General features: G+C 41.9%; 5 protein-coding genes across 5 annotated transcripts; 2 read left to right on the top strand and 3 right to left on the bottom strand.

Moving 5' to 3' along the window:
* Nucleotides 1-27,040: 27,040 nt before the first annotated feature.
* Nucleotides 27,041-29,310, top strand: LOC115776508 (selection and upkeep of intraepithelial T-cells protein 1-like). Its single transcript, XM_030724229.1, has 3 exons — nucleotides 27,041-27,238; nucleotides 28,306-28,659; nucleotides 28,897-29,310. Exons 1-3 carry the CDS (start codon nucleotides 27,169-27,171, stop codon nucleotides 29,061-29,063), a joined length of 591 nt encoding a protein of 196 aa, XP_030580089.1. The 5' UTR covers nucleotides 27,041-27,168; the 3' UTR covers nucleotides 29,064-29,310.
* Nucleotides 29,311-34,123: 4,813 nt separating this feature from the next.
* LOC115776523 (uncharacterized) lies at nucleotides 34,124-35,518 on the bottom strand. The gene is made up of 4 exons (XM_030724240.1): nucleotides 35,287-35,518; nucleotides 34,820-35,182; nucleotides 34,466-34,662; nucleotides 34,124-34,216 (listed from the first exon to the last, which is right to left on the bottom strand). Exons 1-4 carry the CDS (start codon nucleotides 35,333-35,335, stop codon nucleotides 34,124-34,126), a joined length of 702 nt encoding a protein of 233 aa, XP_030580100.1. The 5' UTR covers nucleotides 35,336-35,518.
* Nucleotides 35,519-44,242: 8,724 nt separating this feature from the next.
* LOC115776502 (uncharacterized) lies at nucleotides 44,243-50,121 on the bottom strand. The gene is made up of 4 exons (XM_030724222.1): nucleotides 49,893-50,121; nucleotides 47,422-47,787; nucleotides 46,761-47,093; nucleotides 44,243-46,523 (listed from the first exon to the last, which is right to left on the bottom strand). The coding sequence occupies exons 1-4, from the start codon at nucleotides 49,951-49,953 to the stop codon at nucleotides 46,282-46,284; spliced, it is 1,002 nt and encodes a 333-aa protein (XP_030580082.1). The 5' UTR covers nucleotides 49,954-50,121; the 3' UTR covers nucleotides 44,243-46,281.
* Nucleotides 50,122-55,988: 5,867 nt separating this feature from the next.
* LOC115776522 (myelin-oligodendrocyte glycoprotein-like) lies at nucleotides 55,989-61,000 on the bottom strand. The gene is made up of 4 exons (XM_030724239.1): nucleotides 60,734-61,000; nucleotides 58,939-59,292; nucleotides 58,776-58,855; nucleotides 55,989-56,114 (listed from the first exon to the last, which is right to left on the bottom strand). The coding sequence occupies exons 1-4, from the start codon at nucleotides 60,783-60,785 to the stop codon at nucleotides 55,989-55,991; spliced, it is 612 nt and encodes a 203-aa protein (XP_030580099.1). The 5' UTR covers nucleotides 60,786-61,000.
* Nucleotides 61,001-69,238: 8,238 nt separating this feature from the next.
* On the top strand, nucleotides 69,239-70,152 carry LOC115776521 (CD276 antigen homolog). Its single transcript, XM_030724238.1, has 2 exons — nucleotides 69,239-69,317; nucleotides 69,788-70,152. Exons 1-2 carry the CDS (start codon nucleotides 69,239-69,241, stop codon nucleotides 70,150-70,152), a joined length of 444 nt encoding a protein of 147 aa, XP_030580098.1.
* Nucleotides 70,153-71,373: the final 1,221 nt, after the last annotated feature.

Below are 71,373 nucleotides of genomic sequence, written 5' to 3'. Positions count from 1 at the left end.
ATCCATTTCTGGTCCAAGCCCAGGCACACCTTGACTTTGTAAACCACTGGATAGTACTCTTTGCCACATTTTCAGTCACCGAAAAAATCTAGGGCACTTGTAGTGAGAGTGGCCCAGACTGTGCTGCTGGAGGCCAGAGAGGAGTATATGGTCTGGGGCAACACCCATATTGGAGAAATAGTGAGAGGGGAGATGATGTTGAGCCCCACCAAAGGTTTTGTTGAGCAACACCTAGCATATGCTAGCTGCAAGCTGTCTAAGACTGAACAGATCGACTGTACCACAAGGCGAGAGCTGCTAGCTTTGGTGGAGTTCATGTCACACTTCCGGCAGTACCTCCTGGGGCGGCCTTTTGTTGTTTGTACAGACCACAGCAGTCTTTGGTGGTTGACCAAGATGAAGGAGCCTGAGGGGCAGCTCGTCAGGTGGCTTGGGAGACTCAGTGAATTTAACTTGGAGATTATCCACTGCCCAGGTTGGCTGCACAGCAATGCAGACAGCCTCTCCAGGAGACCCTGCCCTCAGTATTGTCCATGCAAGCTGCCTAGTCCCTCCCCTCATCCAATGAGCTTCAGTCATCAAGCAGTACAGTGCGAGTTGGACTCTGCTGTCAACCTAGTGCCACGGTGTCCAGTGGAGGTAGAGAGGCACCCCAGTTTGGCAGCAATGGGTCCAGTGGGGGTAGATGAAGCTCCACCTGCCAATATAGACATTTTACGCCCACTGGAGAGAATTTATCTGACTAAAGGCCCTTTCACACCGGACGCGTAAATTCCGTGCGAATGTTTCGTGCGTTAAAAATATTTTTCGGACTCTCCTGTTCTTAATGCAGCCGTTCACACCGACCGCGTCATTTCACAGGAGGAATTTGTGGCATTTATTTTTTCGGATCAAGTTCGATTTTTCTGACTTTCGCAAGCGAACAAACAGGACTGACCAATCAGAGTGCTGCATTTAGCAGCATGCGAGGTCATAGTTCAAAACACGAACCGATGTACTGAATATACAGTGATGTGGGAACAATAAAATCATAATATTTTACCTCAGACACACAGCTACACACTGCCCAGGGTCAGTCGGCTCTCTGATATTATCCTCTGCCTCCTCACATGTGATCCCAACTCTGCCAACAAGAGCTCAAACTGTCCCACTGACATCCAGAAATTTGAGTGAAAGCATCCGTGATGCAGCTTCAGCTCCGTGATCAAACCATGAAACTCTCCCTGCTGCTGCTTTCTTATGAGTTGGATGAACCCATGAACTCTGTTTCTTCTTCTCTTGTTTAGAAACATCAGGACCATTACATCATCACTTGATGTCGACTGCATTTTTTTTCCCACCGCGCGTTATATAGGGAGGATTTAGTCGCAAAAACGCAACGCGTCCGGTGTGTATATAGGTTACACGACAGGTTCGCATCCGAAAGATTCGGAATTTCGTGTCGTTTTTACGCAACGCATCCGGTGTGAAGGGCCTTAAGACTGACAAGACTAAAACAAATCTGTTTTGTGGCTGGTCTTTACAGGAGCTACAACGGGCCCAGGAAGCTGATCCAGATATTGCCCCCATCAGAACCTGGTTGGAGGCCAGTAGAGAACGCCCCTCTTGGGTAGCAGTCTCACCACACAGCTCCACCACAAAAACATACTGGAGCCAGTGGAAACTACTCTACTTCCAAGATGAAATACTGGTTAGACGGTATTACTGCCTCGATGACACCCACTTTTACCCCCAGATTGTGCTGCCTCATGTCTTCAAGGTTGATGTCATGAAGCAGATGCATGAGGGACCGGTTGGTGGTCACTTTGGCGTGGAGTGGACTGTGGCTCAGCTCCAGACCCGATACCTCTGGTACCGGATAAGAGAGGATGTCTCCTTCTGGTGTGGCACCTGTACCAGTTGCGCATCCAAGGCCAGGCCCCACAAAACACCACAAGCACCGATGGGCACCGTTCGTGTTGGAACCCCAATGGAACGTGTCGCCCTGGACATTATGGGCCCGTTGAATGAGAAGGAGCGCCACAACAGGTATGTGCTTGTCATATAGGACTATTTCACCAAATGAGTAGAAGCCTTTCCCCTGCCAATGACAAGGCTGAAACTGTTCCTGAGGTGCTGGCTTCAAGGTGGGTGTGTTGTTATGGAGCTCCACAGTCATTACACAGTGACCAAGGCCAAAACTTTGAGTCTGAAGTGTTCCAGAAAATGTGCATGCTGTTTGGTATAGAGAAAACACACACCACACCTTTTCGACCCCAGTCTGACGGCCAAGTTGAAAGGTTCAACGCCACCCTGCAAAAGATCCTGGCCACTACAGCGGAGCGTTGCCACTGGGACTGGGACCACACGATCCCTTATGCAGTGATGGCTTACAGGGTGACAAAGCATAGTGCGACTGGGTTCACTCCCAAATTCATGATGTTCAGGAGGGAGGTGAGTGAGCCAGTGGACCTTGTGGCAGGCCTCCCCCTGGACCCCGAGGAAACTCCTTCTGCCCCTGCGTATGTCCAGCAACTCCGAGAGCACCCGGAGCTAGCACATCAAATTGCCCGAAACGCATTCGGGGACTCTGTGAGATGGGCAAAGAGAGAATAGGACAAGAACTGTTGCCACACACAATAACAGGTGGGTGATGCAGTCTGGTATCTCATCAAAGGTACATGCAAAATCAAGAGCAAGAGTGAGAAAGTTCCTCCCATCCTACGAAGGCCCATACTTTATCCTGGGGCAGTTAGATGATCTGGTATATCGTATTCAGAAAGGCCCCAGGACCAAAGTTAAAGTGGTTCATCATGACCAGCTGAAACCCTACTGTTCTCGTGATCCCCTGGATAATGCCTGGGTCAGACAGCATGCTGGAAGCTGGACACCAGTGGAGGTGCCGCCTCCTGCTTTGGATGAGGATCCTAATGACTCTGGCCTGGGATTGTCTGTTCTGTGCAGCAGACACCAAGGGGACCCCAAGCACCATCCCATCGGACCCAGTGGTGGACACCCCATAGCTACAGCTACAAACCCTTCCACCTCCTCTTCTCCAGACTCCCCTGCCCTTGAGGACGCTTGTGATAGTGGGGGTAGTGCTTCTGCACTATATCAGCAGGACCAATGCCCTCAAAGGCCCAAGCATGACCGGAGACCACCGGTCAGGTTGGGTGAGTGGGTGACTCAGTGAGTTAGGATCATGGACAGTTCTTGGACTTAAAGGGACTATAAGAGAAAATTTGGGTTATTGTTGAATTAAAGTAAGACAACTGGTATAGATTGTTTGTGCCGTTCAAGCTGCGGAGTTTTGTTATGTTCGCTTAAAAAAAAAGATGGAAAAAAAGCAGGGGAGGGGTAGCAGCTAACTATTTTGTACTGTACGGTGTTATCTCTCTGTTGGGAAGTTAAATTTTGTGTCAACCTGTACGCTTCATGGCACGAATGCCTTTCAGTATAATCTCTGCACTGCCCCGAAGCAAAAGGACTTTAATCTGCATGTTATTTTGTTGCAGGAACTGTTTTTTTTTTATATAAGTATGAATGTACTATTGTTATTATGCTGGATTGGCATTTTGGGATACTGTCCATCCAGAGTGGGGGTAGAGTTATGAAAATGGTGTGGCCCCTTTAAGAGAGGTGTGTGCGTGCATAGGAAGAGAGAGAGAGAGGACAGTGCGAGTTCAGATGCTAGTAGAGTAACATAAACAAAAGCACAGTTTGTACAGTGTTGTTTTGACTATAAAATAAAACTGGCTGCTCCAACAGACAGTGGTGTCCCGGCTCCTGCTTCCATTGTCAGGAACAAGGGTGTTAACCCCGAAGTACTCGGCCCCGGAGAAGAGGAAATCTCCCCTCCGCTCTCTGACCACTGTCTGAGAGCTGTGCACAGGAAAGGTTAACACATAGATAGTCTATTCAACCCCCTGGCATTGTTGTTTTGCTATTTTGATGTATATCTACAATTGTGTTTTGTTGTACCTTCAACCTTTATTATCAATAAAGATTGTTTAAAAAAAAAAAAAACAAGGACATAGACAAAAAAAAAACAACAACATGGACTTCCGGTGTTGCGTCGATTCACGTTTCCCCATCAGATACTGTTTCCCCAGCATCCCCTCGCCGCTCCACACCGCCCAAGTGGCAAAAAAACGCGCGTGCTTGCGCTGCAAGAGAACTATGGACACCGTGAAAGCTGAAACAACGTGTTTCGGTGAAGTTGTCCCACTTTTTTGCAACTGCCCAAAACTGGGGCAGTACCCCAAAATGGGGGAACGCATCCTGATGGCTCAATAAGTGCCATCAGATACATTTCCCCCTGTGTTAAACTGGGGGAATGGTATCTGATGGCTCTAATGCACTCATTGGATACCGTTCCCCCTGTGTCTGACCTTTCACAGTGTCCGTAGTTCTCTTGCAGTGCAAGCATGGCGCGTAGGTTACGAGTGCGGAAGAAGCACGTGCTTTTTTTTGCTGCGTGGGTGGCGAGGAGACGCTAGGGAAACAGTATCTGATGGGGAAACATGAATCAACGTAACACCGGCTTACCGATTTATTGAATCCACCATTTTTTTTCTGATTTTATAGTCCAAGTTCAGTTATGCTGAAGTTGCAAGCAGACAAGTCAAAATGTTCAGTTGTTGGGTGTATTAATCCACACGATTCCTTACATTGCCCCCCGGCATCAGAGCCTCTTCGAAGTGCCTGTTTCTCTGCCGGTAGACAATCGTATCACTGCTATCAAACTACAAAAATGGCCGAACGGGGTGGAGTGAAACGCTCTGCAACATATAGGAGGGCGGGGCGTGAAATGTCTTTCACATTTAAAGAGACCACACCAAAATGATCTGCTCTAAGACGCGCCTCAGAACAGGGGTAAAAGAGGGGTCTGTGGAGCTACAATAACGAGGAATTCAGACCAAAGCATTGCAGTTCTACTTTATACCACAAGTGAATGATTTACATTTGTAAATGAAGGATTTAAAAGCATGATATGTCCACTTTAAAAAGCTTAGAATTAAACCACTGTGGCTTTAAGAAGAAGAAGAATTAACAGCCTTTATTGTCCCACAGAGGGGAAATTTGGGTGTAACAGCAGCCGCAGTTATTATAAATATAAATATAATAATTTACACTATTAGGAATATATATATATATATATATATATAAACAAGTTGCCACACAAACACACAAGAACAGGTGATCATTAATGTTCAGAAAACCCAGAAACATATAAAAAAAACGAGTGTTTCAACATAATCTCATTATATCTCATATCTGTGATGGAACATTTATCCTCTCACGTGGTTTATATATATATATATATATATATATATATATATATATATATATATATATATATATATATATATATATGGCCACTAGAGGGAGATGTTTGACTTTAAATACTACATTGATACAAGCAGGTCATCAATGATGCTTCTGCAGTTTGTTATAAAATAAACAAATATCATGCTGAGTGTGTGCTGTTCCTAAAGGAATGGCTGTATGTTATTTTAATGTGAGTGTAACCCACCTAAGTCAGTGCATTGTAGGTCTAAAGTTATTTTCTTTGTTTTATGGTGTAGTATCTGTGTTTCACCAGTAGATGGGATGTATGTGCTACTGACACACTTACCGCCATCTTGGAAAAACGTCAGTCCAACGCATTACTGACGGGAGAGAGCACTGAGTACAGAGAGATGAGATCGTGTAAAGAAAAATGTTATTAGAGTGGTAGTTTTTGGCATTTGATGACATACCTGATCCCAAGAGGTACTGAAGAACGAGGATTTGTCCAGTTCTTTTGATTTCTGTTCTCCGGTGAGTGTTGTATATGACTTGTGTATCAGAGTACTGTGATTAGTTAAACCAAGCTAGCGATGCTATGGTGACTTGCGTCACCATACCACAAGTTTTGATGTAATTGTATTTGTCTGCATTATACTGTGAAATGATTACTTAAAACCAATCGGAGAAAGTGTGAAACTATGTGTAGGACAGAACTTGATGACAAGAAATGATCATAAGCAGGCAGTTACACTACCGCATGACATGCTAGTGCTATGTGTGCAACGTGATGCAGTAGTATGACACTGTGTAATGACCTGTAAACTGCTGCATAGATTATTGCAGTTGTGAATGAGTTTTACCAGATCTGGTGTTATTAATTTCTGTCTGAAAAGAGTGATATTGATGTTAATGTTCACCTGCTTGTGCAGGTTGGTTTTTTTGTTTACCTGATTCAAGTTGGGACTGGTTAGATGTGGAGCCACGACTGTGTCCGCGAGCCGCTGACGTACTGGATGCCCTAAAATATCTCCACAGTGGACCCATTCGTATTCCAGCCCTCATCACAGACAGATAAGCTTGAACCATTGTGCACAAAATCACACTACCCGGGTAGTTTTATATTTTTGGAGCTCTGAGCTATTTTTTTATTATTTTGTGGACATTTTATAATCCATTTTTGGATCCTCTTTTGGGGGGGTAAAAGACTGAAACAAATGTAAAGAAGGATTTAAAGGACAATACATGGTGAATATATAAAGTGTAAGGACTGAATTACAAGAACTGAACTAAACAAAGGGTTGCAGGAAAAGAAAGAAATTATTAATTTTTTTGGTATTCATTTGGTTGTTGAATAAATGCCGGCTTTGTTTACTTACAAGCAATTGTCTGATTTCATCTCACCTATACTCCTCCTTTAGGATCTAGAGTAGTGAGTGCGTGTATTACTGCTTTATACACGTTACATGAGTAATGATGAAATTCACTTGTACATGTGTTTAGGATGGAGATAAAAACAAACTATGGAGGCTGTGACTGTGTGGCTCCTGATCAGGCTGCAATACATCTAATATAAACTGAAGAAGAACTAATTTATTCCAGAGTGCAGTGCACATATTTAACAGTCACAGTCAGTAGTAACAAATACTTTCTGCTTACAATCTGTGCTCTGCTGATCGTCCTCAGCAATGTTGATGTTCTACCTTAAAAGTTGCCTTTCAGCAATGACTTCATTCATTTTTAAATGTAATCCAAAGATGAGAGAACAGGATTTTACGTTAATGCAGACTGATTCTGGTCACAGAAACATTAATGATGATGTTTTTGCATCACATGAATACCGTATGTTCTCTAATAATCACACCGTTTTTATCCTGTGTATAAAAGTCAATACTTCTTGTATCCATTTGAAAGTAAAAGCCCTCTAAAGTTACGTGGGCTACCTTTAACAATGCTTTTACTGTGAAATGTTTGCAGGAACCTATTTTGAAAACTCAAATGAAGATGATGACACAGCAGAGATGAAGACGAGGCTGATGAAGATGATTTTATGATCTGTTCATGAAGTCAGTCTTATCATGAGCTCAGTTACAGCTGTGAACTGTCTGACTGTAGGAACAGCAATTGGTGCACATCATTGATGTGTGCCAGTATTTAAAGACCACACGATGACATCAGTGACTGATAAGAGTGTTGAGTTAAAGCTGAATGCAACATTATGTTTTATGTGTTAGTGGGCACTTGGAAAGTAAACGTACTCAGTTACAATCTGCTGGAATTTTTTCTTTTTTGTGATTCATCTTAACTTATAACAAAATGTAGAATATTTGTCTTTTAACTCGGCTAATCAAAAATCTTCATACCAGCGGATTTTAAATTTAAAAAATTACACTTATAGAGTGAATTTTGATCATTTTAAATAAAAAGCTTCAAAGTTTTCTTTAAATAAGTTTTAGATGTTTAAAGTGAATTATTTCTGTCAGCTGGAGCTAAAAAACACTTAAACATATGAAGACCAGTGAGCTTCAAACAGTGTGACAGCTGATCAACACAAAGTATTTATGATGATGAGAATAAGGATTCATTCATCCTAAAATAAGATATACAGACTTTCCTAAATGTTCTCTTATTCAGTGAAAACACAGACGTCCAGTAAAGAAGATTTTAACGTGTGAAACTGAAGCTGATTTAAAGTTGCTGACAGCAGCTTAGCAGCAGATCCACTCTGTGAACAATCCTCCATCCTGCTGGTTCTTGTTGCAGGAACAGACTCAGGTCTCAGCTTCATGTCTCAGTCTGATGCAGGGAGACGGTCTCAGAGCAGCTTCACTGTCAGCTTTGATCTGTTTCTTTCAGCTCCATCAGTTCTTCAGACCTGCTCAGTGGTTTGTTTGGACTGATTCCAGCTCACAGGAAATCTGCATCAACGGCTTCAACAGGTCAGAAAACTGATGATGGAAAAACTTCCACAGACACAGAAAACAGATGAAGACTGAAACATTCAGTACTGCAAAACTTTATTAGCAATGAACAAAGTCACAAAAAAATACTGAAATGAATGCATCAGTAACATGTGATCAGCTGTTGAACTGTTTAAGCTGCAGTAACAAACTGAAGAGTCTCCTTCATAGAGGAAAAGCTGAACAAAGCTTCAGAGGAAACATCTGCCTGCAGCTGCATGGAGATGGTTTCTCTGTGCTTCATGATACTGTCTGTAACACTCACTCAGCTGGAGCTGATCAGTGAGTCCTGAACACTGTCAGGCACATTAGTGACTGTCTGTGATCCACACACAGATCATCACACTCAGTGTGTGTGCTGTCAGTGTGTTCAGTCAGTGTGTGTAATGATACTGTAACAGCTGATCTCTACATGAGGATCAGTTTGTGTGGTTCAAAGCTCACAGAGCAGGTTTGATCTCACACACAGCTGCTGAACCTGAAGATAAACACACACTGATCCTGATGCTGTAACACACACGACACTGAACTCAGCAACAATGAGGACAATCAAATTATACACAAAGGAAATCAAAGGCAGATCATTTTAGTGTGAAATGCTTTCAGAAACTGAAATGTGGCTAAAAGCTGAAATAAATCCCTGATTCTGATGCTGTGCTGTGAGATCTTACAGTGAAATCAGGAGTTGATGTAACGCAGTCTAAACAGCTCTGATGATAATCAGAGAAATGTGGAATCAAACTAAATCTGGACGTGTTTGACGTCTGATTGGAGTTCAGCACCATCAGTTTCTGTCCTCAGATCAGATTTATTGATACTCAAAGATGACACTGACAATTTGTAACAACACAAAGAGACTCACAGTTCAGCTACACAACAGTCTGAGACTTTTTAACCTGCTGACATTTTCTATAGATCAGAAAACCAACAGCAGCAGCAGCAACAAGAAGCAGAGCAGCAACTGACAGACTGATGATCAGTCCAACAGATCCTCCATCCTCTGTGGTTCCTCCTCCTGTTGGACCTGCAGGTAGAAACAGGTGTGAGGTGTCAGCTGTCAGGTAGGTGATGAGTGAAGAACAGAACAGAATCCATTTCCTCTTCAAACTGCTGTCAGACATTATCTACTGCACTCTGATCACATCACTCAGACCAGCTGCTTTCTACAAAGTCTCATCAACAACATCTTTAGAAACAAACATCAACAACCAGGAAGCAGCTTCACCTCTGATCACAGACACACTGAACTCTGCTCACTGGCTGTATTTCCTAACATATGGCATAGAAACTGAAGACTTAACAGTATTCCCTGAAAGCCCCCTCCTGTCTGATCATTTCTTAGTAACATTTACATTTACTTTAATGGATTACACAGCAGTGGGGAATACGTTTTATTACAGTAGAAGTCTTTCTGAAAGTGCTGTAACTAAGTTTAAGGATCTAATTCTTTCATTATGCTCTGTAGAGCCGAGTATTCCTTTCACGTTAACTAGTAGTGACTTCATGGATTTCTTTACAAATAAAATTTTAGACATCAGAGAAATAATTATTCATAACCATCTCAAAGATTATTCTTCATGTTCGGCGGCTTTCAGCACTGCTGGTATTTGTTTAGACTCTTTTGCTCCAGTTGATCTTTCAGAGTTAACTTCAATAGTTACTTCCTCCAAACCAGCAACATGTTTGTTAGATCCCATTCCTACTAGACTGTTCAAAGAAGTCTTTCTAATTATTGATGCTTCAATCTTAAAAATGATCAATCAGTCTTTATTAGTTGGCTATGTACCACAGACCTTCAAGGTGGCTGTAATTAAACCTCTACTTAAAAAGCCATCACTGACCCAGCTGTCTTAGCTAATTATAGGCCAATCTCCAACCTTCCTTTTCTCTCAAAGATTCTTGAAAGAGTAGTTGTAAAACAGCTAACTGATCATCTGCAGAGGAACGGTTTATTTGAAGAGTTTCAGTCAGGTTTCAGAATTCATCACAGTACAGAAACAGCATTAGTGAAGGTTACAAATGTTCTTCTTAGAGCCTCTGACAGTGGACTCATCTCTGTTCTTGTCCTGTTGGACCTCAGTGCAGCTTTTGATACTGTTGACCATAACATTTTATTACAGAGATTAGAGCGTACTATAGGTATTAAAGGTACTGCACTGCAGTGGTTTGAATCATATTTATCTCATAGACTCCAATTTGTTCATGTAAATGGGGAGTCTTCTTCACACACTAAGGTTAATTATGGAGTTCCACAGGGTTCTGTGCTAGGACCAATTTTATTTACATTATACATGCTTCCCTTAGGCAGTATTATTAGAAAGCACTGCATCAATTTTCATTGTTATGCAGATGATACTCAGCTTTACCTATCAATGAATCCAGATGACACACATCAATGAGTTAAACTGCAGGAATGTCTTAAAGATATTAAGGCCTGGATGACCTCTAATTTCCTGCTTCTAAATTCAGATAAAACTGAAATTCTTGTACTCGGCCCCACAACTCTTAGAAACATGGTGTCTAACCAGATACTTACTCTGGATGGCATTACTTTGGCCTCCAGTAACACTGTGAGAAATCTTCATTTTTGACCAGGATATGTCCTTCAATGCACATATTAAACAAATATGTAGGACCACTTTTTTATTACTTATTTTTATTGAATTACTTATTTTTATTTTTATTCTTCTTATTTATATGTGTGAAGGTTGAAGGTACAAAATACATTTCACTGTGCATTGTACTGTGTATAACTGTGCATGTGACAAATAAACACTATCTTATCTTATCTTAAATTAGAAACATCCTTTCTCAGAGTGATGCTGAAAAGCTCATTCATGCATTTATTACTTCTAGGATGGACTATTGTAATTCATTATTATCAGGCTGTCCTAAAAGCTTCCTGAAAAGCCTTCAGCTGATCCAAAATGCTGCAGCTAGAGTACTGACAGGAGAGAGAGCAGATTTCTCCCATATTGGCTTCTCTTCATTGGCTCCCTGTTAAATCTAGAATAGAATTTAAAATCCTTCTCCTCACCTACAAGGTCTTGAATAATCAGGCCCCATCTTATCTCAAAGACCTCATAGTATCATATCACCCCAACAGAGCACTTTGCTCTCAGACTGCTGGCTTACTTGTGGTTCCTAGGATACTTAAGAGTAGAATGGGAGGCAGAGCCTTCAGCTTTCAGGCCCCTCTTCTGTGGAACCAGCTTCCAGCTTGGATTCAGGAGACAGACACCCTCTCTATTTTTAAGATTAGGCTTAAAACTTTCCTTTATGATAAAGCTTATAGTTAGGGCTGGATCAGGTGACCCTGAACCCTCCCTTAGTTATGCTGCTATAGGCTCCCATAATGCAGTGTTTTATTTATTCCCTTTTTTTTTTTTTGCTCTGTTTATACTTCTCTCTGCATTTAATCATTAATTGTTATTAATCTCTCCCCCCTCACAGCAGATGACTGCCCCTCCCTGAGCCTGGTTCTGCTGGAGGTTTCTTCCTGTTAAAAGGGAGTTTTTCCTTCCCACTGTCGCCAAGTGCTGCTCATAGGGGGTCGTTTTGACTGTTGGTAAAGACCCTATTATTGTAGGGTCTTTACCTTACAATATAAAGCACCTTGAGGCAACTGTTTGCTGTGATTTGGTGCTATATAAATAAAAGTGAATTGACTCACCTGGAGGATCAACAACACTCAGACTGATGCTGCAGATGGGTTTATTGTTTGTTCCTCTCTGGACAACATGACACTCGTATGTTCCAGTGTCATTAATCGTCACATTCTTCAGAATCACAGACACGTCTCCATCCTTCATCTGTCTGTCCTGCAGATCCACCCGGTTCTTAAAGGATGGATGCTGGTTATATTGATCCAAGTGTCCATCTCGGTACAAAAGGACATATTCTGTCCCCAGATCAGCTTTGCTCCACTTCACAACTCTGGCGTTGTTTGTAGCTTGACATGGCAGATTGATATTCTGTCCAGACTCAGCTGTGACTTTCTGCTCTGAAAGCGGGAACAACACAGAGCAGAGAGGTTAAAGGTCAAAGTGCAACTATTCAGTTGTAATTATTTAGCAAAAATTCACAACAGTCACAGAATGAATCCTGTTTACAGACAGAAAGACACTCATGCAAACTTTACCAAAAACATGCAGAGGTAAAAATGATCAGAGAGAAAGCAGCCTCTGATCATCAGACACTGACTGCTGATATTACAACAACTTTTGTCTCTGAGACTTGGATCACAGTCGGAGACGTAAACACCACACAGACTCCACCCAGCCTCATGTCTCCTTCACACACAAACTGAACCAACATGTAAATAATTCTTAAGGAAACATTAATATGCAGAGCAGACTGAAACTTTTCCTCCATCTCACAGAGTGAATCTCACCTGCAGACACAAACACAAAGAGGCCGACAAACAGCAAAGTCGAGCAGAGCGACTCAGATCCAGCAGCCATTTCCGTGTTCCTGAACTGCGACACCTGGATTGTTGTAACTGTGTGAAGACGATGGTCTCTGAATACCTGAACCTGACTTTAAAACCTGACTACATGAGATTAAATTTAAGGTTTAAATGATGCTGAAAGTCTGTCTGTGAGCACAGATCTGACTTTGAGACACTCATTCAGACTCCACAGTTACGATTCAGCGTCTCTGAAGGAAGTCACGTGACGTAGGTGGGCTGGACTGTAGGGTAATCAGAAATAAGTGCGTCATAACTAAAGAGGAGAATCTAAAGCTAAATCATCAGCTACATACTAAAGAGCATCATCATCATCAAGGACTTCAAAATGATTTCCCTGTATAAAAATGTAGATTGTACTATGGAGGAGGCAGCATTTAGCTGTAGCCTCCATCAAACCACAGCTATGCTGGAGAACTTTGTCCTCCTTTGATTCTCTTTAAGTTGTGTTGGAGCCACAGAGAGCAGATCTTTGTTCTTCATGGAGAACCAGGGAGGCTGTTTGGACTTTCCTCTGAGGTTTATTCCACACAAGCAAAAAAATTTAACTAAAGTAAAATGTTCAAAAAATCAAAATCAAAAGATAAAATATAAATAATTAAAAATCTAAAAGTATCCAACATGAAAATGCACCTGTTTTATCTTGTTATTCTTCTTTATGTGACACACCTTAGCATCACCATAGCAACACTATAGCAATCATATTGTTCCTCTTCATTTATTGTCTGTAAACTCGTATATTTGACAAGCAAATACCACAAATATTTTTATCTGACCTTCATTTGATCCAAACAAAAGAACTGTTTTGTATGGACACACCTGCTACTGTCAGCATCACATACATGTTTCTGTCACTGCTGTAAGTCTATTTCTAATAAATCACACATGCAAAGAAAAATAGACGGCGTATTAACAGAAAATTAACTTTTTACTAACACAGGTCGATGTGTAGAGACAGCTTTTCACTCCACTCTGTGAATTTATATAAACTTATTCTAATGGATTACAGTAAAAGGTCATGACCTCCTGTACAGCTTAAACACTAATAACAGAAGAATATTTCTGATTTAATAGTACAAACTCCAAATGGAAAGACCTAATGTGAGAGGGAATATTTCAAAATTAAGCTTAAACCTCATTAAATTTTAAATTGCAGAAGTTATGAATCAAATAGGTTTGATTCTGCACTCAAACAAGAAAAATAAAGACAGGTTATTAATGAATATCTGTATAAAAGGCTGAAAGAGGTCATTTTAAACACTTACTGTTGATTGAAGGAGCTCTGAGAGCCTCAAACACTCTGCTGATCATCAGGAGGACAATGATCCACTGAGAGAGGAAACAGTGTCAGGTTGGTGTACGCCATCTGATTTTCAATAAGTCATAAAGAACTTGTTGAACTTTTATTTCACACAAGCAAAAAAGTTAAACTAAAGTCAAATGTTCAAAAATCAAAATCAAAGAAAAAATGTAACAAGTTCAAATCTAAACGTTCCCATCAGCCTCCAACAGGGAAATGCTCCTGTGTTTCCTTGTTCTCCTGTTTTACATGTCTCACCTGTGTGACAGCATCACCATAGCAACCACACCCTTCCTGTCCTCTCATTGGCTGTCAGCTCATATATTTGACAAACAAATACCACAAACAAAAATCCAGAAGAACTGGAAACAACAACAAGCTGACAGCAGCTGCTGACAGCATCCATTATTAATGATGATCATTATTATTGCTGCTCACAGACTCAGCAGGTTAAACCTGTTTCAGCTGCTTTAACAGCAACAGGCTATTAATCCATTAATGATCACACTCAGCCTGTCAGCTGATCCACCTTTAAAGAAATCCACTCATTAAGTTCTAATAAAAACGTCCTCAAAGACAAAGAAACAGCAGCTGCACCAAACTGTGTCTGCAGTCACTGCCAGGCTGCTGCACAGCAGACTGTACAGCTTCATCACACTGTAGGTTCCTCTAAACCTGATAGTGATGCTTCATAATCAGCAGTTTCACTCTGTGGGTGTGGGTGGAAAAGAGGAGCGTGAGTCTGTGAGTGTTCAGGTTAAACTGGTTCAGCAGGTGAATGCAGACGTTATCAAAGCTCTGATTTGTTCGTCAGAGTGACGGCTGCTGGGACAAAGATGTTTTTAGACCTTCTTGTAGTTGTTCTGCACTTTGTGGCCACAAACATTTGCTCAGAAGGAAGAAACTGAAAGTCACTGTGCAGGAGGCGCATCACCAAGTAACAATGAAGCAGCCAAGAAAATAATCCCCAAATATTTAAAGAACAATACATTAAAAAAATCACATCTATAAATTACAGATGACTGATTCTCATATTTTTTCTTCCCCCACTGAGACTGATGCAGTCACTCTGAATCCACCATGATGACTAATAAATACAGCAGTTTCCTTTCTTTAGGGCGGGAAACACAATTATTTGTTTAAATGTTTTTAATGTATTGAAAATAAAACCTAAGAATCAGAACAGTGTTGAAGTGGGTGGGCTCTGACCCCTGAGGCCCCCCCACAGTAAATTACAGGACAGTCTAAATAGTGATGGTGTGAAACAGCATCAAGGTTTCAAAACAATCTGACACCCAGCTCCATGGCAGCAGCTATTACCATATGATAATCATATTCTGTCAGATGAGCATTGTTCTCAACAAGGCTGGTTATTAAACTGGACTTTTAATTGATGCCACAAACACAACAGAAATATTTATGTTTCATCTGGCCTGGGATCACATCGGGAGCATATTTAAATACTGATCCAGGACCAGGACAGTACTGTACAGTAAGGCAACAGGACAGCTCAGACACAGGCACCATCAGACCCTTGGACCTTGGACTCTGGCTCTGGGCTTTCTGCTGTGCTGTGATCACTGAAATTAGATTTTTATTGCTGTTAAATGTTCTCAGTAAACTGCTGCTCTCTGTGTTAGTCACTGCTGTTTCTATTGGTGTTTTACTGTTATATTATATAAATACATGATTTTCAGCTCCTCCAGCACCTCTGAAAGGAACTGAAGCATGTTTCATTTTCTGTTTTATTATGTTTGTCACTGAAAACACACACACACACACACACACACACACACACGACCTGAGCTACAGACACACCAGGATCCAGATCAAACTGGAATAAGCTGATGCTGATTTATTTTTGAAAGTCAGAGTAGTGGCATTCCAACCACCAAAAGGCCACTTGAGGGAATTTGAAGCTATTTCCAAAACGGTGATGTGAAAAGACTGAGGTCTGTGATGTCTGCTACTTTCAATACTTTATTTGAGTGGAGTGCATAATGACAACATAAAAGGTAAGCTCCAAAAACAGTATTTAAATAGGGCATAACCCTCAGAACCAACCACCAGGGGCGTGGTGGCCATCGGGAGGTTCCTGGTCGTTTCCAGGCCGGACCGGCCGGTGAGCAGAATATTTTTTTTACCCAATTAAACACAGCAGCGCTGGCGCTGCAGCTCTTGCGGCCACAGATGCAGTGCTGGTCAGTCGCGAACTTAGCTGGCTCTTTGAAGTGAATGAGAGGAGCTTCACTGAGAGCCGTTTTCATCAGGAGGGGCTACAAACACAACAGCCAGCCAGCACACCACAGGAGAGGTGAAGGGCGAGACACCAGCTAAGGGGGGGCTTTGCTGCTCATCTTTCACTCTCAGTGGCTCCACTCTGCATCCTGCTGCAGCTTAAAAATATATAACAATTTATCATTATTATTATCTGCTTGGTAGATTTGTTTGCAGTGTTTTGTTCATTTATTTTTGTGTTAAAAAAAAAGTGAAACTTTGATTAAAATATTATACAAAAGTAAGAATGCCTGCTTTCGCAATAGAACAAATACATAAAATCAAGCAAGTAAGACTTCTCATATACTGAACACTGACTGCAAAAAGGATTTATCTTACAAAACATTCATGTTTACCGAGTTAAGCTAAAATATACGAGGCTGCACACAAACAGTTGTTTTAATGCTGCGGGGAAAAAAAGTGTTTCTATAATGCAAATAAAGTTCTCTTGCTTTAAAATGATGGTTTGTCCGTTGTACGATTGGAGGCCGCTTCCGGGCTGAATTTCAACCCCAGCCCAGCCCTGCCAGCCACACACAGTTGAAAAACTGTGTGGCTTCCTCCTGACTCTAATTCCCTACACCTGTGCCCCTAAAGACTTAGAGCAAGCATGCAATCTAGAAACTGTGCCCCCTAGTGCCCAAACGACACCACTACATACCAAAATTTCCTAGAACAGTCTGGATTAGAGGCCAGTGATACAGGATACGCTCGGATACAGGACTCCACAGGAGCGATCCTAAAACTATGGACTTTTAAAAAGAATATCACAGAAGCTCAGCAGAAAACAACAAAAGCAAAACAAAACACTGGTCACTTTATTAAAGAAACAGCACAGACAGTAAGGGTTAAAGCACGGAAAAATAAAAATAGTTGAAATAGCTGTTTAGTTGAAAAAAATATGTTCATATTTTTCAGAGAGTCATTCATTTGAGTCATCTGGTTGGACATGCCTAGAACACCTCTTTGGTGAGGTGTTCCAGGCATGTTCTACCGGGAGGAGGCCCCGGGGCAGACCCAGGACACACTGGAGAGATTATATCTCTTGGCTGGCCTGGGAATGCCTCGGGGTCCCTCTGGATGAGCTGGTGACGGTGGGGAGAGGGAAGGCTGGGCTGCTCTGGGCTACTGTCCAGCCTCAGATAAGCAGAAGAAAATGGATGGATAAATGGATGGATGGATGGATGGATGGATGAATGAATGGATGGATGGATTGCTCAGAGATGAGATGTTTGACCCTGTTTCACTCTGTTGAAGCAGACTTGTTGGAAACTGTGTGAGGTCAGAGAAGAAGCTGTTTGAAGCCAAGAAACAGATTTGACTCTGGAATAAAAACTTCCCACTAACACATTCCCCTCATGTACGTGATCACTTTACCTTCACACTGTGGCACAAGGACATCATGAATCATTCTGCAGTGCTGAATTTGGATCTATTCATATTTTGTGTAAACATTACAATCATGAAAAGGTATATGAACCAAATCCAGAGATATCCTTATGATCATAATCATCATCAGTGGTTTCCACTGAACTGCAATAAGAGCTTCTGACAAACCTTCAGTCAAACCTCCAAAACACTGAAATACCTTCAGTCATTAGTCACAGAGCTGTCATATCTAAATCATGTTTCAGGCGATTATGAGTAACTATGAGTATGAACAGGACAGCAGATTGAAACATTAGTAAACTGACATGTGAAAATGTTATAACACCTTCATGGGTGAACAAAGAATGAAGACACAGCAGCTTCAGACTGAATGTGTTGCTTTTGTGTAGGAACTGGAATCAAGTGAGTTTGTGGCTGCTTTAACTGCAGCTGATCGCTAGATGTCGCTGGTAGGTTCTCTCTTCAGGGTTTGAATCTTTTTCAGGAAGAAGCCTGAAAAGCTTCAGTGACGGGAGTTCCGGCTCTTTTGGCTCAGCTCCCTTAGAGGATGCTTCATTTAGTATCACTCGGAGCTTCTGTTTCAGCCTCATTTATTTAATATTGTAACGTTGTAAACACACTTCCACAGTCGCGATGTTCACAACAAAGGTCGTCTTTATTAGCAGAAAAACGGCTGCTGTAGGCCACAGCCACGCCAACCACAACTACAACAACGGAACAGCAACACACACACACAGGCAAGCTCTCGGTCTTTTCTCTCTCTCCATGCTGCCTTCACGAACCTCCCGAACAGTCCGAAATCCCACAACATCAACACGCTCTCTAACTAAGAGAATCGCTACAATATGTTTTTGAGTTGGTAATTAATTTTTTATTCAGCATTTTCACAAAAGCCTTTTTTGTACATTTTTTTCATTAAAAATACAGTTAATAGTTTTATTTTGAATCTAAATTTTTAAATGAACAATGAACCAAACCAAACAAAGCAATTAATTAAGACACTGAATTAAAATCCGGCTCCCCGTCTCTGTGTCTGGCCTCTACCATTACACTCTTCACTTAGTCTGCCCCCCCTCTTTCTTTCACATAATGGTATGAGCCTAGTCTGTCTTTGCATGTGATTGGCCGGATGGTGTGTCTATCAAAAGAAGTTCCGCCCCTGCCTGCACGGAGCAGAGTACTCAGAGCCATGCAGCTGAGCACAGGAGCGGCTGAACGTTCAGCTCTCCTACGACTGGAATCGGTTGTGATGGTGAGATGAAGCTTCATGAAGCTTTCCATTCAATCAGTGCTTCACGGTGCTTCATTTGCTCTGCTGCGCCATCAAGTGGTCAAAGTGCAAAGTGGAAATAAATTGTGGAGACAGTTGTGATGTGATTGTGTTACTTTGTAACTGGCTCTGGTTAGTCGCCCCTGTGCTCCTTCACTGCCAAATGCAACCAGGAAGAAGGCTAAGTGGCAGCAGAGGCTGAACAACAGGCGCCTCTTATTATCCAGCTCTGACTGCGGAGCTGAGGGAGGAGTCGATGTTCACGCTGTGTCTGACACAGGAATACTTTTCTTCTTCTATAAGTGCAGTTAAAGCAGATTTTAACTGTATTTAAATATGCTTCCAAGATGATCCCAGGCCAGATGAATATAAATATTTCTTTTGTATTTGTGGCTGTCATTTATAAAGCGGCTGCTGTGCTGTAATACCCAGTTTCACCAACAGGTGGCAGACTGTGATTCAGGGCAATTTTGTGACAGGTTTAACAGGTGAGACTGTGCTGGTTCAGGTACTGTCCACTCACACGTACACGATGTGGTAGTTTATCACTACACAATGAAGATGCTCTGATTGTTGGCAGAGGAAGCACTTTGTAAACAACCTGTTTTTTTGTTTTCTTTTTAACCAGATTAAACAGTTGTTTAATGAAGATGAACATTTATGTCATGTCAGCAGCTGTTTTGTTTCCGGGTGACGTAGATCAGCCATGGAAATGTCACCGCTGTGGTTTCATGCTTGTTCTTTGTTTTCTGAGGGGAGCATCGGTTAGCCACGACAAACCAGAAGAAACCAGATTTTCCTTCAGACACCTCAGTGAAAGCCACAGAATGACATGAAGAAAAACAAGTGAGAACAAAAGTTCATTAATTCTGTACAAAAAACAATGGCTGCCATAGTAAAAAGAGTGAATAAACATAAGTAAAATACATAAATATCACTGAAGTTACTGAGAACAAAGAGTATTTTAATATATTTATATTTTCATTGCTGAATTACAGGTAAAATTTGCTTTTAAAACACACAAATGTCAAACCTGGAACCCACACAACTGAAACAATTATCTTAGTCTTGTCCATCCTAATTGGGAACATCAAAAACCTGTTTTATTTGTTATTATCTATCGTCCACCTGGTCCCTACTCAGAGTTTCTGTCTGATTTCTCAGACTTTTTATCTGATTTAGTGCTCAGTTCAGATAAAATAATTATAGTGGGTGATTTTAACATCCATGTAGATGCTGAGAATGACAGCCTCAACACTGCATTTAATCTATTGTTAGATTCAACTGGCTTCTCTCAAAATGTAAAGGAGCCCACCCACCACTTTAATCATACTCTGGATCTTGTCCTAACATATGGCATAGAAACTGAAGACCTAACAGTATTCCCTGAAAGCCCCCTCCTGTCTGATCATTTCTTAGTAACATTTACATTTACTTTAATGGATTACACAGCAGTGGGGAATAAGTTTTATTACAGTAGAAGTCTTTCTGAAAGTGCTGTAACTAAGTTGAAGGATCTAATTCCTTCATTATTATGCTCTTCAGTGCCAACACAGTGCAGAGCAGCTACCTAAACTCTGCTCCCAGTGAGGTCGATTATCTCCTCAATAGTTTTACATCCTCACTGCGTATAACTTTGGATACTGTGGCTCCTCTGAAAAGGAAAGCTTCAAATCAGAAGTGCCTGACTCCGTGGTATAATTCACAAACACACAGCTTAAAGCAGATAACCCGAAAGCTGGAGAGGGAATGGCGTCTCACTAAATTAGAAGATGCTCATTTAGCCTGGAAAAAGAGTTTGTTGCTCTATAAAAAAGCCCTCCGTAAAGCTAGGACATCTTACTATTCATCATTAATTGAAGAAAATAAGAACAACCCCAGGTTTGTTTTCAGCACTGTAGCCAGGCTGACAAAGAGTCAGAGCTCCGTAGAGCCGAGTATTCCTTTCACTTTAACTAGTAGTGACTTCATGGATTTCTTTACAAATAAAATTTTAGACATTAGAGAAAAAATTATTCATAACCATCTCAAAGGTGTATCATTACCTACTGCTACTTTCAACATTACTGATATTTATTTACTCTCTCTCTGATCTTTCTGAGTTAGCTTCAATAGTTTCTTCCTCCAAACCATCAACGTGTCTGTTCTCTCACTGGCTGAAATTTATAGACAATATCTCACTGATTAGTATGAAGATCTTGTTCTCCTGGCATAGGAACAGCTCTCTCTCTTTGAAAGGAGACATGTGCATGTAAAAGGTGACTGAGTGAATTACAAATAGAAAATAGAATGGAACCTGGAATTGAACCTTGTGGTACACCACCGGCAGTGACTCTAACCTGAAAGCTTTGAGTTCTGCTTTTACTGTGCAGGATATTTCTTAGGACACATGTCTTACTCATGCTGGGTTATAGGGGGGGGTCATTTGATTGTTGGGGTTTCCCCCAAATACTCTGGGTCTTTACCTTACAGAATAAACACCCGGAGGTGACTGTTGTTGTCACTCGGTGCAATAAAAATAAACCTGAATTGAATTAAGTTGAACTTTAAATGAATAGTTAAATGAATATTTTACATTTGTAGGAAAAGCTGTTTTGCCTCTGAGAGAGACGAGAAGCCAGGATGTGGGTCACTTAGGCTGGAAGCAGCTAGCTTGGCTCTGTTCACAGTTAAAGAGCAGCTGTACTGCTGGGCTTCATTGGTCTGATGGTTGTTTGTCCATAACTGATGTCTTCAGTTCTCACTGCTGAGTAGACTGCAGCTGAATCACTCTCTGCAACAGAGCACATTAAAATTACTGCAGGTATAACTACAGTTATTGTACTGCACTCCAGTAAAAGGAAAAATATGTGTTAAGAAGTGAGTTTTCCCTCACTTCTTAACACCTCTGCTGTGAAATACTGAGTAATCGCAAAGAACTGGCAGGTGTTTCTCTGAAAATCATGACCACAAAGCTGCCACCTTCTTTAAATGGAAACTTACACACTTTGACTCAGAGCACAAAGCAAACACTTTATCGCACCGTGAACACATGAAACAGTCAAAAAGACACACTGGTGTCAACAACAGGAAGCTGCTGCTGTGATTTTATGTGCTGAACTTCAAAGAAGCCAGAATGATTCATTTTATTAAAGGACATTTGGTCTGTTCGGTCTGTCTATTTATTCATCCTGCTAATAATTTGTAAATGTAAAAAAAAAAAATCAATTCAGTTTCATTTATACAGCACCAAACCACAACAAACAGTCACCTCAAGGTGCTTCATATTGTAGGTAAAGTCCCTCCAATAATACAGAGAAAACCCAGCAGTGAAAACGACCCCCTATGAGCAGCACTTGGTGACAGTGGGAAGGAAAAACTCCCTTTTAACAGGAAGAAACCTCCAGCAGAACCAGGCTCAGGGAGGGGGGTCATCTGCTGAGGGGGGAGAGAAAAGACATGCTGTGGAAGAGAGCCAGAGATTAATAATAACTAATGATTTAATACAGAGTGGAGTATAAACAGAGTGAAAAGAGGTGAATGAAAAGAAACACTCAGTGCATCATGGGAACCCCCCAGCAGCCTAGGCCTATAGCAGCATAACTAAGGGAGGGTTCAGGGTCACCTGATCCAGCCCTAACTATAAGCTTGATCAAAAAGGAAAGTTTTAAGCCTAATCTTAAAAATAGAGAGGGTGTCTGTCTCCTGAATCCAAGCTGGAAGCTGGTTCCACAGAAGAGGGGCCTGAAAGCTGAAGGCTCTGCCTCCCATTCTACTCTTAAGTATCCGAGGAACCACAAGTAAGCCAGCAGTCTGAGAGTGAAGTGCTCTGTTGGGGTGATATGGTACTATGAGGTCTTTGAGATAAGATGGTGCCTGATTATTCAAGACCTTGTATGTGAGGAGAAGAATTTTAAATTCTATTCTAGATTTAACAGGGAGCCAATGAAGAGAAGCCAATATGGGAGAAATCTGCTCTCTCTTTCATTTTAACAAACTGGACATGAATTTGAATTAGATGCATACTGTTCAAACTTCACACACTTATTCACTGACTTTACTATAGCAGCTCTGCCCTTATCAACCTCCCTCCTGTTAGGAATCCAAACCAGCTGAGCGTTGGCCAGTTAGCATTTGGTTTAGCCGGCACTGTAACATCAAACTGAGCTGAATACCTGCTCTCTGCCGACTCAAATGAATGCAAATGAATCAATGATCGTGTGGGAACAAGTTAAATATTTTGCATGTACAACTATCTTGGGCTACTACCAAACGAGAGCCCGGCTGTAGGAGTCACAGAGATAAAGAACAGCAGCTGTACCTGTCATTTTCATTTTGATGGTTTTTTCTTCTCTCTGATGGTGATTCATTCATAACTGACGTCTTCAGTTCTCACTGCTGAGTAGACTGCAGCTGGATCACCGTCTACACAATAAAACACACACAGACCCACACAGAGGACATCAGTGCAGGAAGAACATGTGACAACAGAAACTGCTGCTGCTGCAGAAGTCGTTACACAAGCAGCACTCAGATCAGAATAAAATCATTTAAAATAAAGTCACATTTACATCGACTACATGACAGCTCATCAGCAGGATGCCTGCGTCTGGTCAGCTCCAGATTGTCACGCAAACTACAAAATAATAACCTTTATAAAAGTTAGATTCACAATTTAAAAACAGTGAGATAAATGGAGGTTAACATTTTGGTGCCATTTTAAGCTCCTTGAACATAAAGCAGTAAAGTGAGTTAAAAAACAAATGTGGGCATAATAGTGGAGTAAATTCATGTAATGCAGTTATTAATCTAACACTTCTGTGCTTCATAACCTGCAGCTGAAGTTTTTTCCTTTCTTATTTTTGAGCTGAAACAGGAAACTGGACGACTGCAGAGCCGCTAGCTTCTGTTAACCACAGACCACAAACAGACGACCCAGCACGCAGTGACAACGGTCACCACACAACAGCAAACATTACAGACACACAACTACATCTAAAGTTTTTGAACACTGGACTGAGGAAACAAATCATAAAAAATGTAAGTTATAAATAAACTTGATTAAAAAATGTTTTCAGATTTAAACTTTAGTGAACCAGCTAATTTTTTAATGTCACACCACCTCTGCTGCTCCTGCAGGAACACACAGTACACAGTACCTCTGCTTCGTCTGATTGGCTGCTGCTGAGTTGATATTTTTATGTCACTGTATGTAAATTCATCTATCATGTCATCTTCTGCAGCATCACCTTCATCATGATGTTCAGCAGCTGAAATGATCCAAATTTAACAAAAATTTTAATTTAATTTGATTTTTAATTTAATACATTTATTTGAACAAGACATTTTACAGGAAGCGTGATGGTATTCCTTCAGTTTGTTACAACTTGATTTACTTTCAGTGACATTGAACGTAAAAATAAAAACATCTAAAGTAATAAATGTTCAGATTATCCTGCAAAACAGAAAAATGTGAGAAAAGGCAGAAGTCTGAGTCTCACCTTCAGGTTTCCTGTGAACACATCGTCTCACCAGCAGAACCAGTAACACCAGTAGAACCACAACACAGACTGATCCAACCGAGGAGATCAAAGAGAGAAGAGGAGGAGAGGTGGATGTAGGTGGAGGTGTGGATGTAGGTGGAGGTGTGGTGGTGTGTCTCTCTAAAATAAAGCAAACACAGTCATTAAGTTATGGTCACATTTTTAATGTTGAAACCTGCAGAAACACAGACAGGTGAGTGTGTCACCTGTGACAGTGATCCAGCTGGATGGAGACTCTCCATGACCGCTGATGTCACACTTGTAGAGGCTTTCATCAGACCTGGAAACATGCTGGATGGTCATGTGACCTGTAGGCTGCTTCCTGATGAGGGAGCCATCTTTATAGAAAGCAGCTGGGAGGTTGGAGGGAGTGGTCTTTGTTTGACAGAGCAGAGTGACGTCATCTCCCTCCATCACAGGGAGGACAGGACTCTGCAGGATCACTGATCCACCTCAACACAGAGACAAACTACAGCATTTCATCCATTTACACACAGCTTCATCAACACTATCTCCACACACTCAGCTTACCAGAGACTGTGAGCTTAACCATGTTACTGATGGCACCCTCTCTGGACTCACACCAGTAAACTCCACTGTCTGATTCATAGATGTAGCTGATGTTACAGGAAGAACCAGACCATGTTCCCCACTCAGCACACTGAGTCCTCTGTTGTTTGCTTGTGTTCCTCCTCAGAGTCCATCCAGCAGAGCTGTCGTCCTCCTCACAGCTCAGAGACACAAAGTCTCCTTTAAAGAACTGAGAGCTGCTGGGACTCACAGTCAGACGAGCTGTGAGGGTTACAATGAAACATGAAGCCAAACAGGTCATATTAGTGAGCATTTATCAGGTTGAAGCTGTGACAGAAGAAGGTTACTGACCTTGGTTTGTTGTGCAGCTCAGCAGTGAGATCAGAACTAAAGAGAAATGACACTCAGGTTGGTTTGAGGTGAACACAAAGCACAACTCCACACAAACAGCTGACAGACACACAAACTCGTCTCTCTCTGATAGATCTGCTCATTTTAGACTTGATGCAGCGACAAATTTCAGTAAAGTTTCCTGTTCAGTGTCACAGTAAAGTCATGTGTCCTCTGTGCAGCTGTGTTCATGTAATCAGTGAATGATTTGAGCTTTTCACTGCCTGCTGTGTTTCCTGGACTCCTGAGCAAAGATAAAGAGTCAGTTCAGACCTGCAGTTGGTCCTCATGGTGTTTGAACTTGAATTCAGCCTGATTAGTTTTTCATGTCTTCTCCTCCATCATCAGTTATCAGGAGAGCAGACAGTCAAAGGTCAATAATTCAAACAAACACAGAGATTCTACTTACAGAGCAGACACAGCACAGATGTTTCCTTCATCATCCTTCTCACTCATTTGAGCTTTTTTTCATTTCTCTCACTGACACCAAGTAAAGCCCCGCCCTCTTCCTCTGAGCACCAGCTTTACTATTGGTGCAAAGGCTCCAGCTGTCATAGGGTGAGATGCAGGCTACACCCTGTACAGATCACCAGCCTGTAACAGGCACACACAGAGCTACAGACAACCATTCACACCTAAGAACCACCAGCTAACCCCACTGACTGCATGTCTTTGAACATGCAGACTTGGGCCAAGGTGGATTTGAACCCAGGATCTTCTATCTGTGTGGCAACAGTGCTTACCACCATGCCACTGTGCTGTGACAATTATTTTAAAATATAAACATACTTTGGTGCCTTTTTCTTAGAACACTTTTAATTAAAACACTGTTACTTAAAGCTGCACAGAGCAGACAAGCATGAGCGTACATAAAAATGTGGTCATTTAACATCATCTGATTATGCCACAGTGACACTTCCAGGCATTCAGTCCCCCTCAGTGAGAGAGGCAGATATGAGCTGAAACACAGGAATCAAACCAGGGACGCTGCTGTTATGGAGCTGAACTGGAACCATTCACACACTGAGGCCCTCTGAACACATTTTAATGACAGCTGTGCAGAGACACACTGATGACTGACTGGAACACTATCATTCACATTTTGGATTAATGCCATCCTCCCACAGGCTTTGGATATGGCCACTAGAGGGAGCTGCTGGACTGGAAACACTACATGGATACAAGCAGGTCATCAGTGATCAATGAATCTTCCATAGTTCTCTTTGTTTGGCAGTGAATGAACTCAAGAAAACAAACTATTGTTATCAAGCAGTCATCAGTAAACACTTTGAGTTAGACAATGTAAATAAAAGAGGAACATAAAAGAGGAATGATTGTAGAGGCTGTGATCACAGAAGCTATGATGCAGTATAAAGGTATATTAATAGATCAGCTGTGGCATATCATTAAAGCATTGTATGTAGGCAGTGTGTGTGTGGTGGTGTGTTTGTGTATAAACAGTAAGTTGGGTGGGGGGGATGCTTTCTGAGTTGGCTAAAGTAGCAAACGACCAATTGTATTGATGTTGTCTGACATACTGAAAGGCCTCTGCCAGTGACCTCTGCCTCTGGGTCACCAGTCTGGCTCTCTCTGGGCCAGGGGGCGGAGCATTGTTTTCTTTCTTTTGGACTGTCGGGAGTGTTAGAAGCAACTGTCGCGCTTTATCTGGGCTGGCATTTATCAGACAGCTCCCAAACAGGGCCAGAGCAGAGCACAGCTAAGTGTTAGCATTTTTATTCACTGAAAATACCAACAGGCTCAGAGAAATATAACACACTAGATGAGCAGTGGATATGAGTGCTAGAACTGCAGTGCTTTGCTTGGTTTTGCTGTTTCTCAGCATCTTGAAGTTTGTCTCTGCAGGTGAGAAACTAAACAGTGTTTATCTCTGATTTAAAAAAGAACACAGAGAATCAGCGTGATTTACATAGTAACTTTATTTCTCTGTGAATTCATTCATAATTTCAATTTTTGTGTGAAAAGGTGACACAGGACTTGGTGGAGTCTGTGAAATCACAAAGAAGTGTAATGTGTGCCAGTTTCAGGACACCCTTTCAGTTTCAGCACACCCTTTAACCCTTTAACCTCTCTGGTCTGTGTACATATTATGTTCATGTCATTACCCGCCTGTGAATGTTGCTTTGGTTTTGATAAGAAGTGACTGCTGCATGTTGAACCACCTGTAGTTTGTGTAAACTGTATGATGAGTTACAGTAATTTAATCTGGAGGCAATAAAAGCAGATTTCTAGATTTCCTCTGGATATGATTGAGCTAATTTTAGTGAGTCTCATGAGTGAAGACTCTCTGGGTTTTTCTAATCTGTGCCTCCACTCCTCCATCTGCCCTGAAATGCAATCTCAGTGCTTTACACTGAAGGATGTCTCAGTTCCTGAAATGCTTCTGGAGGGCAGAGAACTGTTTTTACCATCAGGATCTAAAAGAGGGATAGCTTCAAAAGAGAAACCATGGAGGGAGAAGGACTCTTTAAACAGCTCAGAGTTGTTTCAGTTCTTTAAGATGATCAAGAGTCACTGTTTCTATGTGTAATTTTAAAAGGCTCCAATATCGTCACATTCATCCATGTTATTAATTTAATAACTGAATGATAAATCCAGCTTTAGCAGAGTTTTAATGCAAGTATTTATGATCAAGTTGTCTTGAATCTCTTTCCTCAATGTCTCTTTTCTTGTATTTGTTGCTGACCTCCTCAGTTGGCGTCTCTGATGGGTGATCGAAGACATGAGAATTCAGAATGTGCATTTTGGGAAATGGTGGGGGCCTGAGCGCCATCATAACCATCAGTGTTGCTGTTTCTTCCTCTGGTTAGAAATCAGTGGGCTTTATTTGTAGCTCATTGTGATGATCAGTGTTGCAGAAATGAGTAATTGCACTTTGACCTCTTTAACCTCTGTGTTATTTTCACTTTCAGAGCAGGAAATCATCACAGCTGTGTGTGGACAGAACATCTCTCTGGCACGTCGAGCTCCAAACACAAACATCGTAGTTGTAGAGTGGAGCAGAGCTGACCTGGGGACAGAATACGTCCTTTTGTACCGGGATGGGAAGTCTCTTCTAGACAACCAGCACGAATCTTTTAAAAACCGAGTGGATCTGCAGGACAGAAAGATGAAGGATGGAGACGCTTCGCTGGTTCTGAAGAATGTGACGACTGATGACACCGGAACATACGAGTGTCGTGTGAAGACAAGAACAAACCGCAGGAAGAGAGCTAATCTGACTAATCACCCCATCACAACCATCAACCTGAGTGTTGCTCCTCCAGGTGAGTGAGCAGAGTTCAGTGTGTCTGTGATCAGAGGTGAAGCTGCTTCCTGGTTGTTGATGTTTGTTTCTAAAGATGTTGTTGATGAGACTTTGTAGAAAGCAGCTGGTCTGAGTGATGTGATCAGAGTGCAGTAGATAATGTCTGACAGCAGTTTGAAGAGGAAATGGATTCTGTTCTGTTCTTCACTCATCACCTACCTGACAGCTGACACCTCACACCTGTTTCTACCTGCAGGTCAACCAGGAGGAACCACAGAGGATGGAGGATCTGTTGGACTGATCGTCGGTCTGTCAGTTGCTGCTGTGCTTCTTGTTGCTGCTGTTGGAGGTTTTTTGATCGACAGAAAACATAAACAGAAGCAGGATCCATGCCAGCCTCCAGCTGAACAGCAGCCTGTTTGAAATGTTTCAGTTTTTCCAGCTGATCTCTGAATCTCCTGCTGCTGTTTCAACCTTTCTGAGGTGACACTGAGAATTAAGGGTAATGACAGACGATATCCTGAAATTAACATCTGTGTCATCCTGAATAGTGTTTAGCATTGTTGAATTGCAATTACGGATGTGTGACCCTTCAAATGACAAATCCGCTTATGTCATTTGAGATATGTTTGATTACATTTTGACTCGTCAACTTTAATTATTATTCTTACTAGTCAGAGTGTAAATGCAGATATCTTAAATTACCCTTCTGTATAGTTCAAATGTTGTTTGGTCTAATCAAAATGCATTTTTAGATATCTGAAATGTAATTACTGATATTCAGATGAAGCAGATGGCCACATGTCTGTGTTCTTTCCCACAGCTGTGCTTCACACTGTCACGATTGCTAGGCGACATGAGCTACGTTGATAAGAAAGCTGTTTGATTTCACGGCCGGTCACGTCCAGCCTTTGTGGTCTCCATGGGCTGCAAAGGATGCAGCCCCTGAATTTGGACATAGCTAGCTTCTGAGTCCACCTTTCTCCTTCTAGACAGAAACATTTTGAGAGTGCCTTTGACAAAAAAAAAAAAAAAATTCAATGACACCCAGTGGACAAATCAGGAATAGCTGATCTCTCTAAGATCAGCTGTAGTGGCTCTGCATGGGGAGAAGAATCACAGCTTTCTATTGTAGCTGCAGTAAATGATGTTGGTGTGCAGGCTGTGATCAGCTGACCTGCTGCTGCTGCTCTGAGGTTTACTGCTCTGTGTGGATGAAGTGAACTCACAAAGATGTAACCCAGTATTTCACAGCTCTCTGAGCTGATCTCCATCCCCTACACTGACAGCATACAGGCTGTAGAAATGTTGGATTCAGTGAATGAATCTCAGCATCAGCAGCTTTGATTCAAACTCATCTCTGCTGCACTGATGTAACCTGTAACTCTGGCCATGAACACAGTCTCTGTGCACCAACACAGAGCTTTACTGTCAATACAGTACAACAAGCTAACCTGTTTATTACACACTAAACTGCAGTATTTTCATGCATTCTTTGAATTACACAAAGTCAGCATACTTCATAATTAATAGTAAACCCAGACTAAGGTGGATTCAAACCTAAAACCCATTTATTCTGTCATCCAGTGCACAGGCACAGCGATACAGCTTCTTTCTAACAGCTGCATCGCTTCCTTTTTCTCAAAGCATGATTAGACATTGAGAAAATACTTGTTTGTCATAACTTCTTTTATTCCACTTATATCAAACTAAGGGCAGTAAACTCCAGCTAACAGACAGAGCTGCTGAGTGAACAGAGTCCTAGTAACTGCCTCCTCTGTGACTGAAAGATTTCTCTCTGCAGTGTCTGTCTGTGATCACATTCTGAGGTTAACACAGGACAGCAGCGATGAGCAGGAATCTTATATTTAGTACCATCAAAAGAACACAAGGTCACCTTTGTATGCACAAAAATGTATATTTGGCCTCCTGCTGCTTGCTCCTGTGGTGAAACTGTGTTTAGTCTGGTGGGAAGGTTGTGCAAGTCCCACCAGCTCCAGTTTCTGTTATCAGGCTCTGACAGTAACATGCAGTCATCGTGGTAATCTGAGTGAACCCGCTCCGTCTCTGTTTACATCCTCAGCACTCATGAAACTGCTACACTGTAACACAGTTGTGAAGTACAGCTGCTCCTATCTGTCCTGAGTCACATTTACAAGCAGAGACAGAGGTAACAAGTAGGTGTTTACCCCACACACACACACATATACACACCCCGCTGCTTAGCTGCTGTTAGATAATTAATGACACAGTGTAATATTCTATTCAATTCAATTTTATTTATAAAGCACCAAACCTCAACAAACAGTTGCGTCAAGGTGCTTTATATTGTAGGTAAAGACCCTCCAATAATTACAGTCTAAACGACCCCCCTATGAGCAAGCAGTTGGCAACAGTGGAAAGAAAAAACTCCCTTTTAACAGGAAGAACCAGGCTAATGTGATAAACTTCAGTCAGATGAAGGTAGCAGATGCTTTGAATGTATATTTGTCCTCACAGCAGCTGTGCTCGTTATGTGGAGCTCACTTCTTGTTGTTTTGTATTAATACAGAAGAATTTCTGATGTTTCAGCTTTAAGCATTTGTGAGACTGGGCTGAAATGAGTTTCCCTCTTTAAGACTGAGGTTTCACCATGTAAACTGCCTTGAGTTTATCCATGCTGGGATTTTCATGTAAGGATCATTTACTTTATAATTTAACTGTTTTTCACTGCAAACGGGTCAGCTAATATTCATTATTTGGTGCCCTGTCAGCAGGTATTCGAACTGCCTTCAGTGGAAAAATGAATAAAAAGTTTTACAAAAAACTTTGTTCTATATTTTTTATTTGTAACGTTGTTTTTTGCGGTGTTGCTGCTCAGCCATGAAAACTTGAAGAGAGTCAGATTAAAAATGCAGATTTTAATATTTAACTGGTTTGTTTCTCACGTCTCCTCCAGACTGCACCTGCACCTCCTTCTATAGTTTGGACCCAGGGACAGCTTTAAAGTGCTCACTGCTATAAATTCATTTTGTATTTAATTGTTGCTTACTCATTATATCCTGGAGCAGGAGGAGTGACTGAGTACACAGACATGAGCTGCAGCTGCTGTGTGTCAGGCTCATGGAGGTGAGCAGGCCTCAGTAACTGCTGCCAGCCCTGAAGGAAATGGATGTAGTCCAGTGCACTGAGCTGCTCAGCTTGGAAACCAGGACAAACTGAGGCTCCTCTGCTGCCACCTGCTGGCTGTATTTATACAACACTGTGATCCAAAGAGTGGACTGTTTGCCTCTAATTCACACACACAGCAGATAAGGTGAGGACGACAAGTGAGGACAGAGGACTCATAGGGGGGGTCGTTTAGACTGTAGTTATTGTAGGGTCTTTACCTACAATATAAAGCACCTTGACGCAACTGTTTGTTGAGGTTTGGTAGATGTTCAAGCAGACATCAAGGAGACATCCTTCCCTCAATTTTCGAAGATACTGAATTTGGGGTTTTCATTAGTTGTCAGTTATAATCATCAAAAGTAAAAGAAACAAACATTTGAAATATATCAGTCTGTGTGTAATGAATGAATATAATATACAAGTTTCACTTCTTGAATGGAATTACTGAAATAAATCAACTTTTTCATGATATTCTAATTTGATGGCCAGCAGCTGTATAGTAGTGACTCTTTAGCTGTACTAATGAATTAAAGCTGTAAACATCAGGCTCAGTGTGTAACTGTGTTCCTGTTTTACAGGAGAAATGTCCAGATGTTGATTTCAGCTGTTCTTCAGCTGTAGAACCCATCTCACAGCTGCTACATATGGATGGATTAATCTTCTGAATACTAGTTTGATCAGGAGCCACCTCTGATTTCTAGCTGCCCACCCAAACACAGCAGATGTGTTTCAGATTAAAAGATTTCTTTGGCTAGAAAATCTTCATTTCATAACAAGATTTTTTATTGTGAAACATTTGTGAGAATGTGTTGTTGACAGTGTTTGTATTATGGGCCAGTTTTGCAGGTTCAGGTCCATCCAGAAAAGTCAGTGTCTGTCCTCCTCTGATGCTACTGACAAACTTTCACTTCTGTAAATAAAATTAGGTGTTAGTTTGGTCATAAAAGACTCAAACACCTGCATCAGAAATGAGCTGTAACAAGCTCTGTGTAATCACCACTACAACTGCAGGTTGTAGTGGTGATTATATTGTGTGTGTGAGTCCACTTGCTACAATAACCAGAGTGTGTTATTACGCTCTGTGCTTCTGTGGAAGCTGCAATAAATGTGCCTGTTCTGATAGGGTCACAGCTGTTGTTGAGTGCATGTCTGCAAGTAGACACACAAGAAAACTAAACTTCCAAATAAAACAGGAAGTAAGACCCATGACTCATCAAATTAAAGTTAAACTTTAAGTTCAGAAAATGCAAACTAGACTAATGTAGATCATTATAGTTTTACTTTTCTCTGTAATATATGTTTTAAAGTGTGTTTCATTCACTAGAAAAAGAGAATAAAATCTCATGTCTACCTTTTATCACTCCAGCTGCAGTCACAACTACAGCCAGTAGGTGGCAGTACAGTAACGCCTCAAGATCACAGATGCATCATCTCTGTCTCTGCTCACTTTAAGGTCCGTTTCTGTTTGCTCACATTTTAAAGCTCAGAGGGAGCACACAGAGCTGTTCTTCTGCTCATCAATTAAAACTGCAGAGATCAATGAAACATTTACTGATGAGAAAAACACTGAACACACACGTGCTGACAATCATGAACCCCGACCATCACAGCACTGAATATAGGAAAAACACTGCAACTGGGGGCAACCCATAGAAAACCTATACAGGGACACTGAAGAGCAAAACTGCTGTCAGTCCTGAGTGGGAACATATGTTTGAGCTCTTCATAGGATAAGAGTGGGTTGTGTGGCCTCGGGTCTTCATTGATCTTTGGGAGACCAGGACAAAATCTGCATTGTTCACCATGAATCCAACTTACAGACAAAACCCTCCTTTCCAGCAGCCTGGCACAGACCTTACCCGGGAGGCTCAGGAGTGTGATCCCCGATAGTTGGAGCACACCCTCCGGTCTCCCTTCTAGAAGATGGGGACCACCGCCCCGGTCTGCCAATCCAGTGGCACCGCCCCAGATCTCCACGGGATGTTGCAGAGGCGTGTCAACCAAGACAGCCCTACAAAATCTATTCCTGCTATGTTTGTCCTGGACTCTTGACTTTAGATGTAATTGCATGTTTATATGTAATAATATGACAATACGACAAGCAGTGACTAAGAGTGGAATTTCCAGTCGAGGCACAAACTCAGCTTTAAGAGCCAATCAGGTTTCATCTTTGAGTCCCACTCGCACACAAAAAAATATATTGTTTGCATATCACATTGACTGAACACAACAAAGTTTGTTGTTGATGATAAAATCCTGACAATTTCTTGTTCAAACTACCAGCTAACAGCTGGTGGGAGAGCCAGAGATCAATGACAAACTGAACTCCTTCTTCAAGGTTCCACACAAACTCCCACTGAGCAGTTCACCTGTGAAGCTTTGTTCAGGGGGGTGAAGTCCTCAGGTGGAGCTGGTGGATGCAGCTTCTAATGAAGCAGCAGGAGGAGGCACAGAGGAGGAAGTCCTCAGCACTCAGACTGAGACAGGAGCACCATTTACACTGATATTAATGATTACTGCAGGAGTCTCAGCCACAGATTAATATGAACATCATTCAGAACAAAAATCATTAAATAAACAATAATCTAAATAATAACAAATCATTAAAGCAGAATTGAAATGCAGGTGTTTTTTTGGTTCTGTGACTCAGTCTCTGTGAGTCTCTGACTCTTTACAGCTGCACAGAAGTTTGGTCTCTTCTCTTTCTTTCTCAGCACAGAACAAATTAAAGCACACACCATCAGAGCTAATAATGATACTGCTGCTGTCACACCAATAAAAACATTCACCCCTCCTCCTCCTCCTCCTCCTCCTCCTGTCTCTTCTTGTGGGGTTAAAGTTGGTCTCTGAGGTTGGAGCTGATCAGCAGCTGCTGCAAAAATAAAATATTTACTGACATTTGTTTGTGTGCAGAAATGAAATGAGGAGCATCAGGATGTCTGACATGTGCAGCACATAGTTTAACAGAGCAGCAAATATAAAAGTGATGATTGATTTTTAATAAAAGGAGCTGACTTCTACAAACTTACCAGTGACGGTGAGTCTGCAGCTAGCAGAGCTGAGGCCATCATCCGTGATCACCTGGCACCTGTATCGGCCTGAGTCATCAGTCCTGAGTCTGGACAGCTGAAGTCTGATTCGTCCTTCTCTGAGGGCGTCTTTGTCACTCTGGACTCGCCCTGAAAACTTCTCATCCTGAGACTCTGAGACCTCAGCACCATCATGAAGGCGATACAGGAGGAAGAGTCCATCATCAGTTATCAGGTCACAGTAGATGTTCAGATGTTTGTAGGATCTGTCAGTCTCTGCTGTGAAGGTCCACTCCAGTGTGATGCTGTGGTTCTCCTGGGCCTGATAGGAGGTCTGTGTCACATTCACTACAAATGATCCTGCTGAGGACACACAGAGGGAGAGAGGAGCAGACACACACTGAGAACTGGATCAAACCTGTGGCTCACTTTGATTTGGAGCTCATAAAGTGAAGCTGTGAACCAACCAGAGACACACGAGGTGAGGATGAAGAGCAGCAGGAGCCTGCAGATCATCTTCTCCCTGTGAGGAGGCAGAGGAGAAGAGTCAGGACCACAGGAGGTCAGAGGTCACTCAGTACAGCCAGAGGAGAAGAGTCAGGACCACAGGAGGTCAGAGGTCACTCAGTACAGCCAGAACAGTGTATTTTGTAGACTCTTCACCCCCCTGCCTTCTGGGAGGAACTACAGGACGCTGTACAGCCGAACCTCAATAGCTTTTACCACAGAGACGTTACACTACTGAACACTGACAATAACAAATCAAACCTCCACCTTCACATCCACTGTGCAACTTTAGTGCACTGCACTCAGTTCTAAATAAACTCCTCCGGTAGAACCTCAGAAGGTCATCTCTACATGCCTAAGTGCACTGCATGTCTGCCATGTGACTGGCTGGTTAATGAGAAGTTTTATCGGTGTACCTAATAAAGTGTCCGGGGCGTGCATTTGAATGTCAGTGAAGATGCTCTAAGAACATCTAGCATATACTTACTATGAATGTCTGTAGCTGAACATAAATGTAATTTTTGTATGGCAACTGTTACTTCAGCTAATAATTGCATTTTTGCACATTTTCTTGCACAGTTTGCTGAGTGCATCTTGGCTGATGTTCCAGCACAAATTGATAACTCATCTTCAAATATTGGCATCATAATACACCAAAATGCAATCTGACTTCTTGAAAATACAGATATTCATTAAATATATAAATTATATGGCAAGCAGTGTAATTTTAGCTTGAACACGTTCAGAACATTTTTCTATTATTGTTACATTATTATTATTTGGTCAAATGTTGTTTATAATTATTAAGAATAAAATACTGTCCTCTTGCTGTAGATGACCTGACTGACCTCTGCCACTATTGTAGGAACCACGACAGTGAAACTCACTGAGTCAGTGCTTAGATTTATGTCCTTCTCAGGTTCTGTTTAAAAAAATATGATCATTAAAAATAAATATAAAGTGAACATTTTTACGATGTTCCAAAACACAAACTCCCAAAATCCAAGGCAGGTAAATAATCCATAATACAGAAGCCTTTGGAGAACAAAAGGGGAAAGTCAGGAGGACGAGACACACAGCATATGTGTAACACAGACAACAATGCAACAAAGAACTAAACAAGACACAGACAATATACACACACATAAGGTAATAAGAGGAGTGGAAATGTCCGGCGAGGGCAGGTGATCAAAATTACACTGATGAAATAAGGAAAGAAAAACTACACACAGTGCACAAAGAACCACCCTCCCCAACCTGCAGGACATTTACACCAAGCAGTGCAGGCTGAGGGCCATGAAGATCCTAAAACAGCCCAGCCACCCCGGACACTCTCTCTTCTCCCTGCTCCCATCAGGCCGGCGTTACCGCTGCCTGAGGACTAAGACTGAAAGGTTGAAGAAGAGTTTTTACCCACAAGCCATCTGTCTGCTCAACTCTGAGCCCTAACTGGACCATTATTGCACAATGTAAATATTATAATTTAAAAAGTGTGTATAGTGTATAGTATATAGAGTATAGTGTATAGTGTGAATTACTTTTTTTTATTTTTATTCTTCTTATTTATATGTGTGTGTATATATGGTTGCAGGTACAAAATACATTTCACTGTGCATTGTACTGTGTATAACTGTGCATGTGACAAATAAACACTATCTTATCTTAAACAGGACCCTAACACAATAAGACAGCTGGAACACAGACTCACTTCGAAACTCGAAACAGGACAGGCTGATAAACAAACAAACACAACTGGTTTCACACAGGAGAGGCTGAGGATAAAACACAGTCAGGCAAGACTAGAGAAACAAAACATGCAATTGAGACAACACAGAAAATAAAACTAAAGATAGAATAGATAGGACAAGGGATGAAGACACAAAGAGAGAAGACAAACACTGGAACACTGAGACATGGGGATCACAAGAAGAACAAAGGGAAACCGCAATGAAATACGATAGCTACAACGATAACAAACTGAGGATCAAAACCCAGAAGCAAACACAGAAGAAATATAACAATGAAAAATCCAAATCACAAAACACTGGACAAACTGCCCAGGACAATGACACTAGATGGGATTCATTATTGTTCTTAGCTTTTCAGTTAAGGTTTGTTTGATGTTTGCTTGTGTGATTATTCCAGTATGTTGGTTCAGCAATCTGTGGTTCATGGATTTCCTGGTGTTTTGGATTATTATCCTAGTGTCCTCAGCGCCCCGTGTGACGCCAAGATGACCATGTGCGGCAAGGCTTTAAATCATTGCAGGCAGACTTTGTTTTCTATACCCCATTTTTCCATTTTATTTCTCAAAGCTCAATTTAAACAATTAACTCCATTGCCTTGTGAAGCAATTGTGACCTTTCCAGCCACCCCAAGCCAACAGAAGAAACAGGTGAGTGATTGCTACACCACAAACCCACTTGCACTATATCTGCATAAGTTAAATACACACACTTTTCTTAACCACAGGTCAATTACATTTGTGGCTAACACTAATTCTTTATTTTACAGCATCTGCCTGCCAAACACCAAGTAACTGCTCACGTGCCTGGAAGAGAGAACCATACTAATTGTTAAAATACTCAATAAAGAATCAATAAACATTTAAGCGTCCTCATTTTTGAGTGTATGTCAAAAAGTGCTAATAAAGTGCAAATGTGTCCCAACATTTAATACCCAAAACCATACAAATTAATATAAACAAGTAACAAAAAACTCTTCGTTACACCCCGTCCAATATATGTGTAACGGATTGAAACAAATTTTGTGTTAAAACAGAGACCCCCCTCTATTTTTTTTAAATATACTAATGTGTATTTCTTAAGTCAGAGGCACAAAATGTATGTCACCAATAGGGGGTGCTATTGCATTACTGTGGAGACTAGAGGGCCGATACGCAGCCGCAGCGTCAGAATTAAACGAGCTGGTGGCCTGTTGTCATCGTCTCCTCTCCGTCTTTTCCACAGCCACTGCATTAATTCTCACCCGCGGGCAACACAGCCTGACCTCAGCTGTGTGCCGCTTGCTACCGCCCAGCTTCCCCTAGGGCTGGCGCCGGTAACATATGCTTAGACTCCCCTAATTTCCATGTGTCTAAAGCTTGTTTGGGTTTGTAGTCATCTGGTTGTGATTTAGAACTTTTGGAAATTTGCATTACTTTGGACTATTGAATAAAGTCTTGCTTGATGTTGGCACCTCTGCCTCCTGCTTCCAGCAACAGGACATTAAAAAATAAAAAAACACCACACACACTAGATTATGAGGGTAAGTGGCATGTTATCAGTTGTAGTTTCTGAAGGCTGATCAGGTTCAAACTACTTCAGCGACTTCAGAGAGTTTTAAAACTTCGAAACCAGAACAAATCTAAGCATTCCTAGATTAGTGGTATACCAAAGAAAAAAAACTGGTATGGGTTACACATATGGTTACACTTTTTTGGCAGCTGAAACACGGTACATTTTATGTTGTAATGTTCCTTTAAATTAATTCCAGCTATCATAAGGGAACGTTTTTAGTATAACCTGTGAGGCTTATGTGCTGCAATCAGTTTTTGGCAGCGGTTAAACTCCTTGTTTTGAATTGTTGTGCTCAAAAACAGTACAAAGTCATGAGTATAGTTGAGCAAGAGGTCAACAGCTACAGTCCAACCAAGGTAAACAAAGATAGTATTATCATATAGATATCAGAAAATCTTTGTGCTGTCTGCAGTTATTCGTGACTGTGCTATAAACTGCAAACTTTTAACAAGTGTCATCATTAGGTTTCAAAGCACATTAAACTTACACACATACGTTGCATGTTATGTCAGTTTAATCCGGGAACAAGCAGCTGGGTATGTACCACAGGCGCTTGTTGGAGCTATGTTGGATCCCTTTTTGTTTTCTCGCATTAATATCAGTGTTCGTTCTGAATAATAAACGTCTGTATGAACTGAATCATCTGTAAACTTTTCAGGTATCTTTTGGATTTAGTTCCAAGTCTTATTTGAACTTTTGGACAGAGGCCATTTTTATTTATAAGCACATTATATTTTTATTTAAAAATAAAAACTGCATTCACTTTAATGTGCATTGTTTATTTGATATTTATTGTGATGGTCACATTAATATTAAAAATACATTTGATTAGGTTCAATCTCGTATATTTATGGGTCATTATTTTATTTTATTGAGAGAAGAGAACAAGGTGATGTTAACAGGTGGGCAGGCTTGAACAGGTGAGTTAAAACTGAAATAATTGTTGACTTATGGATAAAAAAATTGGTAGATTAGTCGACTACCAAAATAATCTTTAGTTGCAAATAAATAGACAGAACAAATTCTGAACAATTTCCAATAATTTGGCACAAATTCTTTATTCCTAAAATATAAACAAATTCCACCAAAAACATTCAGAGGAACCCCCAAAGCACTCTGTACATGTAAAGGTGTGAACACCTGCACAGCTCACCTTCAGAGGCACAAACAGCCAAACAGCAGAGTCCAGAGGAGTGCACTACCATGCACGTTCAGTATATCCAGGCTTTCTTTGCATTAACTGCCTCCAAAAGTCAGTTGGAGACGCCAGATCAAGATATCTGTTATCAATGTTCTCTGACAGCTCTCTCTCTGTCTCTCTCTCTCTCTCTCCTCTGTGTGAGTGCACATTTCAGGTGTGTTTCCACACAAAACCATCCAGTTGAGTCTCCACCTACTACATTTATGCTCTCACGCATCCATCCATCATCTTATCCTTTTCGGGGAGGCCTCTCCTGGCTGACATAAGGCGAGAGGCAGGTACACCTGTACAGGTCACCACCCTGTCACAGGGCCTACACAGAGAGACAGACAACCATTCACATTCACACCTGTGGGCAATTTAGAGTGACCTTTTAGCCTAACCCCAGTAAGTGCATGTCTTTGGACTGTGGGAGGAAACTGGAGTACTTGAAGAACCGCAGACACGTGGAGAACATGCAGACTTCACACAGAAAGACCCGGGCCAAGGTGGACTCAAACCCAGAACCCATTTATTCTGTCACTCAGTGCAGAGGCAAAGAGCTACAGCTGCATTACTGCTCTGAAACCTCAACAGCCTTTATTTCATTACTATTTCTCAAAGCGTGACTAGATGTCAAGATAACACTGCCAACCAACAACTTTTATTTTTCTTTTATCCCACTTATATCAAACTAAGGGAAGTAAACTCCAGCTAACAGACAGAGCTGATGTGTGACCAGAGTCACAGTAACTGCCTCCTGAGGGTCACATTTCTCTCTGCAGCGTCTGTGATCATATCCTGAGAGTAACACATGACAGCAGGAATCTTATATTTAGTGCCATCAAAACAACACGAGGTCAACTTTATATCAAAATATTACAGAGATTTGTCCTCGTGCTAGTTGTTCCTGTTGTGAAACTGTGTTTAGTCTTAAGTGACGGTTGTGCAAGTCCCACTGTTTCAGTTCCTGCTGCAGTTTGAAGGTCAAATCTTTGTGATCAGGCTCCGACAGAAACACACAGTCATGATGAGTGAGGCCTTTTTATCTCACATTATTTCCACCCTCTGACCACAGCTCATATGAAACTGCTAGATTATAACACAACTGTGAAGTACAGCTGCTCCTATCTGACCTGACTCACATTTACATGTAGAGACAGAGCTAACAAGTAGGTTTTTAACCCACACACATATACACACCCCTCTGCTTAGCTTCTGTTATATAAATAATGACACACACGGCTTCAGAGATCAGGCTCTGAAAATAACACACATGACATATTGTGTGTTATTTTCAGAGCCTGATCTCAGAGGCAGAGTTACCTTATCACACTGAAAACTGTGATCAGCTTCTCACGTCAGTAAGATAAGGGGCAGATGCTTTGAATGTATATCTGTCCACACAGCAGCTGTGCTCATTATCTGGAGTTCACTTTTGTTTTGTGTTGCATGAATACAGAAGAAGTTCTGATGTTTCAATTTTAAGAATTCATGAGACTGGGCTGGAATGAGTTTCCCTCGTTAAAACTGTGGCTTCACCATATTGAGAGTTTATCCATGCTGGGAATTTACACTGTGAACATGTTAAAAGTGGATTCAAATGTTATAACCTGGTAAAATGTTTATATGGGAAAACTGAAGCTATCCTGTAAATGAATGTAGCAGAGACACCAAAATCACTCCTGGACCAGATCAGGATCATTTACTTCATAATTTAACAGATTTTCACTGCAAACGTGTCAGCAAACATCATTATTTGGTGCCCTGTCAGCAGGTATTTGAACTGCCTTCAGTGGAAAATGAATCAAAAGTTTTACAACCCGGTCCCACCCAGGCAGCACGGGCACCTAGAAAAGGAGCCCAAATCACTACATGAGCCGAGGGACAGTGAACAAAGCCCAGGAGGCACAACAGCCAGGACAACCCAGGCACCCAGGCACAGGACGCCCACCTGAACCAACATTTTGGTTTGACTGTTTTTCAAGATGTGATCTCCAATATTTTCCTCTGTCGTGGACAGACCTGTGATCTCTAAACACACTGCAGTGTGTGTGTGTGTGTGTGTGTGTGTGTGTGTGTGTGTGTGTGTGTGTGTGTGTGTGTGTGTGTGTGTGTGTGTGTGTGTGTGCGTGTGAGTGTGTGTGTGTGTGTTGCTGCTCAACCATGAAAACCTGAACAGAGTCACATTAAAAAATACAGATTTTAATATATAACCGGTTTGTTTCTCATGTCTCCTCCAGACAGCACCTGTAATCCTTCTATAGTTTGGACCCAGGGACAGCTTTAAAGTGCTCACTGCTATAAGTTCATTTGGTATTTAATTGTTGCTTAATCGTTATATCCTGGTGCATTTAAACAGAAATTTAAAACCCAGAATGGACAAACTGAGGCTCCTCTGCTGCCCCCTGCTGGCTGCACTTATTTATACAACACTGTGATCCAAAGTGGATCGTTTGCCTCTGGCAGCAGGTGTTTAACTAAAGGAGACATGCTCCCCTCAGAGCCTCATTTTAGAGTGATGTCAATTAAATATGATGTTTAGCACCGCTGCATCTGTCTGCTGCATGAATGCATGGACTGTTCCATCATGGTGTAGGTAGGAAGAGAGAGGGAGTAGGGGTAATCTTGAAGAAAGTGTATGAATACAGTTTCAGACAGGATCATGAGCTTGAAGCTGGAAATATAAGGGGAGATGCTGATTCTCAGTGTGTCTGACCCACAGGTTGGATGTCAGAGAGAAATCCTGGAGCAAGCTGGATGTTTGGGTCTAAAGGACACTGAAGTTACTGCAAGTAACTAAGACTAAACTCTCAACTTAGGCATGAAAATTTTAGTTAACTGAAATTAAAATAAAAACAAACTTTTGAGATTCTAAAACTAACATAAACAATATTGTGTAGCTACAAAATCCAACAGGAAACTTAATTACATTTTTTATCACTGTGGTCAAATTTACAAAAATAAGAAGCATTTATTGAGAATGGGATGAAGGGGGCTGGAGCGTACCCCAGCTGTCAGAGGGTGAGAGGCAGGGTGCAGCTGTACAGGTCCAAATCAAGCACTCCCCTCTAATCCAGGCTTACTGACGAGGTGTACCTAATAAAGTGGCCAGTGAGTGTATATTACTATTATTAAATAAAAAGGTGAACACATATTTGTTACATTTTTGTGGCCCTCAGTGTCTGTGTAAATATGTGATGGCTCGTTTTTAAAGAGCTGACCTCCTGATCCTGGATCAGCTCAGAAACCCAGCAGGGTGGGTCCAGTTAGTCCTCAGAGGTGAGCCCACCTGAGAACAGCAGGTGAGGAAAAACGTGTAAAAAGTATTTAGAGAAGAGATTCTGTGAAGCTTCTGTTAGTGTGAAGTCTCCTTAATATCAGAAACAAAACAGCTGCTGCACATTAATAAAGAGGGAGATATGAAACGTTCAGTGCTGCAGACTCTGTTGGAGCACTTTAACACCACTAGATGGCAGCACCAGACCACAGTTTAACCTCGGGACGGCAGTCAGAAGGTGCAGAGATGGAGAGCTTCCTACACACTGCTGACCTGGTGCTCCTCTGAGGTTTTCCTGCTGAATCAGCTTCTCATTAAAAAGTCGACTGCCTCACTTTAGTTTTAAACACTTAAAGACATTTCCTTCATTCACTGGTGTGTAGAACAACCCCCATAATAGAAGCTATCATAGAGAAACCCACAGACCACCAACCCTTAATGTGTCCTTCAGCCCTCAAACTGCACCTGTGCCCACGGCTGCAGAGAGAAGTAAACCCAGAGAGGCCTCATTAGAGCCCACTCAGAGCAGAGCGCTCAGGTTTGAGCCTTTCTGACAGAAAAGCAGAGACCTAAAAATCAGACTTCACTGGAACTCCAGATTTTCTTGGAGGTTTGATGAACAGGAAGGATCTTTGGGACCATTTTTGTTTTTAGAAGGCTCTAAAAATGGTTAATAAACACACTGCAGGAGATCCAGCTGTGCTGATAAGTGTACAAGTCAAATGTTGTTTAATATAAATGTGACAAGTATGAAGAGGCATAACCACAGCTGGAATATAGAAACTATGGAGGCAGGTCATCTTAAAATACTCCTTTTTTCTGCATACATCAGTTCTTTAAGATGATGGAGCTTTCTGCTCTTCACTGTCTCTGTGTGATCATAAAGCTTTAATATCGGTCACATTGATCCATGTTAATAACATCGTAAAGTTTCTGAGGATAAAACTGATCCACAGTCTGAGATCTTCTCTGGAGCTGAGCTCATGTTTGTGGTGGTCTCTCTGGACCTGGATCAGCAGGTTTCCAGTAAGATTAGACCTCCAATGATCGCCTGATATTATCAAATGCACCTCTACAGAAAAGTCATGACTCCTGCAGACAAACTGGTACAAAAATCAACACATTCAACAGAAACAGTAAATCATGATTTTCAGTTTAATTTTTATTCTTTGTTGTATTTGGTATAAAAGTATAAACAACCAAACAAACATGTAAAACAGTTTATAGAAGAATCCTGCAAATATCTGTCAGAGCTCCAACTTCCATGTCTGAATGTGCAGCATTTTATTTCATTATCTACAAAATACATTTAAAGGGTTTGATTTTTAAATTATATCTTTTAATATTTAACCTGGCACTATTTGTTCTTTGTGTCACAGCACTGTCATGTTTTATTGCCACAGTCAAATAACTCTCCCCATCTTCTATAACAATTTGAGTAACAGGTAACATGAAGCACAGGTCTGCACAAAAAACACATTATTGCTACAATTCCCTTTTACTGCCTTTCTTTAGGCCCCGCCCACACATACCTACAGACCTGTCAGTGACCCCCTGGTAACCACCGTTGCTGAGGTAAAGGGTGTATTACACAACTAGTCAGTGAGCAGCTGTTGGAGGTTAGCAGCGCGGTATCCAGCACAGTAACGAGGACCGCCTTGTGATTGATTTGGTCATTAGCAGGTTGTCGTGGTTACCAGCAGTCACAGACCTGTCTGCAAACATTTGCAAACTGCTCTCCAGATCCAGTTTGAGTCGCAGTATCCACAGTTTAAAATGCTACAGCATTTGAAGTATTTGCTGACATGATTAAAATCTTCCATGCAAACCACAGAAACCACAGACTTCCATACATTCATATTTGTAAATATGTGAAAAATAAGTTTTTTTTTAAAGGCCATCCAGTCTAAAAATAAATCTGTTTTTCCCTGATAAAAACTCAACCATTCCTTTACAAACATCCGTCACTCACCGACCTCCTGACAGCCAAACACATGTGCTACATGTGGCTACATGTTAGCATTGTTTTTACTTTCTGCAGCATTCAAACAGCTCCTTGTGATTCAGTTCTTCTTAAGGACATGTGGTGTGTTCAGACTCACTTTAACACACTGAGGCATAAAAGCTGGAACTCATGAACATGGGTGCTAAATAATATTTACAGTATATGAAGACATAAAAGGAATCTTTGAATACTGCTGATCAGGATTAACAACCAGAACATTGTGACCCTCCACATGTGACCTGCTGCTGTTTCAGAATGGACACAATGGTGGAGGACAGGTTTAACCTCCAGGACCATCTGAGTCATGCTGAGTTCAGGTACCACGATCACTGTGTGTGCATGATCCACTCACAGTGATCGTGATCAGGTACCACGATCACTGTGAGTGGATCGTGCAGACTGTCTGGTTGTGGTCCTGCATGGATCAGACTGATGTCATAAACTGCAGCAGCCTCTCAAACATCCGTTTCTGCTTCTTCACATCGATTTTACTTTGAGTTTTTCTTTGTTCTCACACTGAGCCAACAGCTGGATGATGTCCTTCACAGAGACTCAGCATCATCCTCGCGTCCACAGAGGAAAGACAGGACGTTTATGGTGTAACGCAGCGATCACCATGGTAACGTTTAAACATCCCTTCAAAATAAGATACACCCCAAATACAAATATAAAGAGCATGAAAAATACAACTGACCAAAACACTGAGGCAGTTAGCAGCCAGTGTTGCTAAGTGTAAGTTATGCAGGTCAGCCTGGTTTGTTAGACACAGAACCAGAAAAGCCTGAGCGTTTAATTTTAGCGATGCCGTATCAGGTGACCCTGACCTGCATCATGACTGAGTCATAGACTAACAGACAGAATCCCCCCATTTTTCAAAATAAAACTTTGTTCAGACTCAATAACACAGAAATAATATAAGTTATTTATTCTTTCAGTGCAGCCCAGTAACGGTCCGCGGCCCAGGGGTTGGGGACCTCTGGTATAACGGATCCTATTAAATAAATACATGAATAATTCAGTGTGTTTGATGTTCACTGCTGGGTGATTATCAAGCAAAGCTGGCTCAGTGAGATCGAACAAACAAAAACACTGAAGTAAAACCGAGTTTAACAAACATGAAATCAGTTACTGTGGAGCCGATCATTGTGACAGCAACATCATCATCCTTCTTTCCCTGAATTTACTGACAACTTAGTCTGGATCAGGAGACTCACTGCTCACCTGTAAATACACTGGAGACATTTCAGAACTCTGCTTATTATCAGGAGGCTGAGAGGAACCTCGATTACATTTTCTGTAGATCAGAAAACCAACAACAGCAGCAACAACAACAACCAGAGCAGCAACTGACAGAGCAATGATCAGTCCAACAGATGTACCCTCCTTCTGTCCATCCTCCTTCCCTCCATCCTCTGTGGTTCCTCCTCTTGGACCTGCAGGTAGAAACAGGTGTGAGGTGTCAGCTGTCAGGTAGGTGATGAGTGAAGAACAGAACAGAATCCATTTCCTCTTCAAACTGCTGTCAGACATTATCTACTGCACTCTGATCACATCACTCAGACCAGCTGCTTTCTACAAAGTCTCATCAACAACATCTTTAGAAACAAACATCAACAACCAGGAAGCAGCTTCACCTCTGATCACAGACACACTGAACTCTGCTCACTCACCTGGAGGAGCAACTCTCAGAGTGATGGTGCTGATGAGCTCCAATGAGCTCGTTCCTTCCATGAGGACACGACACTTGTATGTTCCAGTGTCATTAATCATCACGTTCTTCAGGATCACAGACACGTCTCCACCCTTCATCCATCCGTCATGCCGATCCACCCGGTTCTTAAAAGATGGATGCTCCTCTGGAACATAATCACCACGATACACAACAACCTTCTTTGACAGGTCAGCTCTGTCCCACTGTACCAGTATGATTTTATTGTTGTTGTTTGAAGCTCGACATGTCAGAGTGATGTTCTGTCCTGGCACAGCTGTGATTGTTTCCTGATCTGAAAGAGGAAACACAATCCAGTTATTAAGTTTAACAGGTGACTCTGGCTGTGCTGAAACATACTGTCCGTGATCATACCGATATAAATTTTTATGTCATATAAAAGTATCATACTGTTATATCAATGATACAGCAACAATTTGCACCAATGTTTCCTAGCACACACACACACAACAAGGCAAACTGACAGTCAGAGCTGCTCCAACAGCCTCCAACAAAACACAAACTTTTGCAAAACATCCAAAAAACTGTTTTTGCTACAGATAGAAAAAACAAACATGTTTCAACACCTCTGATCACAGACACACTGAACTCTGCTCACTCACCTGGAGGAGCAACAACTCTCAGGTAGATGCTGCTGATGAGTTCACCATCCGGAAGAGCTCGCTTCCTGTGTTTTTTTCTTCTCTGAACAACACGACACTCGTATGTTCCAGTGTCATTTATCGTCACGTTCTTCAGAATCACAGACACGTCTCCATCCTTCATCTGTCTGTCCTGCAGATCCACCCGGTTCTTAAAGGATGGATGCTGGTGTTCTGGATCCAACTGATCATCCGGGTACTGAAGGACATATTCATTTCCCAGGTCAGCTCTGCTCCACTCAACAACTATGATGGGTTTGTTGTTGTTTGGAGCTCGACCTGTCAGAGTGACGTTCTCTCCAGACTCAGCTGTGATGATTTTCTGCTCTGAAAGAGGAAACAGAGCAGAGCGATAAGGAAATCTCCTTTATTGCTGTTTGCAATAAAATGCTGCTGCCTCACAAACTGAACAAGGTGTGTGAGTGAAGGAGAGTGTGTACTGACTGAGCTGATGTGTGTGTTACAGGGAAAAATTCTGCTTATGATTTGAGTCAAAGAAACACAAAAACAAAAAGGAAATTTGTGATATTGATATTTCTGATGACAGAGCAGTGGTGTGTATAATCAGTGACTGAGCCTCTGCACTGATTTATCATTAAAATGGTGGTAAAAAAAAAAAAAAATCAACACCATGAGGTTACTAAAATTAAAAGAACACAAACGGCTGAAACTGTACCAAAGCAGTGGCGTGCACCAGCCTGTTCACCAGCAGAGAACCAGACACATAACGGGACTGACGAGATACTTGTTTGCTAGCTGCTCTGAGATCAGTTATGATCTGTACTTTGTGTGGAAGCACAGTCAGCACTGACATGTAAACAAACCATTTATCATCATAACACTTTGGTAATGGAGAGGTGGTTTGATAAAACAGGCAAGCTGAACAGGTGCAGGTTCCACCAGCACTCTGAGATTAGCATCTCCAATTCCCTGACAAAGTATTCATTCCCCTTGAACTTTTGTACTTGAATCTCAGCATAAATCAGGGCTGCAATGATACACTGAGCAACTGGAATAACTACTACATAAAATAATCCTAAAAATTTTTTGCTTCAATGCTTTGTCTAATCCACAGCTCTGCACTGATAAGGTGTCCTCATGTAAGCGCGAGAGCATTTCACCCTTATTTGTAATTATGTACTGTATTAAAAATCATATTTTAAGAATTTTGGACATTTTCTTAAATCCTGAAATAATCACCCAGTTAATTGCTTTTTTTCCTCCATGTTGACACATGTTGTTGGTTACAGGAACAAGCGCTGCCGCTTTGGACCCTAGAAAAATGTTTCTTTTTGCTCCACCTGAGCTCCCTGTCTCGGTAATGGCGCCACCTCTTTGCGCTTGCTCTGTGTGCATCATCGTGGCTGCTGTTCTCAGTATTTTGTTGGAAAAGCTGGGGTCTGTGTGGGCTTAATGTTGTAATGCTTTTTATTTGCATACTTTCTAAATACATTTCCATGGGAAGTTTGTTTTAATTACAATTAAAGTTTTTTTTGACAAATGTTTCAGTTAAACTATTAAAAACACTAAAATGAATGTGCTCTGTTGGGGTGATATGAGACTATGAGGTCCTTTGAGATAAGATGGGGCCTGATTATTCAAGACCTTGTAGGTGAGAAGAAGGATTTTAAATTCTATTCTAGATTGAACAGGGAGCCAGTGAAGAGAATATGGGAGAAATCTGCTTTCTCTTTCTAGTCCCACCAAGACATGGCTGTCCACCTAAAGCAGGGATCCTCAAATCCAGGCCTTGAGGTCCGGTGTCCTGCAGGTTTTAGATGTGTCTCTGCTTCAACACACCTGAGTCAAATATAGAAGTCATTAGCAGGACTCTGGAGAACTTGACTGCATACTGAGGAGGTAATTCAGCCATTTGATTCAGGTGTGTTGGATCAGGGACACATCTAAAACCTGCAGGACTCCGGACCTCGAGGCCTGAATTTGAGGATCCCTGACCTAAAGTGACAGGCCGGGCAAGCAGAGCTTTACTCAGAAGCAGCAAAGAGGGCAATGGTAACTCTGGATTAGCTGCACAGATCCACATCTGAGGTGGGAGAAGCTGCCCATATGACAACTATCAATCATGTACTCCACAAATCTGACTTTTATAGGAGTGACAGGAAGGAAGCAAAGTCCCGCATGCAGTTTGTCACAAGCTATGTAGGAGAGACGCAGCACACACACAAAAAAACGTGGAATGACCAAATCAGTTTAACCAGCTGTTTTGCTAAGACACTGCTTTCATTTTTCATTCAGTCCTAATCAAAGCGCTCTCTCTCTCGCGCTAGCTAGCTCGCTAGCTAGCCGGCCAACTGTATAAGGAAGCAGGATTACTTGCTAGCTAACTGACCACAGCACTAGCAGGCGGTCGTTTGGTTCCGAGGGGACCCGCCGGTCGTCCGGTCGCCACCGAGAATAACGGTGCAGCTTACCTCCAATGGCAGAAACCATGAAGATGCCCAGCACCGTTAAGCGTAAGCGAAGGATGTCCATGCCGTCTCTGCTTCAGCGGTTTAGGGAAACGCGGTGGGTGCCACACGTATGCGAGTATTTCAGTAAAAGCAGCCTTTTCGGCCTCTCGCTCACACATAAAAGATGTTTTTAAATCACTTCCGTTAAAAAATACGGCATATGTTTAAATAAGACGGCGCTGTCCAGTCATGTCCAATACGGAACTTCCACGGAAGTACTCCGTGGTTTGTTTTGACTGCGTTTATTCACAGTTTAGCTTATATCGCCACCTGTCGTTCCGGCATGCTCTAACAGCACTTTTTTTTTTTTTTTTCGTGTGAACGAAGATATTTTCCAAAACAAAGTGATAACTCCCGTGTGCGCTCACATTAAAGGGGGGTCTCGCCGATTGAACACCGCCTGCTTCAGTCTCAATTAGAGAATGGTGACAGGCAAAAGGCAAAGCAGCGGCTCGACGGCCTCGCTCGCGTACTTATACTAGAGAGGAAGCTACTTTTAGCTGCTCTTTTAGCAGAAAGGGCCACCGCAGCAGCAAGCACCGGCTGTTCGATCAGGCAGTTCCTACAACCCCGAGGCTCCTGTGTCTAAGCCTGGATCGGTGTTATCAAAAAATAAATGGTAAAAAAAAAAGAAACCCGTTTTGACATACTTCACCATTAATCTCCCTCCACTGTCAGGGTGACGCAGTTGTTTCCCCCTCTCGTCCATTATAAGGCCTTCAGTATATTCCAGATATAATTTCAGCTAATAAAATGTTCAAATTAGCGCTGATACTATATGAAACTAACACTGGCTGAGGATCTCCAACTGAAAGACCGATTAATCAAACTGAAAGACTGCTGCAGTCGGTACAAAATGAGTCTGCAGACCAGTGGGTGGAGTAGAAGTGTGGCGCTCACACGCTGTCTTATAAATTGAGCCGGAAGTAGGAACTATGCTCCCACACAGCAGAGCAAAGTAAAAAGTAAAAAAAAAAAAAAAAAAAAAAACAGGGATAATTAAGTAGGACAATATACCAAATTTGTTGAAAAAAAAGGCTTGAAAAAAATCCATTAAGCATTTACATTAACATGTTAAGTATCTAAGATGAGCTTTCTGTGGTCCATCTTGAATACTTTTTAATTTCAGCAATAATGAGTTAAAGATATTCACCTAGGATTTCCTCACACCACTGAAATATAATATACACCACTAAATATTCATTTTTAAATGTTGAGCAGAAGTTTCAGTGTGACTTCTTTCTCTTCCTAACTTCTATAAATCTGTCAGGGCCATTTCAACACATTTATTCACAAACTCAGGATGTGCAGCAGTTCAAACAAAGGCCTCCAGAGGCTGGTCCAACTCTCCACACTAGTCCTGTTTCTCCTGAGACTCTCCTGTCCAAACACAGGCTCTTCCACTCCCAGGTCTGACTGTACAGAAGATACAAGGTACTTACAACAGTTAACAGCAGCCAAGAGGGCAGCTTCAATAACGGTGGCAGAGCAATGATCCAACAAAGACTGAAGATTCTCCAACACCTGGAGCAGTCACAGGTTAATCACCAGATGGCAAACAGGTGAGCTAGTTACATCCAGGTGTGTGGGCTGAGAGCCGGGAATGGAAGTCAGGTAACTCACTCACAGCAAGCACATTCACACAGATGGAGAGACAGAGAGAAGTGGAGAACAGCACAGGAGGAAGTGAAGTTACAGAGCATAGTTCCTCTTTAGTGACTCAGAAGGAAAAAATCAGTTTCTGTCAGCAGGCTGTGGCTCTAATTCCTGGCTTAGTTTGTGGTTTTGGTATGACAGTGTCATCAAAGCAAGTACAAGTTCTTCCCTGAAGATGTAGCACACTCTGTTAAGATTACTGCACAGTTTGTGTCTTTCCTTTGAGGCCAATCTGTATTTTTGTACCTTGAATTTGGCACCCAATCCTTCTATCACAAAACTGTTTGTGTATCTTTTCAGTGTGATCAGATTAAAGGTGATGGTTAAATACTTTCAGTGAAATGGGCTAAAAATGTCCCCAAAAACACAGGTCCAATATCTGTAAACTGAATTGTGCTTGGCTCTAAGAGTGAGATTCACTAACACACTGCTCCGACACAAACTAGGTTTTGACATAAAAAACAAAAAAGTACTGTATTTTTGGTGTTTAGATTGATGCTATAAAGCCAATTCATGCATTTATTACTTCTAGGCTGGACTATTGTAATTCATTATTATCAGGCTGTCCTAAAAGCTCCCTGAAAAGCCTTCAGCTGATCCAAAATGCTGCAGCTAGAGTACTGACAGGGACTAGAAAGAGAGAGCAGATTTCTCCCATATTGGCTTCTCTTCATTGGCTCCCTGTTAAATCTAGAATAGAATTTAAAATTCTTCTCCTCACATACAAGGTCTTGAATAATCAGCCCCCATCTTATCTCAAAGACCTCATAGTACCATATCACCCCAACAGAGCACTTCGCTCTCAGCCTGCTGGCTTACTTGTGGTTCCTAGGATACTTAAGAGTAGAATGGGAGGCAGCGCCTTCAGCTTTCAGGCCCCTCTTCTGTGGAACCAGCTCCCAGCTTGGATTCAGGAGACAGACACCCTCTCTATTTTTAAGATTAGGCTTAAAACTTTCCTTTATGATAAAGCTTATAGTTAGGGCTGGATCAGGTGACCCTGAACCCTCCCTTAGTTATGCTGCTATAGGCCTAGTCTGCTGGGGGGGGGTGATATTGATATTAATCTCTGGCTCTCTTCCACAGCATGTCTTTCTCTCCCCTCAGCCCCAACTGGTCTCAGCAGATGACCCCCCCTCCCTGAGCCTGGTTCTGCTGGAGGTTTCTTCCTGTTAAAAGGGAGTTTTTCCTTCCCACTGTCACCAAGTGCTGCTCATAGGGGGTCGTTTTCACTGCTGGGTTTTCTCTGTATTATTGGAGGGACTTTACCTACAATATGAAGCACCTTGAGGTGACTGTTTGTTGTGGTTTGGTGCTGTATAAATGAAACTGAATTGATTTTTTTTTTTACATTTACAAATTATTAGCAGGATGAATAAATAGACAGACCGAACAGACCAAATGTCCTTTAATAAAATGAATCATTCTGGCTTCTTTGAAGTTCAGCACATAAAATCACAGCAGCAGCTTCCTGTTGTTGACACCAGTGTGTCTTTTTGACTGTTTCATGTGTTCACGGTGCGATAAAGTGTTTGCTTTGTGCTCTGAGTCAAAGTGTGTAAGTTTCCATTTAAAGAAGGTGGCAGCTTTGTGGTCATGATTTTCAGAGAAACACCTGCCAGTTCTTTGCGATTACTCAGTATTTCACAGCAGAGGTGTTAAGAAGTGAGGGAAAACTCACTTCTTAACACATATTTTTCCTTTTACTGGAGTGCAGTACAATAACTGTAGTTATACCTGCAGTAATTTTAATGTGCTCTGTTGCAGAGAGTGATTCAGCTGCAGTCTACTCAGCAGTGAGAACTGAAGACGTCAGTTATGGACAAACAACCATCAGACCAATGAAGCCCAGCAGTACAGCTGCTCTTTAACTGTGAACAGAGCCAAGCTAGCTGCTTCCAGCCTAAGTGACCCACATCCTGACTTCTCGTCTCTCTCAGAGGCAAAACAGCTTTTCCTACAAATGTAAAATATTCATTTAAAGAGATGTTTAACTTAATTCAATTCTGGTTTATTTTTATTGCACCGAGTGACAACAACAGTCACCTTTGGGTGTTTATTCTGTAAGATCCAGAGTATTTGGGGGAAACCCAACAATCAAATGACCCCCCCCCCCCCCCCCCCCCCCATAACCCAGCATGAGTAAGACATGAGCGACAGAATGTAAGCTTGATTTTAAATTAGTCCTAAGAAATACATTATTTATACATAAATACATTATTACAATACATTCTTTGCTCATTAAGCAGTTTAATCAGAGTTGGTGACGGTGTTCACAGTAAACAGACTCTGACGAGCTTTGGTCCCATTTAAACACAGTGAGGCTGATCTAATAAACAGGACAGTCATTTCTTTATGGATTTATGTAAATCTGGGTATATGTGACTGGAAAGGAGTTCAGCACTTTTTGGGTGAGTTGCTCTGAAGAGTGCAGCAGCTGTTCATTTGAAGCCTTTTACACTGTATTTAACATTTAGTAAAGACAGAAAGAAATCATTGAGGAAACCACAGAGAATTATAAAAAGTCAAGTTTATGTTTATTTAACCTGTTTGAATATTAGTAGTCATTGATATTTTTCCACCAAACTAAAAAAACTAAACTGCAGCAGTGAAGGGTCAGAGATAATTTATTCTTTCCTTTTTCAAATCTTTATCATTGTAAGACTGTCAAATACACATTTCAGTCTAAACTCTGTTTCTTTATATTTGATTTAAAAACATAAATCAGACATAAACTGCTGACTGTTAACAAGGATCAGGTGTTTCTTTTCTCTCAGTTCAAACCTGTTTTTTCTTTTCTTTGTTCCAGTTTGGCTCAATTCACAGCGCGGGAAACACCTGAGCTGAAGTTAAAGAGAAAACACCTCAGAGCTGATGTGACTCAGACCTCTGTTGGAGTCATTAACAGTCTGTTTAATTGTTGCTCAGTAATAACTTTATTATTGTTTTAAATTTGCTTCAGTTTTCTCAGATTGACTGTGGGTGAAACTTTCAGAGCTCAGAGGAAACACACAGAGGAGGAGCTCATGCAGTGTTTGTGGTTTGTAGCTGCACCAACACCTCTGTGAAACTGAACAGTGGAGCAAATTTACTGAACTGTTACCTCTGTCTGCTGACCCAACAGTGAATCACACACTCTGCAGCATCTGAGCTGCTGATCTGTGACCACACTGTGAGAATAACCTGTGACTGTGGTGATAATCTACTGATGTTCTGATGGTTAAAACCTTTCAATAAAGGACAGTCTATTTGCTTTTTACAGATTTCATCTCTCACACTGAAATGAGTCAAACTGAACTTTTGATGTGATCTGAGGGTAGATCCACCCACACAGCAGCAGTGCTCATTCTGTGGGCTTCACTTTACTTCACTTCATTTTTTTTTTCATGAATAAAATGATTCATCTACAGAAGGAGTGTTGGAGTTTCCGACTGAGTGCAGAATTATTTCCTTGCCTGATAGATTTAATTTGGGATCGTCATGGTGGAGAAAAGATGCAGATAGGTGTTTTTCTTTTGTACTCTAGTTTAATTCTTTTCTTCAGTTTGTCCGCCCAGTGTGTCCTGTTGATATGCTGCATTGAGCCACAGGAATCAGCTGTTCAGCAGTCGTTTCTTCTGCCTCCACTGCACTGCAATGAAACGCCTCTTCTCACTGCAATCCTGCTGAATGAGTGCTAAAGAGGACACAGGAAACCCTCTGAGCTTTGATTCAGGCAGTGGAGAACAGACGCATGAGTCAGAATCAGTTACAACAGTTTGATGTTAGATGTTAGATTCAACTCATTGTCATTGTGCACATAAGGCACACAACAAAATGATTGTTCCAGATCACTCATCCAGAGACAAGCATCTGCGGTCATGCAGTCAGAGACCGGCGCTACTGATGATGTGAGCACTCTGTAAAGAAAGGCTTATAGATCAGGGTTCTCATTGGTTCTGTGCTGACCTACAAATAACCAAGAAAAGTAATATATCTGATAAACTGACAGTAAAACTTCAGGGATAAAAGCTGTTTGGCTCTTTAAGCTCAGCCTGTTAAAGACAGCACAGACAGAGTGAAGTGTTCATGGTTTGAAGCTGTTCAAATGAATGAAGAGAAGACGCAGCTCCTGTGTGGGACAGGGAAAGTCCAGAGCACTCCCAAGTGTTACTGCATGCAGAGAAATCTTCTCTCACCCAGACGATATCCAGTGAGCAGCAGCTGTCTGGGAGAAAATACCTTACTGATGTCAGAGGTCAGAGGAGAAGGAGCAGACTGCTTGGAGCTGATAGGAAGGCAGCGGTAATTCAAATAACTAAATAAAGGATTGCAGAGTAACATCTCTGACTGCACATGCTGTGAAACTTTGAAGCAGATGGCCCACAGCAGCAGACCACAGCGGTGTGTAGATCCTACAGGTCACATGACAGGAAGATCTCTGTACTCCAGCAGCCTCCACACAGTCTGATAGAGCACCTCTGGGATGTGAAGGAACAGTGTGATGGGCCAAAATCTCTGAGGAATCTCTAAAGCACCTTCTCCAATCTAAGCCACGAAGAATGAAGACAGTTCTGAAGGAAAAAGGGGTCCAAACCTCTGCTAGCAAAAAGAAGTACTGCCCAAACCAGAGGTCCCCAACCAGAGGTCCCCAACCCTCGGCCCGTGGACCGGTACTGGTCTGTGAGTCATTTGGTACCAGACCGCACTTAAAGAATAAATAACTTACATGGTTTCCATTTTACTTATTAACTGAGTCTGAATGATGTTTTATTTTGAAAAATGGAGAATTCTCTCCATTACATGCGTCTATGACGTGTGTCGACGCACATTAAGAGGGATTCATTTTAGCACATCATGTGATATGTTACCGCTAAAATGAAAACCACAAGTTTCACTTGTTCCCGTGCCTGTCTAATGAAATGGGCTGGCTGACCTAGATAACGCTCATTTATGTCAAGGTTAGGTACTGAGGACTGAAGCAGACGCAGAGTGGCGGGTTTAGTGCAAGGTTTATTTTCAGTGACTCAAGAGCACAGAGCAGGTAGGCCAGGCACGGGGAGGGGGAAGACTGGGACTCCAGTGACCAAGGTCGAGAGAGGAGCTTCGGGTGCGGTGCGGCGGACCCGCAGAGAGGCGGACACGGAGGAGAGGGATCTGGTTGTGAGCTTCCCAAGGAGATCTCCGCTCGTCGGGCGATATCTGAGTACACGGAAAACACAGGTCAGTTTTCAGGGTTAAGACAAGTAGATGTGAACATCAAGGAGCCGAAACTAACTGTTTCACAGTCAACGATCCAGCGACGAATGACAGTCTACTGCCAGCTTAAGTAATGCAGGAGGATGAGCTGATCGGCAACAGGTGTGGAGATTGCTGCTCTGAAAACCAGCCCACGAGGGAGGAGACCTCTCTACCACTCCAGAGGGACGCGCCCACCAAAACACACACACCAGAAAGAAAAAGGAAAAAACAGAATACACACCCACTAGCCCGGGACCGTGACAATTTAAATATTAGAGTTCTCAACAAGAGTAGAAAAGCGCCATGTAAGAACCAGTCCATTTATATTTATATATATACTCAAGCTGACTCTCCGGCGCTCGACACCGCGGCACTGCAGCCGCTCTCCATGTGGAATTGAAGTTTGTGTTGGTGATGCTGAACCCAGCCAACCCACAAGCTGCAGGGAAACAGGCTCAGGGCTCTCACAGGGTTGTGGTGAGTTGTATTTTTAATGCGCTTTATATTTGTTTTCCCGGTGTATCTTATGTTGAAGGCATGTTTAAAAATTACCATTGTGACCGGAGAGCCTTGTGGGCAGAGAGGATGTTATTCATGATGTGGCGTGACAGACTGATCAAAGTAAACCTCTGAAACCTCTGAGTGGATCCAAACTCAGCACAGCGAGAAGCTGACCTTTGAAAGTTTGACTGTGCTGAGAAATCAATGAGGTCAAGGAGCCCACGCTAAATGTGTCATCACTTATTATAACAGAGCATCACATTTACACACCTGTCACACAGAGTTGGCCTTCTGCTGGGAAGCCCGTCACTCATCTGTTTCTCTGAGGGTCTTTGAGGGACTCAGTATGACTCTAGTGTGAGACAACTTGATAAGAAGGTGATTTTTACTCTGCATCATGTGATAAGTTGGCCTGAGAATGTTTCGTGCTAACACATTTGATTTTCAGAGTTAGTGAGACCAAAAGAACTCACAACATTAGTGTAACAACTACACAAATTAATGAAGGTGGAGAGTTTGAAACCATGTCTGTTCAAAACTGAACAAAGTAACATTTTCAGATCCAAACATGAGCCTGAATGTGAAATTAATCATATTTAAAATGTCCTTGTGTGTAAACGTGTGTTTACAGGAGAGCTAAACATTCAAATACATGACAGAAGAATAAAAATCATTTCCATGAAGGTTCAAACTGTTTGTGTTGTTCTCAGTTGTGCTCAGGACTGACTGTGTGATATGAAAGTCATTAACATCAATCCGAGGTCACTGTGGACGGTCCATGATCATCACAGAAATTTGATCATGTTTAGCACCCTGAAGGATCACACTTTTGTTTCCACAATATCAAAAAAGAAAACAGAACATGTTGCAGTGGCCCAAAGTTTGGACCTCATCAGACTGAGATGCTGCAGTATGAGACTCAGTGAAGTGAAGTGAGGTTGTAGAGTCGGCCAAAACTCCCCCTCAGCAGTGGAACAGGAAACAATAGTGAAAGTAAGTGCTGCCACACATGACTGAATCATAGCTTTACCTACCCAAACAGGGAAACTTTGGTTCTCACAGCTGTGGGCGTTACAAGAAGTCTGACTGATTCCTTCACTCAAAGGTTTCCATGATATTTTCACACCTGAGTCCACACACTTCTGTTTTTATGATCTCAGTTCTCAGTTTGTCTTGACTTCATTACATTTCAGCTCACCCATGCCCTCAATAGATAGATAGATGCATAGATCAATAGATCGATAGATACCACAATGGAAATTATTGTGTTCGAGCAATGAATACATTTTATTTCTCATAAAATAACAGTTTCATTTCAGATCAGCGATGTTCTTGTTAGGAGGCTTTTCTGGATGTTTGCTTCTTATTTTGAGTAGTTCGCCAGTGCAGCACAGCAGCAATGATGGCAGCAGCAACAACAACTGCAGCAAGAACAGGAACAATGATCTGAGCAGTCGCAGCTCCAGCCTTTTCAGCATCATGCATGTTTCTATCTGCAGCTCCTTTTTCCAGGACTTGTTTCTTCAACACATGTTCATGTTTGTCATCTGCAGAGGAAACATTCAGAAACAGAAACATTCTGAAATCGAAACATTCAGAAACATTCGGAAACAGAGCTCCACAGACTCACCTGTGACTGTGAGGTTGATGAAGTGGCTGATCTCAGTGTGAGCTCTCTTACTTCTCCCAGGGTTCCTCACTGCTATGTGACACTCATATATCCCAGTGTCATTAAACATGACGTTCTCCAGAATCAGAGAAACATCTCCGTCCTTCATCTCCGGGTTCCTCAGCTTCACTCGGCCGTGGAAAGATGGATGCTGGTAGTTTTCATAGGAGCGTCTGTTCCTGTAGAAGTAGACGTAGCCGTCTGTGTTCAGGTCAGCTCTGCTCCACTTCAGCACTGAGATGGTTTCATTTTTAGGAATCTGACACTGAAGAGTGACGTCCTCTCCAAGCTTCACCTGCACATCCTGCTGCAGAGCTGAAGGAAAAAAATAAAAAGTTGTTTTTCTTTTTTCTCTCACAGTACTGCTATTATAATACTGTACATGAATCTGATGTTTCTATGATACAAGTTATATTAATTCATCCGTGGGTCTTCGTGGCAGCAGCCTAAGCACAGAAACCCAAACCTCCTCCTCCAGCTTATTCAGAGGAACACCACAGAGCTCCAATTGGAGTAGCAACTAGTCCCTGAGCCAGAGTGGTCACTCCACCCTTTTCCAGCTGAGGACCATGGCCTCAGACTTAGAGGTATCAATTTTCAGGCCCATCCTCTATACGAGGTGTGTCAGTGGGATTAAAGAGGTCCTCGGAGTCTTCCTTCCACCGCTCGACTACAGCCTCACTCAGCAGTGTCCCACCTGCACTATAAACCATGTGAGCACAGCAGCACTTTCCTCTCCTGAGTTGTCTGATGGTTTGCCCAAATTGCTTCAAGGACATCTGAAGGTCTTTTTAAATGGTCTCACTGAACTCCTCCCACGCTCAAGTTTTTGCTTCAGCCACCCCTGGAACTGCGTTCCAAAGTCCAACAGGCTGACCAAACCTGATAGGGCTCCATCTTCATGCTTGATGGCTCCCTAAACCTCCGGTGACCACCATCTGTTTCAGGGATTACCTCCAGAACAGACACCAACAACACTGCAGCCACAGCTCTGAGCAGGAGCCTGAACAATGGAGGTGCGGAACATGGTCCATTCAGACTCAGTGTCCTCAGCCTCCCTCGGAATGCTGTCAAAGTTCTGCCGGAGGTGGGAGTTTATCTCACCGACTGGAACCTCTTCCAGGTGTTCCCAGTGCACCCTCACTATACATTTAGGTGCACCCAGTCTCTCCAGCATTCTCCCCCACCACCTGATCCACCTCACCTCCAGGTGGTGATCAGCTGACAGCTCCATGATTCTCTGCTGTGAACTGATAGGATATGATTCTGATAATTACTTTTACTTTAGCTGCTTTACTGTTTGAATGCTAAAATTGTGGTACTTTTACTACACAGGATTCTAACACAAAACTTTTATGTAGAATTTTTGCAGTAATCAGTCTGAGGGCTGAATGTGAGCCTGAAAATCAAAGTTTTCCACATTAGTTTTTTGCAGCACTCATTTTCTTCCCATCAAATATCCCCTGCTATCTTATTTAAATGATAATAATAACTTTTTTAACCTCTGTGATAGGAGACAATACCATTTCACAATTAGTGTCAATAAACTCAATATGTGTTTATTAAACATTGTAATGAACTCTTCATCTCAAACAAGGTCAGGTTAGAGAGAAAAGACAATTTTTTTTTCCTAACAAAATGTACAAGTGAACCTTCAACCAGTTAAATGAATCACATTTAAACATCACTCACTCTTTTTACTGATCAGGCTTCAGTTTTGGAGGAATTAAAAATAAACATGTTGTGTTTCACTCACCTGTAAACTCAGAAATTAGAGACAAAAGCAGGAGGACTTTGAAAGAAGCCATCTGTGACAGGAGGATGGAGACCCAGAGTTCAACCAGGGAACTAAAAAATCTGACTGTAGGGACGAGTCAGGGTTGATGGGGTTAGTAATTTCCAGTTAAATGACTCAGCATTTCTGATAAACCTAAAAAAGAAACAGGTCTTATTTCTATTAATAATAAAGTGTACACTGCATGTATCATTTGTAGGATCCAGGAGTTAAAGCCTAATTTCAGCCTCGGATGAACGCAGCATTAAAGTGAGCAGAATAAAAGCAGCATAACCTGTAGTCCAGAAGGCTGGTGGCTGGACTATTACTTATTACTAAAATATAACAGGTTGGAAAACCCACATCAAGTCATATGATCGATCATTGCAGCCCTTAGCAGTGTGAGCGTGATGAAATCAGAGTGTTTTGAATCTGTTTAACTTCCTTCTAAATCTTGTGAGCAGCTTGTGTGTGACCGCCTGTGCTGCTGCTCAGAGCGGCTGATGATCACGATGCTGCCCGCTGTCCTTGGTACTGAAACAGCTGACCTGAATAAAGACCTCCAGAGAATGCTCCGCCCCCTCCTGTGTCCGTGGAAGGACTGAGTCTATAATTCCCATGGACTCATCAAAATGGAACAATAGAAGATTGAAGAAAAAAAAACCTGTTGTCTATCAGAACCTCACTGATGGGATTTCTTCTCCTCCGATGGCAGCATTTTGTCTTCTGCCGGTGGCTGGATCTTTGTCCGGTGTCCTCAGCGGTGCCCTCCTGCAGACTCGCAGACCACGGAGGAGGAGGAGGAGGAGGAGGAGAAGAGCAGGTGTCCGGGTGAAGTTCAAACTGTTCTGAGCTGTTACGTCGATTGTTTCTGGTTACCTGGTTATCTGGAGGAGGAAGAGGAGGAGGAGGTGATATTTCGGAGCCAGTGTTACGTCGATTTGTGTTTCCCTATCAGATACTGTTTCCTTAGCGTGTCGACACCTCACCCACGTAAAAAAATACCAGCAAATAGATTGAGCGGGTTGGGCCCTGTTTGTGCTGGTTTGTGCCGTTAAAATTTCCGTTTGTGCTGCTTTCGTTTCTGAGATATTATGAATTATAATTTTGGCCGATGACGTCACCATCGTGCTCCAAAACAAACCACAGTGATTAAATCCGTTCTTTATTCCATGAAAATCTGGTTTCATCCCAATCTTATTGGAACTCCTTTGTGTAGAATGTTAATAGGGAAAAAGTTTGGTCTCTCCCACATAAGTTTTTTCTCACTAATAAAGTCAAAGAAGTCTCATTTAAATTAATTCATAAATTTTATCCAACTTTCTTCAGAAATACAAAGCTGATATTGATATTTCCTGCTCTTTTTGTAAGCTTTACCCAGAAACTTCTGCTCATCTGTTCTGGGACTGTACATGCTTGAAACTCAATGAACAAAAAGGCTATAAAAACAAAAAGTATTTGGAAAGACTATAACTTATTTTTGTAACTTGCATTTATTGGTGTAATTTATTTTTATGTGTTTTATGACGCTCACGCTGCAACTCTCGCGGCCACAGGTGCAGACAATGATGTTCGGTCAGAGCTGGCTCTTCATCAGGAGGGGCTACAAACATGACACAAACAAGACACAAGCTAGCCCCCCACCCCCCCCGCGCTGTGTCGTTGTATGATAGTATGAAAGGCCTCTCCAAACCAAGCTCCTGAATTTCAACCAGGAGGATGGATGGAGACTACGGAGCAGCAGCAGTCTGACCTGAGCCGAAGAAACCGAGAGCGATAGTGATCCAATAAAATAAAACCAGCTGATTGTGTTAGAGGTGTGGGTGGGTGTGAGGTTTTCTCAGGAAACGCAACTGCTGGTCTGGTTTCTCTGAAGCTTTGTTTCATTTATCAGGAATAAAGAAAAGCCTGGGACTCACATGCTGCTTCTTCTGTAGCTACATAAATGCTGAAACCAAACCCTCCTCAGATTAAATGACAGAAACAGGAGCCTCAGATAATCAGTTTCCACAGAGACGCATGAATGTAGAGTTTTCAGTTTGTTGAAGGCGGCTCTCTCACAGGAGGTCACCTCAGTAACGTCTGCTGAACCTGTTTCTGTTTAAAGCTTTAATATTTTCTCTTTACCGTTCAGTCTGTGTCAGAGCCTCGTGTTGATTCTCTGCTCGAGGAGTCCGGTTCATAAATACACACACACATAAATAAACTCCCCACGGCTGTGATAAAACTGCACACTGTGACACACAGGATCAGGAGGCTCCAAGGTGGAAGAAGCATGCACATAAAAAATATCATAATCAACCACAGACACCTTAAGCCTCCTGATCCTGTGTATCCTGTTTGTCTCTTTGCGTTAAACAAAATTATTTTGTGGGTTCTTTCTTCGACAATCTGATGTTTCCTGTTTTTCTTTCATCCTTTAAAATGTTACTTCTGTCATATTTCTGACTCTGAGAACATGTCAGCGATGTCTGGCTGTCAGGAACTGGTTTTTGTAACTTATTATTAATATTCTGTATTTTGGATGGAGGGATTCAAGGATGACTGATCTCTCTGTAGCTCCTCTCTCTGATTGGCTGCCGCAGAAGTGAACAGTTGCACTTTGACCTCTTTAACCTCTCTGCTCTGTGATGTTTCCTCTTTCAGAAAAATTACTTGTTACAATCAAAATACGCTGAAGAGCATCTCTGAGTGCACAGATGTGCTACAGCAACACCTTTCACCAAAGGAGTGAGTCTACAATTCACATGGACTCATCAAAACAGAACTATAGAAGATTGAAACAAATGTTTCCTCGGCTGATGAGTCCTGATCTCTGCTGCAACATCAGAATCAGGGACAGAATTGAACATGAACGCATGGATCCATTCTGCCTTGTATCAACGGTTCAGGCTGCTGGTGGTGTAATCATTGGGGGGATATTTACTTGGCTCGCTTTGTGCCAGCTGAGCCTTGTTTGAACCCAACAGCCTACCTGAATATTGCTCCCTGAATGACCACAGTGTGCCCACCTTCTGATGGCTGCTTCCAGCAGGATAATGCACTGCACCACAAATTCAGATCATCTCAAACATCACAATGAGGTCACTGTTCATGGGCTCCACAGTCACCACATCTCAATCCAATAAAACACATTTTTTTTTGAATATTTTTGAATCTATGAAATGAAGAATTGAGGCATTTCTGAAGATAAAAGGGGGTCCAACCCAATACTGTACCTAATAAAGTGGCCAGTGAGCGTGTATTACCATAACTAAATAAAAAAAATTAAAAAAAAACATGTGGTGGTAGTTGAGTTGGTGACCCATATACCAGAAAGGCTCTGACTGGGGCCTGGGTTTGATTCTGCCTTGGGTCGTTAGCTGCATGTCTTCCCCGTCCACGCTCAGACTGTCCTGTAACAATGACGGCTAAAAGGAAAAAGTACTTACAGAAACCATTTTATGACATTTATGTCTGTTAATATGAGGTTTCCACCATATCACAAACAGAACAGCTGCTGCGCATTCATAAAGTGGGAGATATGAAACTTTGGTGCAGACTTGAAGCTGGAGTCTGTTGGAGCACGTTGGTGCCACTAGATGGCAGCACCGGCCCGTGGTTTAATCTGACACATTTTCTGATGGTGTATCAGTACTACATGAAAAGTATCAGATCAGCATGTGCAGACATGCAGTGATGCTTTGATACATTTTAACCACAACATGAATATTAAATAAACTGAAATCTTCACACAGGTCACAGAAAAAGAAACAACAGGAGGCTTCAGCACTTTACTCTTACTACAGTAATTTTTACTTTTTTTTACTTTTTACTTTTTTCCACCACTACTGTAATACTCTGAACTCAAAGTTTGTGCTTCCTTTCCCTTCTCATGCTGCTGATACACATCATAAAGGAAAGGTTCAATCCTGCGGTCCATAATGAACACCTGGTCTCACTGCTGAGAGGACCTCAGCTGGATCACTGTGTGTGCAATGCAACACAAAGAGTTTATTTATAATAATAATAATAATAATAATAATAATAATAATAATAATAATAATAATAATAATGTTCAAAGTAAAGTCCACTGTGGCCAGTGAGCTCATGTTAGTATGAGTATGTGCTGTTTTAGCTCATCAGGAGATCTGTCCCACTTCCATCAACACACACTCCTGTGCTGCTCCCTGTAATACAAGCACAACTCCTCACAATGACTCACATGGAACAACAACAACAGAGAAACAAAACTGTGACACGGTGTTTTCACTGTGAAGGCTTTCTGCACTCATAGGAGACATAGAGACTGTGGGAGGAAAGCCACACAGACATGGGGAGAACATGGAAACTCCACAGAGAGACGCCACCGACAAGCTGGAATCAAACCTAGGACCCTCCAGTCTCATTGTACATCCTGTATAATGACAATAAAGATATTCTATCCTATTCTATTCTATTGCTGTGAGGCAGCGGTGCTAACCACCACACTACCATGCTGCCCCCCTCCAAAAAAAAAAAAAAAAACATGAATCCTTATAATACCGGTTATGCATAAATTTATGTAACTACTCATTTTGTCTGCATTTGGAAACAAAGTCAGATCTAAAACTGCAGCCAGAGGAAATGTGGAGCTCTGCTTCCATCTGACAGCTTCATGTTTTACATGCTTTGCATCAATCTGTGTGTATCAGGGTCACTCACTACCACAGGCTGGTGCTACAGAAATAAGACTTAATTGAATGATGCAAACATTATTGCTTATGTTTTATTTATTTTACAGCCACTGTATTGCTGTTACCAGTTACTGTGTATAGTTAGTTATTGTGTATATATTGTGTACATATTGAGTATATATTCTATAATTTATACTCAATACTTTCTTCAGCATCAACTGACAATAAAAGTTGAGTCCTGGAGAAACAAAATGGGTTGAAATTTCCAGCTGTCTTAACTGATGTTTTCCAGGTTTTCCCATCTCAGATTCTGGGATAAATACGTCATAAAGACGATAAAAACCAATGCTGGTTTCTGACTGATCCCAGAGCAGCAGGATCACTGCTTTAGTTTGAAACAGTACACGTCTGAGCATACCTCCTCGGATGACGCTCACTTCGGTCCTCCCCCTCCTCTCCTGCCGTGTGTTCTCTAATGTGGCAACACCACCGTGTAAACACATGAAAGCCACAGGTGTGTGTGTGTGTGTGTGTTTCCTTTTCAGGGTCACGGGGAGGCTGGAGCCTATCCCAGCTGTCAGGGTACACCTGAGGTAGGATACACCTGTACAGGTCACCAGCTAACACAGAGAGACAGACAACCATTCACACCTATGGGCAATTTAGGGTGACCAGTTAACCTAACCCCAGTACTGCATGTGTTTGGACTGTGGGAGGAAACCCACGCAGACACAGGGAGAACACGATCTTCCTGCTGTGAGTCAAAAGTGCTAACCACTGCTCCACAAAAATAAATAACACAAAATTACATTTTGCGTGCAGCACTCCAAGAAAACAACAACACTGAATCACAAAAGCAAATATCAGGATATTGTTGCAGGCGACAAATGTCTGCAAGTAACTGGAACAGTTTAGAAAACGTGTATTTGTTGGAACTGAGGTCGAGTTCACCCCACCCCCCCATCATTAACAGTTAATATTTGCAGACATAAGGAGTAAAAAAGGAGGTCAAAGGAGGAGACAAGTTATTGTAGAGAGGAAGTATTTGTGGGTCTGACTCATAAAGCTGGCAGTTAATTTTCTCTGTAACAGCAAATACAAGAGGCTGCACACACACACACACACACACACACACACACACACGCACACAGTCTGTGTGCGTGTGTGTGTCTGTTCTTTACTCTCTTTCACTTCCTTCCTTTGGTAAATTGGCACTGCTGAGTCATTTAGTCTTTCCAGACGGGAAAGGAATGTTAGCCATGCAGTGAGGAAAGCAGCTCTCTGATTGATTGATAGAAACTTGCTGATTTGGCTTTATTGGTGTTTATTTCTTCAACAGGTTTTTATTGCTGCACATGATTTGTTATTCGTGCTTGTGCGATCTTCAGCACAGATATATGAAGATGATGAAATAGAAGCCTGAGTGCTGGATTCAGCCTGACAACCTGCTGAAGGTAACCACTCACAATGCTAACACTAACATCACTGCATGTGTAAGGCTAACATGCTCAAGCTGAAGCTTGAAGCAGCTCAAACTAGAACAGGCAGGGAGCCCTGTTACATTAATACACAGTGTTACAGTAACGCCTGCAGCCTCTAAAATCAGGGTTGAAATGCTTTCTGCAAACAGCCTCATCATGTTACCAAATAACTTCCTGAGAGACTGGAGACAGTTTCAATGATCGCTGTCAGCCAGTGGTGTAGTCTACATGTTTACTGTGCTTAGAAACAAAAGTACACTGGTTAGTGCGACATAATTGAGAATTTATTTATGCTAAGCATATTTAACACTGTAAAATTTCTTTGAGGCTTACATTTGAATAAATGTACAACAAACTGTACAACAGTTGGCTCTGTATTAAAAACGTAGAATTTTAAAAACAATATAAAAACAAAGCATGTTTAAGTATTAAGAACTAAGTACATTAGTACTATACAAAAGCGGGTCAAACGAACTCCTCCTGCCTACATCCCCAACCAATCATAAAGGCGCAGCTGAATAAGGAACCAATCACAGAGCAGAGCTGTGGCAGTGAGCTCAGCCAATGGCTGTGAGCCTCAGATGAACCCGGAGGAAACAGGAGCGTCTGGCAGCAGGTGAAAGCATCGGAGAGGAGCAGTAAAGAGTTTGCGCTGGTCCTTAAAAGCAAAATCATGTATCACTGGGCACTTTTAAGTGGTTATATGGAAATTCATAAGCTTTTCTAGTGATTATACAGTGTATACCAACGTATCACGTAGACTACACCACTGCTGTCAGCCCTTTGTTCCTTCTATTACTGCCCTCAGCCAAGACACAGGCTGCAGAGGACATTATTGATTTATATTCATCTGTTTTAATTACACGAGTGCAGATTCTTTCTGCACGTAGACGACCTGTGGTTTTACTTTTTACACGACTCTGTAATTTGTAAAGTAATCTACAAAAGCTGAGGAAGCAAAACTATTACAGACACACCAAGTTCACCATGCAACAAATGACAATTCAGGTGGATGAATCATTAAACAGTCACAAGTGCAGTTTAGGACCAGATTAGTTATTTAAAAGACACAAACAAAGACAGGTGCATTAAATTCATAGTTATCACTTTGTAAAGATTAGAGCTTTATTCTGCCTGCAAACTTTAAAATATGTCCATAAACAGTTTTTTTCAGTCACAATCTGACCAGTTTGGATCAGTGACTCCAGGGCTCTGTCCCCTGAAGTGAGTTCAACACACCCTCAGGATCTTTCCATTATCTGCATTCACTTTCCCAACATTGGTGATCAGGATAAAGGGTCACACTTGTTATGAGCTCGTTAACCAACCAAGTGTGACCCCCCCCCCCACCCCCTTTAGTGACTTCTAGCAACTTTGTGACAGTCACCGGAGTTTTCTACAGAAAAGTTGGTCTCACAAACATGTCACTGTCCAAACACTGATCACAGAGATAACACGTACGTCCTGTTTTACAGGGTCGAGGTTGCCGACATTAAAACCATTTCCAGGGGTTCTAGTTAGCGGGTGATCACATGGTTGCTGCACCTGGTTGAGAATTTCAGCTGTTAGCTACCAGTTAGCTAGTAGGCGCAGCCATTAGCACTAGCAAGCAGCCCCCCCCCCCCCCCCCCCCCACCCCCCCCCCCCCCCCCCCCCCCCCACCCCCCCCCCCCCCCCCCCCCCCCCCCCCTCCCCCCCCCCCCCCGATAGTGCCGGCTTGTGAATTTTTTTTCTGGATAGAACCCTGATTTTAGTAGATGCATGTCTGGTGTGAATTGGAACATCCTACCTCACATCCCTCTCGAGCTATCAGAAAAACTGACCTCTGACCCAATTAAGGCAAAAAAGGTAATCAGGTGATCTGGGAGTTCAGTGGCCAACTTCTGTGTAAATTGTGTTGTAATAATTTCGACAAAATAAGACAAAACTACCAAAATAATACTCTCCACCCTATAATGCAAAGCACCTTTGAGGTCACACTTACTATAAATTTCTGCTGCATAAATAAAATAAAATTATGATTTGAAGCAGAGAAATAAAATAAGCAGAGATTTTCAGCTCTAACTGAATCTATAACTCCTCTGTTTTCTCTTCTCTCTCCCACATGTATTTGCATGTGTGTGAATGTAACGTGTCAGGTTCAGTGTGACCAGGAACTCAAACTGATTCAACTATCAGGTCGTTACACATGTCAAATGTTATGCGGTGCACAACAAAGCAGGTAAGCAAAGCAGTCAGTTTACCCAGCCTGCCTGTTGGAGGGCTGAGCTTCATCCTGGTAAACTCAGCCTCTCTGCTGTCTTCATACAAACTGCAGCCTCATCATGAGACTCTGATCCTGGAAACACAACATGGATGCTGGAAAATCTGGGATGCTCTGCTGGATTCTGCTGTTTGTCTTCTTTCCACTGCCTACATCTGCAGGTGAGAGTTCACTCTTCAGTTTAAGCATGTCTTTATTTATTTAAACAAAGTGAGCAGTCTGATGTGTTTATCAGGGTCACTGAGTGTAACTGTGTTCCTTTGATCCTATAAATATGATTAAAGTTCATTTTTTGGCCATAATGGAGTGAAAATCAAATATTGTTACTTCCCTTAAGTACTCACAGGCTGAGTCTATAAAACCGCTGATTTGTATGAACAGAGCCGTCATGATGGGATGAACTGAGCAGCTTGCTGGGTGAACAGAGCAGTGAGCGAGCTGTAGCTGACATCAGAGTCCTGATTGAAATGATGTTTTTACTGGAATGTGTTTCACACTCTTCTTACTGCAGACTGGCAGGAGCTGCTTTAAACCAGAGGTCTGTCCGATCCTCACTCTGATTGGCTGCTGTAGAAGTCAGCAGTTGTACTTTGACCTTTAACCTCTCTGCTTGGTGTTGCTTCCTCTTTCAGAGCAGAAACCATCACAGCTGAGTCTGGACAGAACATCACGCTGCCATGTCAAGCTCCAAACAACAAAAAAATCATAGTTGTAGAGTGGAGCAGAGCTGATCTGGAGACAGATTATGTCCTTTTGTACCGGGATGAGCAGCTTGCTCCAGAAGAGCAGCATCCATCCTTTAAGGACCGGGTGGATCTGCAGGACAGACAGATGAAGGATGGAGACGTGTCTTTGATCCTGAAGGATGTGATGGTTAATGACACTGGAATTTACGAGTGTCGTGTCATCCTGGAAGATAAAAAACACAGGAGCAGAGCTCACCTGAAGACTCACCCCATCATCACCATCACCCTGAATGTTGCTCCTCCTCCAGGTGAGTGAGCAGAGTTCAGTGTGTCTGTGATCAGAGGTGAAGCTGCTTCCTGGTTGTTGATGTTTGTTTCTAAAGATGTTGTTGATGAGACTTTGTAGAAAGCAGCTGGTCTGAGTGATGTGATCAGAGTGCAGTAGATAATGTCTGACAGCAGTTTGAAGAGGAAATGGATTCTGTTCTGTTCTTCACTCATCACCTACCTGACACCTCACACCTGTTTCTACCTGCAGGTCCAGGAGGATCTGTTGGTCTGATCGTTGGTCTCTCAGTTGCTGCTGTGCTCCTCATTGCTGCTGTTATTGGTTTGTTGATCTTAAATAAAAAAGAGAATTCAAACCAGTCTCCTGCTGACACTGAACATTGAGGGGAGAGACAGATGAGGATATAATGAAATTAATGTCTGTGAGCGCTTTAATTTGATGCCAAGATTTCTTCTTTTTCTTTTATGCAAAAAAAAAAATCAACAATAAGGCGAGAAAACGTTTTTAGCGTTAATGTTTGAATGTCTATTTAAAACGTTTTGTTTTTAATATCTGAAAAATAATCCAAAGTCAAAGTTGTGCCTTAGCTCCATGAAAATCAGCTGGAAGTCTTCATCTGGTTTGAAGAGAGGAGTTTGTTAAGAACAAAAAACAGAAGAAAATCTGATGAATTATAAAATGTGTTCATGCTGTGAGGAGCGACTGTAGCTGCTGCTTTATGTGTGACTGCTGCCTCCTGCTGGGCTCTTTGAGTCTCTCTTTCCAACGATCTGCTTCAGCTCAAAGAGACGATTAAACCCTCGTCTCTGAATCACAGAAGAATCTGAAGATATTATAATCCGCTTTGAGCACTGAATGCAGTTCTGAACTTTGTTACAGCAAATCTTTATTTGATGTTTTTCTGATGCTCATTTTATTACAAATGTAGAATATGATGTTTTGTTTCTGTAAACATGAATCTCCTTTTAAACTGGATGAGGAAACAGTGTTTAAAGGTGTGGTTTTATATCTTCTGTTTAAAGCGTGTGTGTGTATGTGTGTGTGACCGCCTGTGCTGCTGCTGCTGCAGAATGTTTCCGGTCTGTGGGCTCAGAGCTGCGCGCTGTCCATGGTTCTGAAACATCTGACCTGAACAAGACCCCCAGAGAATGCTCCACCCCCTTCTGTGTCTGTGGGGCTGCCCCCTCCAGTGCCATCAGTGCCGAATGACTATATTTCCAACTATGTCTCTGCTTGTGTGACTATAAT

Source organism: Archocentrus centrarchus, unplaced genomic scaffold, assembly GCF_007364275.1.
Source record: "Archocentrus centrarchus isolate MPI-CPG fArcCen1 unplaced genomic scaffold, fArcCen1 scaffold_33_ctg1, whole genome shotgun sequence".
Classification (NCBI taxonomy): Eukaryota; Metazoa; Chordata; class Actinopteri; order Cichliformes; family Cichlidae; genus Archocentrus; species Archocentrus centrarchus.
The sequence above is the reverse complement of the archived record's forward strand: the minus strand, read 5'-3'. Positions and strand labels throughout refer to the sequence as shown.

Coding starts and splice junctions, on each gene's coding strand:
- LOC115776502 (XM_030724222.1), bottom strand. CDS start 49,953: ATGGACATCCTTCGCTTACGCTTAACGGTGCTGGGCATCTTCATGGTT. Junction 47,094..47,421: donor GAGAGTTGTTGCTCCTCCAG/GTGAGTGAGCAG, acceptor TTCCTCTTTCAG/ATCAGGAAACAATCACAGCT. Junction 46,524..46,760: donor TCTGAGAGTTGCTCCTCCAG/GTGAGTGAGCAG, acceptor TTCTACCTGCAG/GTCCAAGAGGAGGAACCACA.
- LOC115776523 (XM_030724240.1), bottom strand. CDS start 35,335: ATGATCTGCAGGCTCCTGCTGCTCTTCATCCTCACCTCGTGTGTCTCT. Junction 34,663..34,819: donor CTGCAGACTCACCGTCACTG/GTAAGTTTGTAG, acceptor TTATTTTTGCAG/CAGCTGCTGATCAGCTCCAA. Junction 34,217..34,465: donor GACCAAACTTCTGTGCAGCT/GTAAAGAGTCAG, acceptor CTGCTTCATTAG/AAGCTGCATCCACCAGCTCC.
- LOC115776521 (XM_030724238.1), top strand. CDS start 69,239: ATGGATGCTGGAAAATCTGGGATGCTCTGCTGGATTCTGCTGTTTGTC. Junction 69,318..69,787: donor GCCTACATCTGCAGGTGAGA/GTTCACTCTTCA, acceptor CTTTCAGAGCAG/AAACCATCACAGCTGAGTCT.
- LOC115776522 (XM_030724239.1), bottom strand. CDS start 60,785: ATGGCTTCTTTCAAAGTCCTCCTGCTTTTGTCTCTAATTTCTGAGTTT. Junction 58,856..58,938: donor CATCAACCTCACAGTCACAG/GTGAGTCTGTGG, acceptor TTTCCTCTGCAG/ATGACAAACATGAACATGTG. Junction 56,115..58,775: donor ACATGCATGATGCTGAAAAG/GCTGGAGCTGCG, acceptor TTCGTGGCTTAG/ATTGGAGAAGGTGCTTTAGA.
- LOC115776508 (XM_030724229.1), top strand. CDS start 27,169: ATGAGTGCTAGAACTGCAGTGCTTTGCTTGGTTTTGCTGTTTCTCAGC. Junction 27,239..28,305: donor CTTGAAGTTTGTCTCTGCAG/GTGAGAAACTAA, acceptor TTTCACTTTCAG/AGCAGGAAATCATCACAGCT. Junction 28,660..28,896: donor CCTGAGTGTTGCTCCTCCAG/GTGAGTGAGCAG, acceptor TTCTACCTGCAG/GTCAACCAGGAGGAACCACA.